General features: G+C 42.0%; 1 non-coding gene and 1 pseudogene across 1 annotated transcript; both read right to left on the bottom strand.

Annotated features, from left to right (window-relative positions):
* Positions 1-12,674: 12,674 nt before the first annotated feature.
* Positions 12,675-36,192, bottom strand: LOC141574202 (uncharacterized; annotated as a pseudogene).
* Positions 36,193-55,295: 19,103 nt separating this feature from the next.
* On the bottom strand, positions 55,296-55,402 carry LOC123614118 (U6 spliceosomal RNA). Its single transcript, XR_006721613.1, has one exon. It is a non-coding gene; the product is annotated as a U6 spliceosomal RNA (small nuclear RNA).
* Positions 55,403-72,089: the final 16,687 nt, after the last annotated feature.

Raw genomic sequence — 72,089 nt, forward strand, 5'->3', positions numbered from 1 at the left:
ATTTTCTACAATAAAAATTTAGGTTTTTGTCACTCAAGTTCTTTACATAAGTGAGTTAATGCATCAAACTTGCTAAAGTTGAACAGAGTGTGAGTAATACTAGAAGTAAGTGTGAGTAACAATACTAGTTTCCTACTCTGCTCAAAAGGTCTGGGAGAGTTAAGAGTTAAAAGGAAAAAAAAAAAAAAAGCCTACATAAGATTTTTCTTCCAAAAAAGGTACAAAGCATTTTAATCTAAGAACTTTGTGTACTATTATGCATACAGTTGTCTTTAAGTAAGGTTGGTATGCTACGTTTTAACTACATAAGGTTATGTTCATATAAACATTTACGCAGGCTTCTTAGAAATAAAGGAGAATTCTACCAAGGATTAAAAGTCAGTGCCATGATTTACAAACTATTTCAACGAAAAATTCTAAACTTTGAATTCTTTAAAGTTATTTTCCAATAGAGGAGGTCATTCCTTCAAGAGACAGAGTGGCATACTGTATCATCTTTTTTTTTCCTTCCCACACTGTATTATCTTTCTTTTCTACTTTACAATCTCAGGTGGGCCATCTCTGGGGACATTTTCAACTTTATAAAAAAGATACTTTAAGTGATCCTTTAAAAAAAAAACGCAGTCTATCTTTATGCACATAAAATGAGTTCAGTTACACACAGTCAGCTTGCACAAAACTTACTGCTATAAATCAACTACAAAAAATGAGCTACAATTATTACTTAATCCTAAAAGAAGGACTAAGAGACAAAATGAATGGGCAATCTTTTATGGATAAAATAAAATTGTGTTTTGCATCAGCCCTTTAGTTAAACCTTTTATTTATAAATCTAGCAAATTTCCCTGTGTAGGCTAAATTTCCTTAAGCTTTTCTGGACAAATTCCCTGCATTCAACAACACAGTTCCAATGTTTAGTCAGAAAAGAGGCTCTAGAAGCATTAAGATAATTACACAATTTCAACGCCTAAGTATATAGTTTTTAAAAATTAATAATACAGTGTACTTCCTTGCTTAGAAGGAAATTTAACTTACAAAGAATCTGACTTTCAAAATTCCTGAACCCCAAAGCCATGAAAAAGTAGCCTGTGAGCCAAGGAGCGTCACTAAATGTTTATCACAGGATAACATTTCTATAATATGAACGTTTCTGGCTACCGTGTAATTTCAAATTCATGCCCATTTTTACTCCACTGTGTTTTTTTTAGCATAAAACTAAAGCGTGTTGATTCTGGTACAAATCGTAAAAGAGACCATGAGGAATGTTCAAAGCAACCTCAACCGTGATGACTTCATGTTCAAAAGATTTTTCTCATGTTAATAACATTTAAATCTTTGCCTCTGTCTGACTCACACGCCTCAGACTGGAAGTTTAGCCAAATCAGCTCCTCCACCCAGGTGAGGGAAGAACTTCATTGTCCTCAGCACAAAGTGGACGGCACTGCCTTTCGACTAGACAGGCTACATTTGGGCACGGTTCCTGAGACACTGAAACAGGCAAGGAAGAAAAAAAATACTACTTCGCCCCAATTTCTCAGTAGGAATCTAGAGAAAATTCATGAAATCTGAGCAAGATCTTGAAGGTGTCTTTTTGATGAATAGGAAATTCAAAGTCCCCAGGCGTTCAGCTTCTGTGGGCATCAGTTTTCTTCCAAGCGTGTATGATCATGAAGGAGCTGTTAACATCTCCCTTGACAATGGTCTCTAACCAAATCAAGCGTTCATCACTGGGAGATTACGCTTTTACTCCATCCACCACAACCCAAAACAAGCAACCTCAGGACAAGGGTGGATGGAAATAGCCCCCAACCTGACAATTTACCACCTTGCCTGATTAAAAAATTCCGTCAAGACTCAGTGGGACAGACCAGGGTTGCACATGCACTCTGTCTTAAGGCTGTGCTGATTCAAGTCTTTCCCACCAAACTCCGGGCCCGGGTACCAGTCCCAGTTTCACCAGAGAAAGACAGGAAGTGGAGAAGTCCAGGCCGACCCTGAGCTCCCAAATAAATACAACTCATTTTAATAAGTCAAACTTGTTAACACATTATGGTGCATTCGAGGCAAAGAAGGGCAGAAGGCTGAAAACAATTTACTTATTAAGTTTTCAAGAATGAAAGTGGCTATATGGTTTTTACACCACAATCGCTTGGATAATTGCGATGAAAAACACATTCATGTCTTTTTGCTTTAAATGGTGTATCCTGTGTGCATCTGCTGGACGCTGGACTCCTTCTCCAGAGCCTTCTTAAACAGGGAAGCAGACGCTTCTGTTTACTCAGGTTTCCAGAACTATTTATTACTCCGCTACTGCGTGTTTTCCTTCCAGAGGAGTGTGATTGTTAATGTGTTATTGCGAGTTTCTTAAGGAGTCAAAACATCCAGAGAAAAGCATGAACTACACACGGCAATAAAAGCTAGAAAATGTCTCAACAACATGGAAATGACTCACAGCCTAAAGATACGGAGGCTTAAGAAACACTCTGCCCCTTGATTCACGGTAAATGTGTTCGGATGAAATAAAAAACAGCTCAGGCCAGTTTTCAAATCAGAAATCAAGTTCAGAAAAATACCCTGCCTGAAATATCCTGTGAAAAAGCGTTTGAAACTCTTTTCCCCTCCTTTCTCGAGTCAGTGAAGTCCATTATCACTTGCACTCAGAGTACATATCTGTCTAGTACCTGCTCCCACCTCTCTCCTCCAACAATATTTATGCCCAGATAAGGGAGGGAGTCATCTTCAAACACTCATCCCAGCATGTTTCTACACCATTTTTAAAAACAGAGGAAAAAGCATCAAAGTGAAGCCAAAGCATTTCTAAGAGGAAGGACTCCATAAATGCAGACCTTTTGGATCAATTCAGATCCAAGGACACAAGAAACAAGTGCACATGGGCAGGAATGACTGGTAAATATTTGCATTTCTCTACCCTGGTGACCCCGTGTTCTCTTAGGTTACCCTCCCCCCCCTCCAACACCTGCATTTTCCTTTTAGTTATAACATGGAAGCCTAGCACTGGATTCAGATGGAATACAAGGATAGAGCTTCTTACATTCAGTGAACTATAAAAAACTGGGCGGGAGGGTCCCAGTAATATTAAAAGAAACTTTAATATAAATCTCAGTGTCATGGCTAAGCTGAATCAGAAAACATCTAAGTTCACAGAACTCATCTTTAAGGATGATGCCAATTACCATTTTTAAATGGAAATTACTAAGGCCTCCTGAACACGATTATGTACGACACAGAATAATTTCTCAACAGGGTCCTATTCCAGGTGGATCTCCCAAGAGTTCAAGCCATAGGAAGCCTAATTAGATAGTCAACAGACTCCCTCCTTGATCTGAACTAGTATGACAAATAAGATTTCACAAGTTCTTTTTTCCAGAGAGTAATAAGTTTGAAAAAACAGTGGTTTACACCAAAAAGCCTCCTCAATGATGAAGTCATTTCTCTCGTGTACAAAGATGGCTACAGCCATAAATAACTGGCCAAATTCTATTCCAACTTTTTCTATCTCTTCCTTCCACTAGTAACTTAAAATCGGTAAGCTCAAAAATTTTTCGTCATAGTTTAAACTTTTCAAATCTTAGTAAAATCACAAAGTAAACAGATTCCTTAATATGATAAAGAAGCAATCAATTTTGGATCCAGATGAAGATATTAAGGAAGAGGAATAAAGGAAGTTCTTAAATAATTCCAATGTGAGCCTCGATGCTGAAAATTTCAGCCACCACACACATCAATTCTCCTAACATACCCAAAACAGTAATAAATGCTTAGCAAACTGGGTACAGATAAAACGTCTAATATAAATGAGAAAATAAGCCCAAATTATAAACTTTTTAAAAAAGGTATAGTTTCAAAGAGGCAGATGTGCAGAGAACAAACTAGTGGTTACCAGTGGGAGAGGGAAGGGGCAGGGATAGCATAGGGGTAGGGGATGAAGAGGTGCAAATTATTATGTACAAAATAAGCTACAAGGATATATTATGCAACATGGGGAACACAGCCAATATTTTATAACACCTATGAGTACAATCTTTAAAAATTGTGAAATCACTATACCTGTAACTTAAATAATACCTGTAACTTAAATAATACTGTGCATCAACTATACTTCAATAAAAAAGAGACACAGTCTTAAATCCCTTAAGTACTTACAGAAAAACTTCGAAATGAGCAATAAATTATTAAATGAATACACGATGAGAGCTTGTATATTGTTATTACACAAATATAATTATACATTATAATGTATAAAATAGAATGCATGCAAAGAGGGACTTCTAAATCTAAAGTGCTCTCTTATGTACTCTTTTCCTTTCTAATGTACCCTGAACACTCTGTCTGTGAAATACTTTGTATTACTTTTTAGCAGCAAAAATCTTTGTCATTGGCCAATTATTAATATAGACTCAGATGTGGACACAAATGCCGACCGTGAAAGGGTCAAAATTAACAACATTTCTGTCCAATGAAAGTGAAAAAATTAATCACACAGACCAGTTCCTCCGTTCACCCAGCAGAGACACTACTGGGTACAAAAATAACTCAAGCCACCCTGGGCACCTGGACACTGGACACTCGTGCACTCCTTCCACATCTATTTATTCCCACCTGTACTGCTCTGAAATTATGAAGCTGCAGGCGAAAATTCAGAGGTCACTTAGTCTAGACACTCATTTTGCCTGAGAGGCTCTGAGGATTCGAGAGATCAAATGCCCTGAGCACACTGAGTTTACGAGAGAGTGAGAGAGAGAGAGAGAGAGAGAAGCAGGGTCCTTTCCTCCCTGATCCTTGCTCTTCCTGCCTCACTACCCCGGACGCCGAGAGGCGGCGAGAGCCTCCAGTCACATGGAGGCTGACTGGGAAGCAAGACATCTAAGTTACAAAATGAAGCAATAACGACATGAGTCGTGCAGACAAGTACCCAGGAACTGAGGCAAGTGCGGAAGGAGGCCGGTTTGGGCTGAAACGGCTGGGGAAACCTTCCCATCCTGGAGAAAGGGAGGCTCATGCCAGACATTCACGACGGGGCAGAATGTGGCTGGGTGAAGGCAGAGTGGTGAGGGATGAATCTGAGCAAAACCTGGTGGTCAGAAATAAACAAGATACATACAGGCAAAGTCTGAGACCAAGGGGAGACAACAGATCATGTCCGCATACTCTGCCACCCTAGGGCTCACCAACCCCTCCTCCCAGATGCCTGGAACATTGCCCTAAATACTATACAAAGAAATTTGAAAATCCCAAAGGAGAACAATAACATGAAAAGAGTAAGTAAAGCATAAATGGCATTTACTAGGTGCCAAGCGCTCTTGTAGGTGTCTTACATACGCTGATTTATTTAATTCTCATGCTGATTATAATCCACACTTTTCAGATGAAGAAACTGAGGTGACTTGGCCAAGCTAGTAAATGGCAGGGCTGGTATTCAAAACACAGGAGCTATCAAAATTCTGGGATACACAACTCTAACTGAACATATGGCATAACTATTCAAGTTTAAACAGCAGACTCAGAATAGCCTGGCACCCCCTGTCCCCGACCCCCAGCCTTTCTTCCTGCCTGTCCTCCTTCTGATAATTCAGTCCTAATACTAAGGATTCTTAAGGCTGCCGTCACACCTCCAGGGTACTTCCAAAAGCCTAGGAGAGCTGATCCAAATGGTACCTCAGCGGTCCAAACACAGCGGACATGTGAGACAAGCCCTTCTACAGGGCGATGGCTGCCATCTGGCAACCTAGGATGGATTTTAAAAACAGCCTCCCTTGCTGTACAGAGTATCTGGTCACAGAGTTTGTTATCAGCAGAACCAGGATTAAAAATGGTGACCTCTGTCTTTTCTCTCTCTCACCCTTATTCTCCCAAGATGTGTATTTATATTTTTTGCACAGCAGCCAAAGGGAAAAAAAACATCACCAGGAGCCTTCCTGTGGGGCTCGCAGTAAAATGAGTAACAGCCGGACAGAGAGAGCAAAGAGAAAGTGAGTCATGGCTAGGGTGCGAAATCTACAGGCTTTTTCCCTGGCTTTCTTTGAAATGTTTTCTCTAACCTTGGAGCGGCTGGCTTATATTTTCATACCCCAGAACGCCACCTGAGACTCCAGAGTAAGGCTCTCAGTAACATCAAAAGCTCATAATCCTTCCTTCAAATTGTAGGCATCTCAATTTGTAGTACCTGTGTCCTTTTCACAACAGTGTAAGTGACATGAGACAGTAACTGCAAGGGCTTGAATAGGGCCATGTGGTTTAGCGCCGTTTTGCAATCTAGCTTTCTATGCCTCGTGGAGGTCTCGGATTTCCCGGGAGGCGGGGGGAGCATGTGCTATCAGCGATTAGTTTACTGAGATCCCACAGTGATGCACAGCTCTGGGTACCACTGCCTAAAAACCTCTCCTCTGATTATCAATCACAGTGGTTATATTTTATTTTCTCCTATGGATTCTGGTCCTCCAACTGACTCCTGACACACTAGGAAGGGGAAACAGGCCCGCTGAACATAAATCACATGAGTACTTAAGTGCTTTTTGTGCTTACTAGCGTTTCTGGCACATTAAATCTTGAGTACAATTCTTCCTTACTCCTCAAATGAATGAAAAACCATTGAGACCATCTCAAGGGTAGCAACGGACTAAAAAGAAATAAACTTTTTAAAATAAATAATCATGTGGAATTTCCTTTAAAAAACAAAATCAGGACCTACTGTACAGCACAGAGAACTATATTCAATTTCTTATAATAACATATAATGGAAAAGAATCTGAAAAGAGAATATATAGATATGTATGTATATGTATAACTGAATCACTTTGCTATACACTTGAAACTAACATTGTAAACCAACTACACTTGAATAAAAAATTAAAATTAAAAAATTAAATTAAATATTTTTACATATTAAATGAAATTTGTTACTGCTTGATTACCATTTAAATTATATTCTAAAGGAAAAAAACCCTTTATATAAGGTGGAACTTATAGAAAAAGATGTATGAACACAAAGCTTTCTAGAGTTGAAAGGTAAAACAATAAATATATATTTTTTAACTCCACAAAATATAGGAAGAGTATTAGAAGAAAACCCCCTACCTTTCTTAGGAGCCATGTGTACCAAGGCTTGTTAACAGTACCCTGCATCAGGCTTGCATTCAAGCCCACTGCTCTTTTCTAATAAAATTTTCCTCCAAGTTCTCCTTTTGTTGTGAGCTTCAGTTATTGCCTTCCCACTGGCTATCCACAACCACACGTATCTTTCAAAAGCTAATTGAAGCACAGAGAAGTTAAACGTGAGTTATTCAAGGTCAACTCTCAAGTCAGTGGAAAAGTCATAAATACAGCATCTCCACGCCAGCGTTCTGGGTGCTGGGACCACAGTGCACGGTGAAGTTTTGACTCTTGATTGTTGTTTGTGTATTTCAAAGCCGCTCGCGTTGACAAGATAGAAGGAAGAAGCTTTTAACAAATTTCATTAGCACTGCACAACTTCCCATTCTTGGACCTATCACACATGTCAGTTCATTTTTAATATATGCATTTAAAATCCCCTTTAAGCAGGGGGTGGGTATAGCTCAGCAGTAGAGCATGTGCTTAGCAAGCACAAGGTACTGGGGTTTGAATAATAAACAAATAAATAAGCTAATTACCTCCTCCTCCAAAAAAAAAAATAAATAAGCTAATTACCTCGCCCTCCAAAAAAATAAATAAATAAAAAGAAATAAAAATAAAAATAAAATAAAAATTAAAAAAAAACAAAAAAACGTTTAAGACACTGTAGAAGTGACTCCAATATATCTGAATGAGAGGGTTTAGCTTTTTAAAGTAGACCCTATTTTTTTTTCCTATCAGACACAGCTGAATCACAATGCATGGTGAGCAGTTAGTGCAAAAATAAATGCTCTGCATTTTGTGCAGCACCAAACCGCACTAGACCCCATCCTAAGACAAACCCCGTGTGCACAGTGCCTGGAAAGGCTGAAGAGGCGCCTCTGGGAGCGCCGGATGCATTCAGGAGGAAAAACATGGCTAGTACTGAGCTGCACGGAGAAATGAGGGCGCCAGAGCTGTCAGAAAAAACCTTCACGAGCATGGGCAGATTAAACAGATAACCAGAGGGATTTTTTTTTTCTTTCTGTTTTCTAAAAAGGGAGGTCACTCTTCTTGCTTTCAGGACCTTAAAAATTAAACCAGAGTAGCCCAGGGCTGGAAGGCTTTGAAGAGAGCCTTCACCATAATTCTGGGCCTAAAAACCAGGAGACAGATAAACTAAAAAAAAAAAAAAGTTTCTTCTGCATAGCACAGGGAACTATATTCAGTATCTTGTAATAACCTTTAATGAAAAGAATATGTAAACGAATATATGTATGCATATGCATGCCTGGGACTTTATGCTGTACACCAGAAACTGACACATTGTAACTGACTGTAGTTCAGTTAAGCAAAACAAAAGCAAAAACAGGAGAAACCAAATCCCAAGGAGTTGTTTTACTTTGCTTTCTGCTACCACACTCGAAGACTACTTGATCTAACAAACGGGCCTTTTTTTTTCCCTGCTATCTCTCTACCATGAAAAAGCTCATTTGCCATTTAATTTTTATCTAACCATGCTGGCTGGTTTTTTTTTCTCTTTCTTTCTTTTTTTTTTTTTTTTGTCTCTTTCTCCCATCTACCCCAACTCCACCTACACTGGCATTCTCTGTGGTCAAAGAACTTGTTTCAGTATTAGTGTTCAATATAACAAATGCCAAGTAAACACTCTACACATTTCCTGTGCTATTTAAAGCATCCTAAGCAATTATTTGCTCTAAAATATTAAACTGTAAATTTTCTTCACTGTGCCAATTCCTATAGGAATAGCTGTCACAGAACAGTACTTAGGATTCTCAAATGCAGCTTTTAAATCAGCTACACTCTTAAGCTACATTTGCCAAGATTTTTCTAGTTTCCATATTTTTACAGCATGTTTTTTGAGACAATGTACAAAGCTACAACCAAGTGTCACATGCAGCTCTTTTTTTCATATTCGGAGCTTATTAATAGGCATATTGGTATTTTTGAACAAAGATTTTTCCCCAAGCAAAAATGTAAGAGAGAGAAGAGGCAGACAGACAGACAGATACAGTCACACTTTAACCTCAATACTATACTGCTTTTTATTACAGGCCAAAATCATGACCTTTGAAAAATCACATTTGATAAAGCTCCCAATCATATAGTTGGTTCATAAAAGGGTCCCCTAACACTAGTGTTATAACGGGTGTGCACTATATCCAATATACAAACACATGCAATTCTAGAAAAATATTAATACCATACATATGTAAATGCGTATGTGCAAATGACTACATACAGACATACATATGCCTTTTTAAGCACTTTTATGCTGAGCTAGATGTGATTCTTTTTCAATCTTTCAAATTCATTACATGTTTTTGTAGTTACATGGGAGGAACTTAAAAGTAACCTGGCTCTAAGTGCTTCATGGCTAAGACCGTGTTAAACTGCCACCTTCTCCTTCAGAATTGTGCAATCCCTGGAAAAATTTTTATGCCACAGAGTACGACCTGCAAACCAAAACCAAAAGCCTGCTTTGCTTACATTTTTAAAAATTTATTAAAATGTATTTTCCAAATGATGAAAGAATTACATTATTCCCACCAGGCCAGAATCCATTTTGATTTTCACAGACTGCACCCAGGATTACTACTTGCTGAAAGACAGCATTAAGGCATTAAGGGACAACAAGGTTCTATTATCTTAACATGTTCCACTCAATGGCTTTGGATTGTGTTATGAAGTGCCCTCACACTGGTTACCAAAAATGTATTGCTATTTTAAGAGTCACACTATTAAGAAACCACATGTCTATAGAGCTGATATTTGTGACTTATAACCCGACAAACTTTTTAGAGAAGTGTCAGCACAGTCAAATTAAATCCCCGCCTCGGATGGACTGTCTGTTACAGTCTGTCCCCAGCACGCCTTGCTGGGGAGGAGCTGTGTCACTTAAGCACATGGAAAAAACTGTCCTCTCACCAAAAATTCCCAACACGAGTCATGGCACGGAGGCCTGGACATCACAGCAGAGACCACGCTCCCCGACCTTTTCACGCAGGTCTGACTCAGTTCCTCTTTGTGCTCCGCGAGGGTGAGAAAAAGGAGGAAGAAGAAAGAGGACAGAGCAGGGAAGAGAGACGAGAAAAAAGGAAGGAAAACAAAAGAATCATCTGGCTGGGATGCATTTTTCTGCACTTTGGTTAAACATATTTTAAAACATCATTTTTATTTAGTGGCTACTTCTGAGGTGGGAAGAAAGGTGATGTGATGGGGGAGGGCCCCATGTGGGAGGACATCAGACTTGTGGTAATAAGGAAATCCGGGTGGAGGATGACTTGAGTGCTCACTGAATCCCTATTCTTTGTGGTTTACCTGAGTTTTGTGATTATGCTTTTGTATATACTCAACATTTATGAAAACCACTTTGCTGGTCTCACGATGACATGGGTGGTAAGAAATTAAAGTACAATTAGTTAAGAGCACAGAGTCGAAAGTTAAAATGGTATGAGCTGAACCCGTCCTGCCACTTACTAGCTGTGTGACCTTGGGCAAGCTACTAACCTGGTTATCTTATCTGTAAAGTGGAGATAATAACTACCAACTAGGTTTACTGTGAGGATTAAGTGATCAGCACAGTGACTGATACATCCTAAATCTTCCATATGCCAGCTAGCCGTTACTATTATTAAAAGGATAGGTTCTTGGCACAATGACTTTTCTTGAGTGGGTACACTGTTTCTCGTGTTTTCCATCCTGAATCTGGTAAATAAATATTTGTCAACCAAGTAATTTACCGAATAAAGATATCAACAATCAAATACTGTTTTTTTAAGTGAAATTCTGTATGTTGTTGTCTAGAAGAAGCTTACATGAATGAAAGAAACAAATTTAACAGTCCCACAAGAAAAGTGTGATGTACCTGAGTATCTATCCAGGTAACCTTTCCGGGGAGTTTAATTAATAGTAGCAATGTTAGCTGTCTCGTATAAGAGAAGATCAATCCAGCATTAACTTTAAAATTAAAAGACATCTACCATTCACTTTTATGAGTACTCAGAGTGCACAAAACATGTTAAATCCTGCTAAGTGTCTTACACTGACAAAGAATAATAATTAACAAAATCCATGTAGATCATTTTAAAAGCTGTCCTCTCAAGTGATACTGAAAAGGAAATCAAAGATTAATTTGTCTAAAGCCACAGGCCACAATTTATTCAGCTTTATTGGTCCCCTCCGTGGCATGTGCCTTGCACATAGTAGGTTTACAAGAAATGAACAAAATTAAGTTGAATATCAAATGAGGAGGTTGGACAAAAAAGATGTATACGGTCCCTTAAATATCATAAATGACAAACTGCCCAAATGCTCAAACTATTAAATTTTGAGTTTCATGAATGACAAACTGCCTCAGTGAGCAAACTATTAAATTTAAAATTTCATAAATGACAAACTGCCTAAACGATCAAACTATCCCTGACTTTAGTTGATCTTCATAGCTAAATTCAAGAATTAGCTGCTACATTAATAATGAAGCTTATTGAAGAAATTCTCCCTTTTTTAACTTCAATTAATGTGAGCTTGGTCAATCCACAGTCTTGATTTCAGTATTTAATTATTCTGTCATCATAGTATTAAGAAGATGCCTAGGTTCTAAGTTTCTAGAAGCATAAAGAAACTGGTGACTCAGAAATATTTATGTTTTGAAGCCAAAGAAATAAAATTAAGACATTTCCTTTTTTTTCTTTTAATAATTCCTAACCTCCCTTTAGTGTATTTATTGAGCATTAGTTATTATTTAACACAATAGCTCTCCTGGGAGAAAGAAAACCAACCTAAAAATGAAGAGTGTTCCAGGCATAGAGAGTTACATTAGAAAAATACCAGAGGGAAATAATCTTTATTTTATATAGCAATTAGAACCTTACAAATAAAAAATACATTTTTTTTAAAGTTATAGCATAGGTTCAGAGCTGGCCAAAAGTGAACATATTTGATGAGTTACTGATTACTGGTGAGAACAAAGGGAAATCTGAGGTGAAGAATCAAATCTCTCTCAAAATCAGTCACTCGTATGTCTGTACCTCTGTCATAAAGTGTTTATGGGTTTGACTTATATTCCAAGCATAAAACTCCTTCCAGAGAGCAGAAACTCATAATCGCCCACATTCCACACTGAAATAGATCCATCAGCATCTCACCTACATAAGAACAGCTCCTAAAGTTATGAGCAAAGGTAATTTCTAGAGAATCAAAAAGACATAAAGATTTCCAAGTCAAAATGTAATGCTCTTTACTTTTCTGAGGCACATGCTAAGGGAAAACTTTCATTAAAGAGACAAGCAAGAACAAGACCATTCCCCCTTCACAGAAACCAGCAAACAAAGAATTTATGCGTAGAATACCTGGATTTGCTTTCCTGTTTCCTCACCAGTGACTTTTTATATATATGTGAAATTAGCTAACAGTCAATGAAACCTTCAGAGCACTGAATGACACACAGTCACACACACACACACTCTCAGACACAAAAGAGAGCAAGGCTGATGCTATTTCAATATCATGAAATATTTTCCTAACCGTGCACAGATGGAAGTACAGACTTTTCTGCCAACCGCCTGGTTCAGAAACTTTGCTCTATTTTTAATTATTTGGTTCAGAGGACCCGTTTGTGATTAACTTCTGTGTTGGATGGCAAAGCAAGAAAAGTTCCTGACCCACAGCAAAGAACACCGAGAGAAGCTTAATTATTTTTAAACAGCGAGTGTAATATTGTAAACCATGTGTAGGGACAACTAATTTGTCTAAGACCTGCTGATGGCTGCAGCAGTCTGAAGCTGTGGAGTGTATCAGTAAAACAGAAAAATCCAGGAGGTTTTAAGGAAGTGACACCAAAATGAAGTTCTTTTTTTTTTTTAATTGAGGTGTCACTGACATATAACATTACATTAGTTTCAGGTGTACAACATCATGGTTCAATATTTGTATACACTACGAAAGGATCACCACAATAAGTCTAGTTACCATCTCTAATGACGTTCTTAATGACAAAATAAATTACCGTCTTTGAGAAGTAACAATGGAGTAAGAAATGGAGGGGAAAGAATTAATAGTGTTGCAAGGACTAATCTTATTAGCACTAGAAGTTTCAGTTTTGACTGGGATCAGAGAATGGAATGCCAAAGCTTTAAGCACAGGAAATGGACTCAGATGCAAGGAGAAGTTGGTCAGGAAACTCAAACCATAGAATTCAGAATCACACACTAGAACTGCTGAGCAAGAGAAAGTCCCAGAAGAGAAAGAGAAAGAGAAGCAATGATCTAGGAGTAAGACAGCAAAGACAGTCAAGGTAAGAATGGAGCAGGGTGGATCTGTTTTCTGTTTTTAAGAGCTGTGTTATTTTTCAAAAGCTGTTTCAAATAGAAAAATAATAAACCCAAGTAGCAAATTTAGTATAAATACAGAAAGGAAATAAAACACAAGGCATCCAGTTAAGAACCTTGGAGGCAAAACAGGATTAAAACCTTCTTTGAAAGATCTTTTTTCCTGCAGAAGCTTTCTTTTGATCAATGCCCCTAAAATGTTAAGACATTCTGTATTTAGGTCTTTGATGTACCCGGAAAACCTCAGGATCTACTGACCCATAGGTCAGAGAGAGCCAAAATCTTTCAGGAGTATAATAGTTATTGCTAAAGATCACATTTGCAAATGAGTCCAGGATCAATGCCAGAATGATCTGGGAACTGAAAAAACAAAACAACAAGCACCTAATTTCTCCCTGCAAAGTGTAGAAATGGAGACTAAAGACAGAATGCCCTTTGCAGGGGGCTCTTAATTCTTAAGTTCAGCGTCTTAAACCACTAGCACGGGCTCCTAGCTTTTGGTCGGGCTGGTTGATGTGACAAGGCCCTTAGGACACATATAATAGAGTTGTGGGCAATTACAAAATTTCAATAATTGGAAGCAATCCAGGGAGCCACCATGTGGAGGAAAAAAAAAAAGGTTCCAGACAGTCCAAAATAAAGTTGACTTCTATGGTACATATTCACGGTCTTCATTCTCTACTATGCAAATCGGTGAAGTATATGCATGGATATGTGTGCTGGCGAGAGACTAGTATTTAAAAAAACAAAACAAAAAACCAGAATTTAAAAAAAAAGCACATCTACGGTTGAATTATTGATAGTTGCAAGTGGATTCCTAATACCAATGTAGTATTATTACCAGTGGCCACAGGCCATGGCTTAGAAATCGTTTTTATTTCATTTAGAAATGTTTCTTTTTGCTATAACAATAGCCACTGTGCTGGGATGGGATCTGACCTGTGTCTCTGTCCATAAAACAATCTCATAAAATATGTAAACATGAATTCAATTTTCTTTAAGTCAAGAAAAGCAAAAATATGGTTGTCGGAACAAGCACCGCTTTCTGTGGGGCAGTCTAGTTAAATGAAAGCTATTCAACTTGAATCAATTGCTGTATCCATTCTCCAATACACAGCAGATTTATATTTCAGAAGGTTTTTGACACAGAACAAAATGTTACTGAAATATCTCTTCCATTCCTTTTGTCCTACATAACATTCCAGGGGCTGAACTCCCAACGAGGGGCATATGTTTGTCAGTTTCTGTTTGCACTGGTTCTATTCTGGTTTGTCTTTGTTGCAAATTTCCCGTTTTGACCCTTTCCTGGCAAAACATTAATACAGACCTTGCAGTTGTGTTGCAACTTGTGATAAAAAAAAAAAAACTTACATTTTTATTCTGCACCATCTCTAAGCACCTATAACTTTTAAAAATAAGCCCTGCTCTTTACATCAATGGTAGAACTTTTAAAAATACATCTGCTTATGTAAACACTAGAAATCCAGGGAGAAAATGATTCCAATCCGGCAATCCACACATTCCTACACAAAACCAATCACTTGAGGATTTAAAAGCTAGATCTGTGGCGAGAGACAGGCTAGAACTAGCAGGAACAAGTCTGTGCAAGATGAATTTATCCTCCACTGCCTCTGCTCCAGGTCATCCCAGGACTACGCTCGTGGGCAAATGCCAACATGGAAAGAATAGGTTGGTGCCTGTTTCCTAGCATATCTGGGTGAAAACTCAAGAGCTGGAGAGGGAGTTGCTGCTCTGAAAGTGACAAACGGTGTGTGGCTACAAGCTGATCAGCAGAACTTTCAGCATGGTCCTGGCCACTGAATGACTAAGCCCGAGGCAGCTCAAACTCGGTTGGAAACGGATTTCAGACAATGGGGAGCTAAAGCACTGGATCTTGGGGCTGATGTCCAAGAGGTCTCTGAAGCTGGGTGTCATCCTTTAGGGTGGCCCAGAATAAAATGGTGACGCATTACGCCTCCGGGCGAGTTCATATATACTTTGAAGGGCACAGACACCAAGTCCCGTGGACTTCCAACGAAGATCGTGGGGCAAGAAGAGGTGTCCACCAGCACTCTGTGTGACCTGTTAGAGAGAAACATTCTTAGCTATTCCATCACCAAGCAAAACTCCCCCGCCAGGCTCTAGGGCCTTGACTCCTAGGAAAAAGCTGTCAAGAGATGGAGGGGAGGACGCCTGAAAGAGAGAGACGGCCATTGTCTCACTGGCAGATCACCAGTGAGGATTCCACATGTAAAGTCTAGCTTCTGTGTAAGTCTCAAAGTGAATCAGACTCCACTTTTTTCTGAAGCCAACAGCATGATCATCAGCCACCAAACTGACTTCTGCAAAGAAGGAAAAGGCTTCATAACACTTATTTTACACACGCTTCTGGCATCAAGAGATGGATGGTGATTTTCACTAAAAGATTAACAGCTAGATGTCATAGGACAGTAGCCACTCGCCATGGAAGTGGCTTAGTGTCCTGCACTGGGCACTGGTTCTCTCCAGATCAAGAGGCATAAATCTGACTCCCAGGTGGTCGCATGAGCTTCCTCTGCCCTCTTCTGTCTTCCGCAGAAAGACAGGAGGGACCTCCCAATATGGAAATGATCTGACTGTAACGCCTTCCCATCCACATAGGAAAGAGCTTCCCAGAGAAGATGGCATCAGATTTCAAGATTCCAGAGACAAGATCAATTCGATTTCCTGATGTTTTTGACCTCGCTGACATTAAAGGAAACACAGCTTGAGAAGCTCAACTTTGAGGTGCAGCGGCTGCAAAAGAAAAAAATATTCTCCACCTATCTATCATCAAGTTCAAGCTTAGGCACTACAAAAACACCTAAGGGGAAATTTACGATGAAATGGGTCAAGGGGTACCTGGGGACTGTGTACATTCAAAGGGCTGTACTGTGGCCTTTCTCCATCTTTCCAGCTCCACCTCAAAACTGCTCTCTGGAGCCACATCAATGAAGCAAAGTTCTGTCTTTTCAGTCTACAAATTCAGAGACACAACCACATGAGGCCTAGGGTATCCTGGCTCCACAAGATGATGGAGAAGCGTGTCGAAACTTCATGTAAGTAGGAAGGTTGCCGTGACAGCACCAGCCTCAGAACCTAGTAAATCAGTCAACCTCTCAGGTTTTGTTTCCTCCTCTAGAAAATGCAGAGGATCCTCTTGGCTTAAGGATTCATTATGATTTCCCAGGGCAACAGTTCATCCGAGGCACCCTGACTCCCGTGCTGTGCTATTATCAGCTGAGGCAGACCCACGACACACCAGCCACTGCACATGGTCTAGATGACTGTGGTTCTCAAGGCTGTATTTACTAAATCAGAGGCTCAGACTGCAAAATACCGCCAAGAGAAAAGGGTAGTTTTGACTAGCCCTACAAGAGAAACAGGAAAACATAGGACTTTCATCCCAGCGAAGTCTTTGAAGACCCTGCACATTTCAAATGGAAAAGTTTAAAAAAAAATTTTTTTTTTTTTTAAGGAAATTGTTTTCCGGAGACATCGAGGCAGCTCCAGAGGTGAACTGGAAATGGAGTCTTGAAAACGGAAAGAGTGGTCAAAACCAAATTTATCCAGAGTCCTTTCTGCCCTCACCTGGAATTTGCCAGAAGAGAGTAGGGTGGAAAGGGCTTTGGGGCAGCCCTGACGGGGACGCTGCTGTGGACAAAGGCCTCAGTTTCCAATGTCAGACCCTGTTCTCCAAACCTGTCAGAACCTCTATCAGAAGCACACAGCCCTCACACCGATGATCACAAATGGACACCCTCTCCTTGGAAAAGGTATCCTCACCGACCACCAACAGGGCAACTTCGAGATGAAGTCATCTGCAAGGGAGGGGAGGTGCCAACTCAGAGGGGCACAGATGCCCTGGTCTCCCCTCATCGCTCTCATTCTTTCTTCACCAGTGGGTTACACAGAGGAGGGGTTCAGGGCACCCCCGCCCATAGGGTATTTTACCTCAACTTGACCACTCTTGCTTAAGACTCCAGAACTACTCCCTTCCAGACAGAATGACCTCCTTGGGAAAACCATCCAGGAACTTCCACCTGAGCTGGAGGGCGGGGCCGCAGGAGCGCAGCACGGAGACTGATGGAGGCAGAGGTGTTGAGGAGGTGAATCTCAAATTCACTCTCTCATCCCACCTGACAGCAGCATTTCAAAGAAGCCTCTCACGGAATCAAAATCCAACAGGAGTTTTTTTCATTACAAAGACAGACAGTTTCGGATTCAAAACCAAAGCATTTTTTTCCCTGCACTGAATTTCAATAATAATAGTGTTTGGTGTGGTCCTAAGTGCAGTACTATAAAATTTAAATATCACCAAAGCCAGCATTCTATTCCGTAGAGCTTTTGTGCGGGAAAATTCATCACTGGGCCTTTCTTCCTCCTTTCTTTCTCCTGAGCACAGCCTTCTTACACACTGTTGTCACCTTTATCACCCATTGCTGGATGCCCAAAACTACTCAAACCAACAGATGCCACAGCTTTTCCCACCATGGTGGTCCACTAGGCCCCAGGCTGGCTCCAGACCACAATCCTGTAAGTCATGGTTTGTATGAATAGACGGAATCACATCCAACTTGTATCATAAAAAATCCACATTGTAAGGGAAATGCTTGTGTTTACTGCAGCCTACTGGATGCCAAATGCCAAGAATGGGGGGGGGGTCCCCACTCTCCCTGAGCAGGGAAAGGGGGACACAAAGTATTACAGAAGGAGAACAGCACATAACTGGTCCTAGGGCACCCCAAGGAAAGGACTCTGAGCTAAGATGCTAAGAATAGGGCAAAGTTAACTGGACAGATAGAGGCAGGTAGTTGGATGTCAAGGACAGGGAACAGCATGACTAAAAGCTGGAACATAAGAAAGAACAAGGAGGAAATGCTAAGTGACTGAAGTGAATAAGGGGCAAAAGATGAGTGACAGGGCCGGAGAGATAAGCAAGGCCTCCCAAACCTGCTGGGCCAGGTTAAGAAGTCTGGACTTCAGGAAAAATCAGGGAGCAGTGAAGGAAAACATAGATGCAAACATATGTCTAAGAGGAAGAGATGTTCACTTTGGCTTCAGAGAGGAACATGGGCTGGGCCAGAGCAAGAGCACATCTAGAAAGATCATTTAGGAGCTACAGGCCATCCCAAACCACCCCAGCCCAGCTGAGCCACTCACTCCAGTTCAGACCTTGAGATCATCAGACTCCCCCAAAGCTCCACACCCAGGACACTGCTCCCGCCCTCCTGCCCGAAGAGCTCTCCCCAGGGAAGAGCTACAACAGCCAGGGAAGCTGGGCAGCAGTGGGCCTTTCTAGCCCAACCTGCATGAAAATCAAACCCACAAAGCCCCCTGGACTGGATGAAGTGAGCGGAAGGCATGAAGAACCCAGCCCAGGACCCTGGGAGAAGGGCTGGACTTTTCCAGGCCTGAGACTCCTGACTGATCTCTCCAGGCCCACTCGAGGGAGGATGCCAGGCCTCCAGCATGGTTCCCAGAGCTGGGCTCCCTGAGCAAAACGGGGGTCAGTAACACAGGGCGGAGAACCCCAGAGGTGGGCGAAGGAGATGCAACACCTAGGAAACTGGCCCAGAGTGAATCAAGGTCAAGGAGTGAGCAGCAGGTGGGAAAGGAAGTAGAAAAAGTGGCCCCTGGCAATAGAAAAGCGCTAGGGTTTCAACAGGGAACGGATACCACGGCGGGGGGATGGGGGGGCGGGCAGGCCAGCAGGAGAATGAGCCCAGCCCAGCCCAGCCCAGCCGAGCCGCTGGCTGGCCTGGTGCAGACCCCGAGCTGCAGTGATCTCACTTCTTCCTTCCAGGTTGGCCCTGGATCCAATCACAGAAGAAAAGAGGGATCTCACACAAAAACTTGAACTTTTCATGCAACAAAAAGTCATAGAATCCAAATGAAAGCAAATCGGACTGGGGAAACAGCTGCAGCACATACAACCCGAGAAAGGATCACTACCTAGAACACACAGAGCTCACGGCCACAGACTGAAGAATGTCAAGACTCCCCATTTGCTGACTGTGTAAAGGAAAGTTAGTAAATAAACACATACGGAAATGTTCTATGTTGGAGAGAGATCAAAGGCATGCAAATTTTAAAACCAAGGAGTCTATTAAATTAGCCAAAACAGAGTGAGTCCCACAATTAATCCAGTTGAAGCAAGACACTGTCATAGATCAGTAACAATGTAAATGTTGTCTTTGAGAAAGCAGTTCAGAGCAAGGCCCTGCTGTCAGAGGAATGAGCCTTCTGATGTGACTGTATCTTAGGAAAATACTTCAGCGTACAAAGGTATTCACAGAGAAACAATGCAAATGTCCACAAATACTACAAAACTTAAATTAAGATAACACAACTTGGTGGAATATTATATAATCCTTGCAAATGATAACCGTACAGTCTAGGTTGCAAATGAGAATGTTTATACTAAATAGAAAAAGCACAAGTGAAAAAAGACACATAAAATTGTCAAGAACTAGGAGACGACACCTAACAGTGAATGTGATTTATGGACCAGGATGGTGGAATCAAAGGGAACTTTTGCTGTTATTGGTTTTCTCTCATTGTTGGCAAGTGTAGGCAACAGATGTAATATTTCTATCCAGCAGGCAGAAGCGAACACCCTCTTCTGTGCGGCAGATTGACCTCTCCAGGAGAACATCACACCCAGATCAGCAGAGACTGCCCAGGCCGTCCCACGTTTCAATTTGGGATTCAAACCTGCCCAGGAGGGGTTCTAAAGGGCTCCTCCTACCTTAAATACCCCCCAAAACTCAGCTCTTTCCTTTGCTCTTGTTTTTTTCCCACCCTTAAATCCTATACTTTCCCCTTTCTTTTTTGATTGTATATTGATATTCTACCACATGCAATATATAGTGACTGCTCATTTTGTGGGTTTTTTTTGGGGGGGGGTAATTAGGTTTATTTATTCATTTATTGGTTTAATGGAGGTACTGGGGATTGAACCCAGGATCTGGTACATGCTAAGCACACATTCTACCACTGAGCTATACTCTCCCCGTGAATGCTCATTTGATCCTTCCAACAGTCCTATGAGATAGATGTTGTCACCATCCCCATTTTACAGATGAGAAAACTGAGAACCACAGATTTAAATGTGGCCTAGGGCATACAACTCAGGAGCCAGAGCCAGAATTTAAATCCCAGTTTTCCTGTGTTCAAAGCCCTCACTTTAAACTCCCCTAACATGCTACCTCTTCCCATCCTCTTTGTCTATCAAACAACCAAAACAACAAAACAAAACACTCTTAGATGTCACCTCTTCCATTTGCACTAGCTGCTGAAAAGCACTATTCAATGAGTCATGAGACATCAGTATGAACTGCTTACAAATGAACCCGTAAGACAAGGTAATGCTACGCACACCACTTGGGAAAGTTGATGCAGAAAAAAACAAAAAAAGGAATTACCCCTCAAGACTCAAATCTGCACGTGCAGGTAAAACCAAATGGCATCCAAAGGACTGCTACTCGCAAATTAAAAGCAGAATGTGACCCTTGATACTACTGCAGAGAAGAACAGCTTCTGCACTGTCCTTGCAAAAAACTCAGTCCATAATTAGCAGAAAGATTCCTTCCAGTTACAACGCAGTCAGTCCAGAAATGGATGTTGTTTGGGGCATGGTAGCAAGAAAAGGAAGACGGAGCAGAGGAAGTAGTCAGGCGTGAAACCAATAGAGATGGGGTGATAAATGATTTTAGGCACCACAAATGACTTACTTTATAAATAATGACACAATAATAGCTAAAAATGTAAATTCTAATCAAATACAAAACTGAACTAAGTCAAACAACAGCATATGATGTTTGACAGAGCAAAGGTCCCAGGGGGGAGGGAGGGGGGGAGCCAAGAGGAAGAAATTACAATAAAATCTATTCGTGGAACTGTGCCGTGTAAGGGGCCCGAGTGATCATTTCTTTCACCCACCTTCTTTATTGTAAATGGGGAAACTGAGGCCCAGCAAGGTAGAGTGGGAGGCCCAGGTCCCCATGCAGCAGGGCTGTTAAAAGAAATTCGGTCTCTCAAGTATCAGAACAAAAGCTTTCCACCACCCACATTCCTGCTTCAGTGTCCCCAGAAAGCTACTCCATTCAACATCTTATTTTGAAAAACAAACCATTTAATGTTGTAGAAATATTAAATTTCTTTTTCATAATTTTCGAAGGCATAGAGGCACACTGAAGAAAAAAAAAAAAGCAGCCAGGTTTTGATTTTTTTTGGAAAATCGCACACTGCTCAGCGTTTAACCTCGTATTGAGTGAAATATTAACAGGCCATATAATGGTTTCAGTGTTCCTTCAGTAAAGCTAAACAGAATTCGAAAAACATATCCCCCAGGCCTACAGTGGAGTTTCTGAAGCACACATTAAACTCAACGCTCCGCTCAACAAGCCCATCGCTGTTAAGTAACTCATCAGAAAATAGGAGGGAATCACCAAAGGGGAATTGCCAAGCAATTAGTTCTCTGAAGCAGATGACATACAACTGTTGTAAGGGAGGAGCTTCCCGGTTAGTCATATGTCAGAGTCAGAGCCTCCTAATCTGTAAATAAAAATGCATCACATATGATTACAGCTGGGACGGAGGCTAGGGCTGCCAGGCTAGTGCAGGCGTAGTAAATCCCCAGTCCTCCTGCTCTGTGTCTATCAAGCAAGACTTGCTGCCGAAGATATTTTTTTTATAAAAACATCCTTCGTGATTTTAGCTTTTTTCTTTTAATTGAAGTATAATTGACTTACAAACACTCTGCTCAATCCACCTGTACATCAGAGTGATTCGATATTTCCAGACATTACAAAACCTAAGGTAATTTTCCTTCAACCTAAGAAAGACAGACTCTCAGTTTTCCCTAGGCAGGTGAAGGGAAAATGATCTTTCATCTCTATCCTTTTGACACGAGTCGGTTAAGATGCATCCACTGGTCCAGTGAAGGTGAGAGAATGAGACTGGGAGGGGCAGGGACGGGAGAGGAATACGTGCTCTGAGCCTCCAGATGGTCGCCCTGCCAGACGCGAGACCTCCTTCCAACGCACGTTTTGTCCTTAGAGTTGGATTCAGCGCCACCCCACCACCCAGCAAACTGCACAGATAAATAGTTCCTATCGGCCAAATCTTGAAAGCTGAGCGCTGACCCAGTGAAGCCCTTTGAAGAGTCAAAAGTTCATCACCTCGTTGGGACTCTTGATGCCAAACATTTGGAGCCCAACTTAAGCCAATCCCCTGAAACACAGATAAGCATATGCCCCTGTCATCATTTTCTTCAATTAATAATTATTGAGAGTGCATAGGAATCTCAGGGAGGTCTGAGGCAGAGTGAAAGGGAGAAAACTCTGCAAAGACAGCCAGAATCGGAAAGGCAGGCTCGTCGCCGGCGAACCTCCCCTGGTCCTGACCTCTGAGAAGTGCTGTAGCTCTGTGTGGGTCTTTTAAGGCTACTCCTGGGCACGCCTTGCCTTCTGGACCCTAAGCTTCTTAGAGGCAGGGATGAGGGCTTGAGAGACGGTGCGTGGCAGCTAAGAGCACAGGCTGGCGTTCCAACAGGATTCTACCACTTAACACCCTTGGGCAAGTTACTTACCTGCCCTGTGCCTCAGTTTCCTCATCTGTGAAATGGGGGTAATAGCAGTGCCCACACGCAAAGGACTACATTGAGGATTAACAGAGTTAATACACAGAAAGTGTGAACTGTGAATCAGCTCCTTATTTCCTTTAGGGCCAAGCTGGCCTAATGCTTCTCACACAGCAGATGTGCATTAAATGTCTGCAGGCAGTAGGACCTGCCCCCTGGAGTTGAGGGCAGGCAGTTTTCTCCATCCTCATCACGCCTGTCCTAACCTGCTTGTCTTTTCTGAAAGGTAGTGAGTCGCAGCCTCATTCTGGACCATTTAGGGAAATACAGACGGCCCATCAGAATAACTCAGGTTAAAAGGAAAAACAAACAAAAAAAAACCTTAAATAATCCTCAAATTTTCTCTAATTATATTAAGACAGACTCCCCAATAACATATAACCAAATAATTTCCAGCCTTCCCCTTCACTTTGAGCCATGTAGTCTTAGGATCTTTCTCTCCAGAGCCAAGGCTCACCAATTCTGTGTTTTCTATAAAGTATAAATAAGAAGCCAAACTGTCCAGAAAGCTGTAGCTGGTAGCTGGATACATATGTACACGTACATACACACACACACACACACACCCCCCACATATAAGAGTCTACAATAAAGTTATGAAACACACCCATATTAATGTGATTTATCAAAGCACAGTAAATGAATTGCCACAAATGAACAATTGCTTGAGAGTCAAGTAGGTGGCACAATGTGATTTACGTCTATCACAGGAGATGAATAAATCCACGGTGGAAAAGATCAAAGGCAATGCTGGAATTGTTGTTAATATGTACAGAGCTTCGCTGAAAATCTTCTTAATAAAATTGTTTAGAGGAAAATAGAGGGATCATTTGTTTAAATGAAAAGAGATACGGCATGCACTGAATTTCAAAAGCAGCATTCATTTTCATACGCATGCATTAGATTTAGCTAAAATTAGCTCAAGTTTCTATTTTTTTTAAGGTCTTGGAGAATAAAGGTTTCAACAAGATTTCATTGAGCTCAAGTTCAGCTCTGAGTTTCCAAGGTGCCTGAGCGTCTAGGAAGGACCCCCGCTTTCCCAACCCAATTATCTACTCATACATCATCCCAGGTCTTAAACAGGAAACACAAAAAGCCTGCGCCACAAAAATGTTCCACCTCTACTGCCTCCACTGCCTCTTACCTTCTCTCTACACGTTCCACCCCCGCCGTCATCGTGAAATATACTCATCCCCTCCTGCCTGTCAAACTTTCTGCCAGGCACAAGAACCCAAAGCCCAGTCTCCAAGATCAATTCTACGTCAACGGCTCCTCCGAATCTATCTCCAGACCGGACCTCTCAGCAATCTTACTCTCACACTCTCTACTGTCTGCCGAACTCCAGCAACTCAGACGTCCCCCAGAACCTGGGCTTCAACCAGAACGGCCTCATCAGTTACACAGTATGCACTTGCTCGTTATGTCCCAGCCACTGAAATGGGCATCCTCCCGGTCTAGGCATCCCTTCCCCCAGAAACACTAACCAGCCTTCAGAGTTCAACTCAAATGGCCCCTCCTCCTCAGTCCTCCCTCATCATCCTACTCAGCATCATTCTTCTGGATTCCTTCTGCGTTAGAACCTACCCCAGTAAGCACGACCCACCCCATTCTGCTTTGCATTAGTTACTTCAGAGCATTTCTTCTTCCCCCTACTTGACCACGAAGACTAGAACCTCCTTCTGGCAGCTCTTACTCCCTCTGTGTGGTAGTATAAGAAACACACAGCGAATAAATGAACGGATCGTTTCTTTATATAGATAGTGCCTGTGAACACAGTAGGTCGTAACTTGCTAGAGCTATACTGTGTTTATAAAATAACTAGAACCAGAAAGAACTGTAATCTAGGTTTTATTTTTTTAAAGAAACCTTAATGACTATAACAGAGTACAACATGAATGATACCGTTTCCCCGCCCATATTTAGCCATCAATCGTGAGGGCTGTAAAAAGGCCATTATTTATGCAAAATGTTTAGATAATGCTTATGAGCCTCCTATAAATGCAATCATAGAAAATGTCAGCTGCTTAAAACTCAGGGTGACTCTGTACTACTTTGTCAGTAATACAAGTATTCATAAGACATTTAGACTTGCTTAATACGCTATAAAACCTGGATCTCTTCTCAGTAAGCTACACATATTGAACAAGAGACAGGACTTTCTGCTGCCTGTGTTTTACACAATAAAATTCTTGAGATATTCCTGTCTTAACATACGACTCTCTTTAAACCCCGTAGGTTAAAGAAAAAATTGCGTGTGTACTAACCACATGTGCAATTAAACTACTTCTCCCAAAACTTAAATGTGACGATTCTCTGCCTAAAATGAGTAAGTACCCCTAAGAGAAGTTAGTAGTGAGACATTGCACCCCTTTTGATTGAGCTGACACTTGTAGACCTTAACAAGGCTTACCTCTGCTCATAGCTCTGGAGTTATTCTATTTCCTTTTAAAGAACACCTCCCTAACCCACGGCCCATAAAATGTAAGGTACCCAGTTCTATATTTCACAAGGATATAATGTGGGTGGCAACTTCCTCCCTCTGCCTCGCCGCCCCCCCCCAAAAAAAACTTGACTGACCACCCTTTCTGAGGCATAGTGTTTCAGTCATTCAGGGGTGTGTGTGTGTGTGTGTTTTTACTCAGAACACAAGTAACTTCATTTATGCTTGCAACTTGTCAGTTCATCCTACAACGATATTAAAACAACGTATATGCATCCTGTGTCGGTAAGAGAGGTAGAATAACACAAAATTCAGAAAAATAAATAAAAAGCTCATTGGCTCTGCAGAGCTGCAAATGTCTACAGTGTTGGTCCAAAGACCAAGGTACAGGGATATTTACTTATTCTTAGTCACATATGGTTAAGGAGCAACCAACACCAAACAAGAACATTACCATCACCCTGTTGAGATCGGTTACAAGATCACAGCAATAGCCTATGTTCATGGACCATAAACCATATACCAGGCGCTGTTATGCCCAGTGTACAAAATATTATGACATTCCATCCTCATAGCAGCTCTAGAGAAAGTTCTAATGTTATCTCCATCTTCATTTGAAGAAACTGAGGCAGAGACAGCTTACAGGACTGCCCAAGGTCACAGTGGCAGCTGCAGATTTTAAATCCAGATGGGCTGGTCCCGGAGAGCCACGCCCTTAACTTACATACCATGGAATTCAGGTGGAACTTAAAAACTGGATCTTAGGTGCAGAGAGGGGTCTCTTTATTTAAAGAAATCTCATGAATCAGTTTTAAAATTAACATTTTGATAAAACAAGTATTCACCTCTTAAAAATCAACTGAAAATCCAGATTTTTGTAGGTGAGATTAGGTGAAAGTAGACTATACATCTCATCAAGTACGGAAAGAGAAATGACTCAGGAAGAGCAACATGGAGACCACCGGATCCCGCCGTTTCCAAACCCGTGGAATACCAGTATGATTCCAAGAGAACAATAAGGTTCATTTTGATTCAGTACAACTAGGGTGGAGTCCCAGTTCTATTTTTTTTTTTTAACCTCTCCGGGTGATTCTGGTGCCCAGCCAGGCTTGAGAACCTCTGAACTAGTCTATTTCCACAGCCTGGAGCAGGACAACTCCCAAGGCAAATAGAAAGAGGGGATCTATTTCTCAATCTCCTTCAGTTGCGAATGAATACCAGTGTTCCCAAGCCTCGATTGCCCCAACTTCCAACTAACTTTCATTCCCTCCTGGTTCCATGTAGGCAGTATCCTCTTGCCTTCCCGTCAATAGAGAACCATGAGTCATCAACCCTGCATACACCCTGTGTCTGCATGACTCTCCGGGTCAGAAAAATTTACTGTACACGAAGAAATCAGGAAGTTGTAAAATCCAAACAGACACACAGAGAAATTCAAGATCCAACAAATGCTGGTTGCTACCGAACAAACAAGCCAGTGTCCCTTCACAAGGGTCACGCTACAACAATAACGTAAGAAGTGGAAAACGTGACTTAAGATAACCATTTGGCAGCAAAACGTTCTCTCTGGCTTAAAGTAAAGGTGACAAAACAATCAAGCTGGAGCCCAACATAATCAACCATCACGAAGTCAAACGGAGACTACTTCATAAACCAAATAAACCAAGAAGAGAGATACTTTAACCTGAGGTTTAAAAAAAAAAAAACTCTCTGGGCAATTTCTCAATTTCCCACACAATAGAGTTTGCAAAGACAGTTAAACAGTCTACAAAGTGCTGAAGTATGGCCAGTATAGGCGATTTCCCAGGTCAGACCCTATCCTCAGATGCAAACGAGAGAGCAGCGCAAAACTCTCACCTGATGTGCAACGCACTTCTCTGCAGCGGCCGCGGAGGAGGAGACTGCCGGCCAGAGATCACAGACCAGTCTGCAGCTTGAAGGGACCACCCTGCTGACGGGCTGCTCGAGCTTCCTGCAATGGTCCAGGGGGTGCAGGAGAGGAAATCCAAAATGAAAAACAGAACAAATGGCTTTTAAAAATCATGCCCCCCGAACACGTCCATGCACTGAAAGCTAAACTTTAAGAACGTCAAATCTTGCGTTCTGTTTTATGAGAATTGCACAGCGACCAGCCAGCTCAAAAGGCAGGTCTGGTTTTATTTCAACAGGGCTCGGAGGGAGGCCAGCCCACAAAGAGGTCATCCCTTCAATCAGATTAAGAGCTTGGTCTCCCCATTTGAGCTACTGTGGTTCTCTTCTCTAATCATGCTAACCAATCACCTTATAAACACATGCTGGACTATCAGGTGAAAATGGGCATGGATTGAACAGTAATTGAGCCAAAGTCTAATTTTCATGAGGCATATATTACTATCAACATGCAACCTGAGGCACGATCATGAAACAGAGCACAGTTATTAGCATACCAGTCTAATGGGATATTAAAAAGTGTTGAATACAGAAAAAAATTTTAAGTATGCATATACTCACTAGACTTTCCAGTAAACTTTAAATGGTTTAATTATTGAATGGAGGTCTACTTGATTTTCATCCTGCCACAAGCCCTTGCGTGTGGTTCAGTAAAAACTACCCACTGTATGATGAATGAGTGAAAGTGTGAATGGATGAATAAAAGAGAATGAATGAATCTTCCATATACCTTTCCATCAGGGACCTTGGTGCTTGTAGTAGTTTTTGTGAGGTAAAGACCTATGCATAGAAATGGAAGAAGTTGAGGACTTGATCTGCTAATGGAGTTTCCAGTCCTATCTAGTAAAATATTATTTTTAAATACTGGCAGTTCCCAACTGTCCACGTTAAATAGAATCAGTAGCACAGTGAGTATAAAATAATCCCCAAGCTAGTCATTGCTGGGCTGATTTTCAGTCTTTGATTACTGGAGCTGATCTGCATATTTGTTTAGGCTGGTTTTAAATTTAGTTTGGGTTTCCTAAGCCCACGCCAGGTAGCAGTAGGAAGGAGAAGGCCCAGGATTATACTGGGTGTCAGAAAGAAACTATTCTGGAGCTATGAATATGATCTCCAATGTGAATAATCTGTAAACAGGTAAGTGAGCCAATTATCCTTGGGTGCATGGCAACACATCTCAGTACTCAGGATTATTTTCATCCATACACACTATTTTTAAGAGCACAGCCCAGCTGGAAAGGAAAATAATTTCGCTTGCTTTCCAACACTTTTCAAAGTAATGAATAGTAGCCAAAGTATTCTTACTTCTAACCAATCCATTCACCAAGTATTTATTTAAGCATCAATTGCACGCTTGGGACTGATACGCAAAGGAAGATTTCCGGGACGGTATATACTGCTCTGGACATTTTCGTGTCTACAGAATCATACCGTACTTACTTTGAAACATGCTTTTTTCCCATTCAGCTTAGTGACCCTTTTCCTGCGTTAGTTAATATGCTTGTACTCTGCTATTTTAAAGGATATGGGTTACAGGAATCAACTAGTTTGTTTATCCAAGGGAAAAATTACAGATAAAGAAAGAAAGACATTTTCTAGACCTTAGCTTCCCCACATGTAATCTTTAAGGGCAGAGAAAGAAGGAAGCTGTTCTTGACTATCACGTCTTTGAAGTCCTTAGAAGACACGATCCCTCCACTAAGAAGCTTGTTGAGTTACAAATACAAATGGTGGCCAAGTTAAACAGAAGCTCATAAAATTCTATTTACTCTTACACAGTACTTGTTTTAAGGGGGGTCGGGAAGCTTGATTTTATCTAGTCCCATCTCAAATGAAGCCTCAAAATACTTGATCATCATTTTCAAACAAGGGGCAGGTACCGTGGATTTGCAGAGCGCTTGCTCCATGAGCTAACAGTTGAGAGAGTGCTGGCTTGTCTACTGACGTGGGCACACACAATCCTATTTACGTATCACCTGGCAGATAAGGTTTTATGGAGTCCAAATTACAGTCTCCTGCTATTCTGCTGGAGTGCAGAGAACAGTCAAACATGATGCAAATGCTGTAAAATATTAATTTACTCTCGCATCGGTATGCCTTAGTTATTTCAAAAGTATTTGTGTCCCTATGCCAGAGTAATGAAAAGAGTTAATGTAACTTGCTGTGTTCCATCAGAGGGAGGAGACACAAGAATAAAAGCGAGACGGAGTGGATTCCTTGCAAAAACATACAAGCAATATACAAGAAAATAGCCCATGGACTGTTTTATACGATATACTCTCGCTAAAAATGAAATACTTCATATTTAAAAAGCACTGCAGTGCAGCATAACACAATACTATTAATAGTGGACGGTTAGTAAGAATTCCACTATTGTGGCCTAAATAACACTGATGTGACAGGCAGTAAAAGGGAGATATTATGTAAATAATACAAATACAAGAGATAATATAAATATTTTAAGGAGAGTAGGCAAAGCTAAGGGTATGGAAAATCTGCCATACACAGCACCAGAAAAAGGTTTTCTTTGAATGTTAGAAACATCAATGTTTACAGGTTAGCAGCTATGACAATTAACACTAGAAACTTCTGTTAAATAACTCATTCAAAATGTGTCAGTTACAGAGCTCCTACAGAGGGGGAAGGAGAGTTCCTCTTAGCCTGAATCAAAATACCATAATCAGGGGAACCTCTGCCCCCTTAAGTCTCAAATTCTGATAACACTACAGTGAATTTTCTGAAAGGTAATTTTCATGTTTGGGATACAATTTTTGTTTACGTTACAGCCATTACCATCACATTTTCATTACTCCACAAATGGGATGCATTAAAAGTTATAAAAAAAAAAATCAATGAAACATTTCTGCTCACATCAGATATGTCAATGACAATATAATGCTTGTTGCTTTTTTGCCTTTAATAGTTCTAAACATGTTTGAGCACATTTGAGATGGTAATATATAGCACAAATATGTATCTAAAAACCAGCCTGAAAAGTTCAGATTTATAAGGATTATGAAATATATCACTACACTGACAAAGATAAAAAAATAAATTACGAAATAAGAAAAAGATTTCTAAAAACTTTCCACATATAAAGATTATTTAACTAAACCTTTTGTTTACTCCTGTAATTTTAAGCATTTATGTATTTTTAAAACCTTAATCCAATTACAACTTTCAGTCAACATTTTAAAATATTCTCTAAAATGAACACTAAGTATACTTATTATACCATCTCTTAAAAGAAATTTTGAATGAGTATTTTATTAAATGCAATTAAATGAAACTAAAATTTGAACGGCATAGTTGAGAACTACAAAATTCATTCTCCAAAAAAAGGCAGTCTTGTGTGTAATGCCCTAGAACATAAATTATTATCACTATTGGGATTTCTATGATTTATTATTTTCAATGCTTTTCACAAAATAAGGAGAGCCTGCTTCTGATAACCGCAGAAGTATAACCAGAACTCTGTTCTTTGAAGCAATTAAGCTGCACATATCAAAAAATATAAAAGCAATGGAAATCGAATCATCTATTTCCCCCATAAAAATAATATTCTGTCTTGCTGCACTATGTCATCTTATATATGAAAGTACTTAAGCTTTTCAGAGTCCAGACTGTGTGTTACTTGCAGACAACTGTAGTTTAAGGAATTAACATTCACTCCTACTTTTACTGAATTTCAGGCTTTTAGTAAAAACATGTTTATTGACTAACTTCTAATAGGAGACAAAATAAGCTGGTGTTACAATGCATTAGTCATCAAAACCTGTCGTTCATGGTCGGTGCAAACAGAAAATCCACTTGACATTTCCGAATGGAAAAAAAATCAAGGCACATTAAACAAAAGGAATGAGAATCCTTAAACTCTGTAATGACAACAAAACCAGGAGTCACAGTAACACGCTTATTAATATTTTAATGCTCTCTTAAGGCTGACCTCTCCGGGGACTCCCAGACAACTGAGTTAGGTATGTTGAAAAGTTAAGGCCAGCTACAGACATTTCACGTATAATCTGATGGCTAAAGAGTTGCTCGTGAATCTCTCTCCAAAAGTAAAAGACAATTCAGAGGCCCTGAAGCTGGTTATAACATTTCTGATAGAGTACCACCTCTAGTTTACCAAACCCTCTTAAAACGAAATCCAGAAGGGAAAGTACTGACTTTCACAGTTTCCAATCAAGTACATTTTTCATACTCACTTCAGCATGAATTTATTTGTACACTCAAAAATACACGTTCACGTCTGGCTGCAAGTAAAGTGAGTTTCAGTACGTTGTAAACTATAATCCAGGACCTCCAAGGTGTTGTATAAAACTTAAACTTCCGTGCTATATTTTATAGCCTTGCCTCCCCCATCTATTTACCTCCTAGAAATAACAGCTCATTTTAAACACAGCAATGCTTGATCTGAGCAGGCCACAATCAAGTTACCAACTGCATAAACTCACCAAACAGCAGAAAGTCATAAACCCCCTGTGAGGAGCGCTGAGTAGCTCTCTCAATCCTACCCCGGAGAAATAAAACAAGGATTTACCAATTTAGCTATGGGGCTGTAAAACTGTAAACCCACTGACAGCGTCACAACTACAGCAAGACATTATTAGTCTTAATTATTTTTTCTTTCAAATATCAGTTATTAAAATACTCCCCTTTATTTGGATTGCCTGACAACACAGAGCTGCAGCAACCAAAGCTACTCTTCTTAACTTTTTCTTTTCCCCACCAGTATTGTTTTTCTTTCTTTAGCAGGCTTAGGTGGCCTCCTAATGCAAAGAGCTGAATTCTCTAAATTATTAAATGCTCAGTAAATTATATGCCCAAATAGAACACAAGTTGTTTACTGTGCAAAAGCACCATACATTATCAGTCTACCAGCTATAGGCCTGTATCATTTCTTACCTGAGACAAAAACCTTTTAACTTACTACCACACAGGTAAGGATCATTGCCAAGAAATCCAAGTTAAAAATGAATACATTCAGAATGGCTGCCTGCTGTCAGTCACATTTTTTTGTTATTACGTTATGGCTGTAAAGTTTTCAAATGTGACTGCGAGGATATTCTTCCCAAATAAATGACTTCTGCTGAATAAGTCCTTCAGAAAACCAGTCTGGACTACTGGCAACTGGTTCTAAAGGATGAGTTCTTTCACACTTGCAAGGGTTAAGTGCCTGCAAGGTCAAAGACACCAGACAGACTGCAAAAGAAATGTTGCCTTAGTCAGCTCTGAAAGGCTTCTAACAAGTACCAAATACTTGTTGATCTGTTCACAATAAACACCAGCAGGATTGTCAGGCTCCTTTCACTGTCTGGGGAGACGCATTTACATACTGCACCCAGTAAGAACAGCTTGTTGGTCTCCTTTATGAAAAAGTTGAGTAGCTAGAAGCCTCCCGTCCAAAAAATGACAGAAAGAAGATGCAATGGAAATAGTAAAGCCTCTCATCTGGCTGGGGCAGCACAAATACTGTGCACTGAAACACTTGGGAGTAGTCCAGGCACAAGACAAACCCACCTGAATGGACGGAGGAACATTGTCTGTTGCCATGGCAGCCTGATCTAATTACATGAGTGATCAGGGCCTGAGTAAGTGCACGGAAAACCTACACCCGCTGACAGGTATCCACAAGATGAGAAAGGCAGGCAGGCCCAAGGTTCAGGGGAATCCTGCAACCTCTGCTTTATGTAGAAGGTGGCATTCGAGCCCATTTATCTGGGGAGCTGCTAAAATATTGACTGATGCAGGCACAGTTAGAGGGCAGTCAGAGGAGATTAAATGCCGGAGCATTAGCCGTTATGGTGCAATCCCTTTCCAGGAGTTCATGTGCAGAATTTTCTCATCCTTCTCTCTGGTAGTTTCCTCCGGCAAATGCTTCATTCCAAAAAAAAGATCAAGCATCAAACTACCTTCACCAACCAAATAAACCACACGGTGGGCTCAACACAGAGGCTTCTAGGAACTGCAAGGTTCTTCAGAAACCCAAACAGAAATGGCTTAACTAATAACACTGTCGAAAAAGTAACAAGCTATGCCTAAAAATAACCATCAAGTAACTACCCACTGCTGTGTGCGATATGTAACGATGATGTTTAAATATTAAGAACAGCCTGCATTATAAAACACAAATGTCACTGAGATGTGATTACCAGATTGCCAAAGGAGAACTTATTTGCATACACACATTCCCGTGCATGGACCACAGGATGTGCACGGAGTATGCCACTCTAAACCATTAGTTTTTATTCTGTGGGTGTATTAGGGTCTTCTAATTTTGCTAATTGTATCCTGTGGATCTCACAGGGAAGCTAAGAATCTCTTCGGGGACAGAACCAGTTTGGAGGAGTCCCTACTGCACAGCATACGGTAAACAAAATAAAAATAGCTTGCCGTTCTCGTTAGCCACATCTCGCATTATATAACCAGCTTCCGACTGGCTTTTTTTTTTTTTTTTTTTTTTTTTTGCCCTTACTACTCTTCAGCAATTTCCCAATCTTCCGAAGTATTTATATTACTCTCTTATCTGTAGGATTATATACTAAGAAAGAAAACAAAACAGAGCAGCCACGGGATTGAACCGAACCCCACAGTTCTTAGAAACTGATTTTTTTTTGTTTTGTTTTCTGGCAGCATCTCCAACACCACCCTACTTCCACCCCCCACCAAGGTTCTTGCTCAATCTCCCTAGAAAACCTGAATTGTTTCATCGCTTCCAGTCAGCCCGCTACGTGGTCGGAAATGAAATGAAAGCACCAGGCAAGGAGTTTAGGAAGGCGGCCTGAAGGCTGGGGGCCGAGGAGGGGTCGGGGTGCTGCAGAGTCAGCCAAGTGGCCACAGAGGGGGCACCCTCGCCACCGCGACGGCTCAGGCAGCCCCCTCCCCCCGCGCGCGCACAAACACACACACACTCACACACGCACGCACTCACTCACACTCACGCCGCGCTCCGCCACCGCCTCACCTCTCGCTCCGCCCGGCCGGCCCCCTTCCCTGCCCGCTGTGGGACCGGTCTGCGTGCAGCGCTGGAACCACGTAGGAGGCGGCAGCGGCCGCAGGAGTGGCGGAGTCTCCGGCCCGGCCCAGAGTGAACGAGCAGCGGGGCTCCAGGGGGCATCCCAGTCCCCGCAGCGCCTCCTCCGCTACCGCCTCCCCCTTCCCCTCCTCCTGGCTTCATTCACCCTCTGATCAGCCGCGCAGCCGTTCACTCCCGGCGCGGGCAGGGCAGCGCCTGCCGCGGCTCCTCGGCTCCAGCCCCGGGAACTGGCGGGGGCGCCGGCCCGGGCTGGGGCGCTCGCGGGCTCCCGGCTCCGGGCGGCGGCGGCTGCACATGATCAGGAAGCGGCCGTACCAACAGGGCGGCGGTGGTGACGGCGGCGGCCGCGGCGGCGGCAGCAGTTAGGGCCGCCACCGCCACTCCGGCCGCGCTCCTGGCCCCGCACGCCGGCTCCCCCCAGCGCCCACCCCTCGGCGCCCCCGACGCTCCCACCGCCTGACGCCTGGCCGCGCGCGCAAAGTCCCGGCCCGGGCGCCGGCGCAGATTCCTCCCGGTCCGCAGCCACTCGCCCATCCAGGCCGGCCTCCGCCAGGAGACCTGCGCCCCTGGGCTCCGAGACCCTGAGGACCCCCGCGGGGAAGCCCAGCCCTCCTCCAGATCCACTCGCTCTCGCCGCCCTCTTCTGGGAGAGGGGTTGGGAGGGGGTGACGAGAGGAGGGGGCAGCGAGACCCCCAGCCGCCGCCTCCCCCTACGCCACCTCGAGGGAGGAGGACACTCGCGGCCGGAGCGGGGCGCCGCCGCCGCTCTCCCCGCCTGCCCGCTCCCCCAGCCCGGGCGCGCCCCCTCGCCCGGCGGGCCCCCACCGGCCTCGGTAGCCCCCCTGCCGGTCGTCCCTGCGCCCAGAGCGGGGATGTCGGCCCTGGAGGCTGGAGCCGGAGACGGTTGTATGTACAGACACACACACACACACACACAAACACACACACACACACACACACACACACACACCACAACACGACGCGTCGATTTCCTTCGTTCCTCTTCCAGCTGTTTTCCGTGCAGCCGATTGGGGTTTGGGGTTTGTTTGCTGGTTGTTGCTTTTGCCTCTCTCGGGAGAGCGGGGGCGGGGGTAGGGGGGACCTTAATCTAAATCAGGGGAGAAGGGAGTGGGGGGAGGGGGGAGAGAAAGAATCAGAGGAGAAAAAAAATAGCCACTTACTGTAAAGTGTAAATGGATCTGGGGTTGCGTGGGGAAGGGGGGGCAGAGGGAGAGAAACTGTCTTGCGGCTGCTGTAGCTCTGGCTGCTGCTCCACAGGGCTTGTTTTGGATCCCCCTGCAGTGAAACAGGTCCTGTACGGCTCCGCCACTGTAGTAGAAATGATGTCTGCGGTATACTCTGCTCTCTCCTCCTCCTCCTCCTCCTCCCCCCACTCCCCTCCCTCCTCCCTCCGCCCGCCCTCCCTCGCGCTCTCTCGCGCTCGCTCGCTCGCTCCAGTATGTAAATGTGTAATAGAAGCCAAATATGGAGCAGTTGGCTGCCGCCGCCGCAGCTCAAGGATCCGACTTCGGGGGGGTGGGGGCGGGCACCCTCCGGCGGGCGGCGGGGCGAGCCGCTCCGAGCACCGCGAGCGCACGGCACGGCGGCCGGCCCGCGCCCTTAACCCTTCGGTGCGCGCTGCCCCGGCTCCACGGCCTCTGGGGAAGCGGGCGCGTTCTCCTCACACCCGCTCGGGATCCGGGGAGCGCGGGGCGTGAGGGGAGACCCAGGCCGGAGGGGACAGTTCTTCCAGGTTTGGGAAAGGGGCGGGGAGCTGAAACGATGAGGTAATTTTAGCGGTGACCGGTCGGTCCTCGCGCGCCTCCCCGGGTCCCTGCATCTAGTTGGAGGGGCATAGCGACAGCGGTTGCGACTCAGGCACCCTGGAGGGTCTCCGAGGGGTGTCGATCTGCAAGTCGGAGCCCACGAAATACCCCAAGGAAGAGAGGAGGTGGGCCAATTCTGATCCCGACGTGCCCTTCGTCCCGGGCGCGCCGAGAAGCGTCTAAGAGGGCTGACTCCGATCTTCACGCACGTTAACCCTCAAACCGGTTTAGCCTCGGCGTTCCGGAACCCAGACCACCAAGCCGCGAGAATTATCTTTGCGTGCAACTCAGGAAAGTTTTCAGGGTTCCCCCCGCCCCATCTGCACGTGCACCCTCACCTTTCCTGTCTGTGAAAGCTGGTTGACCTCCCTGGACTCCTTTCTCTTTCTGCAGGTCCGGAAATCTTGGGACCTGGGTGTGGAACTACCCAGCTCTAGCCTGGGTAGACGACCCGCGCTCTCCTCTCGCCACTAATTCGGGATCATTATTTTAATCGGAAATGAGGTAACCAGTGTAGGAGATAGAGAAAGCAAACCGAGCATCAAATGGCAGTTCTGGTGAATCCGCTCTGAAGAACTTACTCCGGACTCAATTTTTAAGTGCGGTTCTCCACGCCTCTCCACCCGGCCCCTCCGCAGGTACCACCGCCAGGCGTTAGCTGGAAGGGAAGGAATTTTGAATGGGTGGTACCTGGCCAACAGGTGTGGCACTTGGAGGAAGAGAAGGCACATCCATGCTAAAGGGAGCTCAGTGCGGCGTTCTCCGGGCAGCAGATCATTCTGGAAGACCGGTAGGTGTCGGGGCAGCATTTGACCTCTTTCAGGTGCTTAGAACCAAGTGTCTAGAAACATGATCCCTCCACATAAGTTTCTCTCTGGAAGCCTCTGCTATTGAATGTAAGCTGTATGTGAGAAACCTTTTGGCTTGAATTTACTTATGACCTAATGGTTAGTCACCAACTGAGGCAGAATACAGAATTACTAAGAGAAATGTGTCGGCTCTTTTAACAACTGTATCGTACAGCCAAGGTCCTGCAGAAATAAAAATAAGCATCCTATAACTAGGAAGGTGTAGAGCCCCGGAAATAACTTTTTCTCACATTTTGAAATACCATGCACATATACATTGCTATTTTTAAAGAACTACTACTACTGTTTACTCGTTTCTACAACTTTTTTTTTTTTTCATTTAAAAATCAATGATGGTTACGGTTTAAACCCCGGGTTGGTCTAAAGTGACATTGTTGGTCTCATTACAGCCTCTAGTGGACAGTTAAAATCAGTTTCCTGAAAAGGCTCTGCCTGGTTTTGTGTTCCTTGACAAGCATTATCAAGGTGAAGGTTAATATCTCAGAACATAGCCGGGTAATATCTCTTCCTCCAACTTGGCAGAGCCGGTTTCTGAAAGGAGCAGAAACTGTTGGCTCTGCACGGAGAAGACGTATGCTTTGTGAGGCAGGTATTATTATTACTGGCCTGTGAATAAACAGAGAACTTCTGCTCTTCATTTCAGTTTCAGACAGCTTTCATAAAAAAATAAATTCATCTAAAATATTTTTATAACAGAAAATATTGGTTGCCATGTTTTTGGCTTAACTTAGATGTTTTCGTTCCAACTCCTAATCTGCAGACTGTCCAACGCACCTCCACTCTATTTTTAGACATCTTACATTTAGAGAATTTCGGGTAAAAAAAAATTAAAAAGAGCTAATATTTTAATTATTACACTGACACAAGCAGTTAATTTATTTTAACAACCTTAGACAAATTAAAACACATAATTCAGATTAGAGTTAGTCAATTAATTTAAATGCTCCCTCAAGGAAACTAAATATGTTTATTACCCAAACAGTAAGAACAATTAATAAGAACTGCGTCATTTACTTACTTAGCCATTAAGATTAAAGCCATAAACTGCCATTAAAATCTGTAACTATTTCTTCCTGCAAGGTCCAACATAAACATCATACCCACGATACAGTTTTCATTACCTTTAGTACCAAAATGTTTTCTTTTCAGATGGCAAAATATTAAATGTACAATCACAAATAACTGGCGCTGATTCTGTAAAAAAACAATACTTTCTCATGCAAATAAAAACTCAATGAAAGAAGAACGGGGCTTTCAAGAAGCCAGTAAGCAAATCTGTAGTACGATAGTCCTGTTCATAAATCTGATACTATATTCGTACAAGTATAAATCAAACATTGAAATTAAAGGAAACTGAGAAATGAGGCCTATGGAACGTTCCTGCCAATCTACGTTCTGCATTGCTTAAACATCACAGAGAATCATTTTCATCTCTTGTGTCTATTTCACTGTTTTGGTAATATCTACTTTTGAAGGTTTAAAATGACCTATCAAATATCTTTTATGTCATATATTTACATATCACATCTTGCTTCTGAAAGCATAGTCTTCAGAGCGGCACCAGCAGCATCTGGAAGCTTTCTAGACATTCAGTGTGAGAGAGTTCCACCCCAGACCTATTGAATCAGAATGTGTCTTTTATCAGCCCCCCAGTGATTCCTGAGCGCATTGTCGTGTGAAGCACACTGTCTGTACTACAGGGCTCTGTCTAGATGAATTTGGCCACAGATGCAGAACTTAATTCTTCTATTTATTCTTTTTTAATTCCCTTCCCCTTTTTGCACTTTTTAATGAAAAATGACTACATTTTATGCTTTAGTCCAACAGTACGGCATTCCAGAAGGGCCCTGATTTATGCACAAATCTGCATCATCATTGCCAAGAGAACACTCGGTAAGGAATGTGCCAGGGTCTTGAACATGAAGGTTTTCTTCACGGCAGCAGAGGGAGCACAAGAGTGCTTAATAAAGCAAGCGTGTAGGCCCTCCACATCGGAAGGGATTTTTCGTTGCAGTAGATGTCTTCATTGGAAGTAGCCTCATATAGAGTACAAAAGAAAAACAGGCGAACACAGACAGCTTACCAGCTGGTAAAAACTAGATGATTGAACTGATTGGAAATGAAATAGACTATACATATTCTTAGTTAGCGAATCAGCTTGAATTCTTAAAAGAAAGTGGACCTAAGCAGCCACATTTGGAAAAAGATGCCCTCACTTTTCTCCAGTTCAAAATAAAGACAGCACAATGCAGAGTGAGGCAACCTCTAAGAGTCACCCCTGTTTCTCTAAAAACTTTGGGGTCAGTTAACCCAACACTACATCAGAGAAGTTTGTTTCATTTGGAGTCATGTATGTTGGTGAAAGGAGATGTATTTCTCACCAAGTTCACTTTCACAGGAATTTGGGGGGGTTTATCGTTCATGTTTGCAGTGGGGATGATTTAGGTTTCAATTATATCTATGTAACTTTTCATACAGCCCTTCCATATTGCATCTTCAAATGCTCCTGTGAGGTGGTTAAGACATGGCATTCAAGCTCAGCCTCAAAAAAGTTTTCAAACTGGCTCGTGCCTTCATAGCACTGGGTCACTCCGTTGTAACAGTAATCCATGAAGATGATCAGAAATGAGGGAAATCACAGAGGTTTAAGATTGGCAGCACGTTCTTTACTGTTGTAAAGGTTTTTCCAAATTATTAGTGAATATTTAATAAGTGAGTATTTAAATAAGAGACTGAGGAATAGAGATGGTCTTCATTCTCAAGCTACTTTTTAAATGTGTTTATCATTGTGCAGCTACAAAAACTAGGCCCTGGGAATATAAAAATGAGTAAGACAATTATGTTTACAAGGAATTCACAGCAAAACAAATCTTATCTTTTGAAAATTGTCCATTTTTCCCATGATGAAACTTAAAGATTCTTAGTTGATAGATTCAGCACCTCTCAGAATCATGGTACTAATCAGACTTCTAAATACGAGAATCAAATACTAGAATCACTGAGAATTTGGGAGGTGGGAGGATAATTGTATAACTCTTCAGCAAAATTTATTTACAAGCTAATATTAATATTTCAAATCTGTAAAACAAAATGTACAGATACAACATGTATTTTATCTAAATGCCTTCCCCAACCCCCAAAAAATCACAAGTAAATTTAAGTGGTAAACATTTATTTATATCTTCTTAAAAAATGGTTAAAAAGAATTTCTTCCTACACGAAAGAAAGATTTACCAAATTTTGACCTGGAGCCATTTGTTATGGCTTTGTAATAAATCCCCGAAAGTTCAATTTTTAATGGAAACACTGACAGACCTTTAACCACAGTATTATAAGAAGGGTGCTATTCCACACATGTCATTTAAAAATCTGAGCAAATCACAGTGTGCTTCCAAAAGCAATATACTTTCCTTAGATTACACTCCCAAATAGAGCTGGAGAAACCAGAAAAGTAAAACAAACTAAAAACAAAAGTGAAAACCAGTCACACAATGGACTCTGAGGTCAGCTGGCCACACCCAAACTGAAGTCACTGGGCTCTTTTCATGGCACAGAGACTCTTAAAAGACATGCCCTTGAATCATCTTTCTTGACCCTCCACCAAACTGTAGCAGCATAGGCTTCTGGGTAATGATAATGACATCACCAATAGTCAAGAATTAAATTCAGATCATTGTATTTAAACATCCGCCAACAGTTTATGACTTTACAGTACACACACTAGGCAATTTTAAATAGAATTCTGTCTACAATTAACAACAAACACAAGTGCTTTAGTAGAGGTCTGCACTGTCCAGTATGACTGTTAAGCTCTTGAGATGTGGTTTGTTTTTTTTGAGATGTGTTTTAAGTGTAAAATATACTTGGGATTTTAAAGAACATACACACACACATATATGTACACATATGCACATATCTATACATATATATCAGTAATTTTTATATTGATTAAATGTTGAAACTATTCTGCATATATTAGGTTAAATAAAATACATTGTTAAAATTAATATACCTGTTTCTTTGTACTTCTTAGTGTGGCTACTATAAAATTTAAAATGGCATGAGTCCATTATATTTCTAATGGACAGCCCTGGATAAGGGGGCCCAGGAGGGGCAGGAATTAGTTCTAAGAACCCACAGCTGGAGATCTTAGAATCCTGGCGGGGCTCTCTGCAGCAGTGTAGTAGATAATCAGTTACTTTTCTACCTTCCTGAAGTTTCCCCCTTGCAGTGTGTAACATGGACCTTATCCCTGGTCAAAATGATCCCTGAGAGTAACCTATTGGTAAAGGCATAATCTCACTAGTAGATCTGGTATGTGCCAGCAAAACAAAAATTTGTTGGGATTATCTGTTAGACTAAAAATCTGTTAGACTCAGTCTTTGAGTGGCTGGGGTTCCTCAGGTACTCTGCTACCCTGGGAGGCTGATGGAAGACTTACATTCTATTTTTAAAAGCACAAGCATTCTGGAATTATAGCTGGTTTTGTGGTTTATGGCTGAATGGTTGGGGGTGATACCTTTTAATGACATATGGCTTTGGGCATGGATAATGAAAAGTATACAATTGCTGCTTAACTAGAAAATAAATCAAGGCCACCAAAAGGAAACCTTTTTTAAAAAAAAAAACTTTCTAATATACTTAGTACAGTAGGACACGTCAAAAGGAAATGAGATGTTTTTAACCACTATTATATGGTTTATTTTGCAAGCAAAACCTAGATATATTTTCATCAATGTAACTATGACCAAGATTGAACGTAATGCAATGACGTATGAAATAACAGAATTTATTTATGGTCTTAATCATCTATAGAACATAGCTCTTCTTACATGAAAAGAAAATGAACATTTTAAGGCTTAGAATGAGTGAGTTGAACTTTGCCTGGTATTTGGCTGGGAGCATTTGGAAATCTATTAAAAGCATTTCATTAACAACTTGGCATTTTGTTTCCTCAAAAGAAACACATTTTCCAAATTAAAGTCAAAGCCACCATTGTGTACACTAAGATACTGGCGGACGTGGGGTTGTACTGGTTAAAGCTTAGGGTGCCTTCAAACTAAGATCAGGGGGCAATCACAGGCTAAAAAAAATAAACATCAAATTGTTACGGAAGGAAGAAGCGAAGTTCTTTGTTATTCTAACTTCACGACATTAAAATACATAGCTATAAGCTCTCTCAAGGGTTACTTTATTTTTCTTGAGTCAGTATCGGTTAGAAAAAGCTAATCTAAAAGAGGGTCAGATTTGAAGACAATTATTTTATGAGGAATTTACCAAGTTTACCCCAAAGGGAAAGAGTTAGAGAAAATGCATTGGAAAACTTTGCTTTTTGACATAAATAGCTAGAGGAAACTGTCCGTGTCAGGATTTCAGCGGGGGTTGTCAGACAGTTTGATGTTTAGAGAACCCCTGTCTGTCAGGTCTCTGCAAAGTTTAAGTGCTGGGAGACTTTGGGGAGCTCTCAAGACTGATGACTGAAGGTCCGGATTTGCTTTGTGCTGTGGCACAGACATGAAACGATAGCTCCTGCCACAGAGGCTTTCTGACAGAGCAGAATAATAGCACTCCGACCTAAACTGTAAATTACAAACAATCCCTTTTTAAGTACAAAATGAATGCACAGAATGGAAGACCCTGTCAGCTAGGATGCGAGTAAATCAAGTAGAAGAAGACAAATTGTTCACTCACACCACTACAGCCAGATTTTTATCCTGCTAACCGTCCTGTCATGGGAGAGCTTTTCCTCTTTGTCAGATCAAAAGAGAAATTAACACTCCATTGTAATTCTAATATACCAGGCATCAGATGCACCTCCTCTGAAAGCCAATCGAGCCAATCGAGTTACACAAGGTGAGGTGTCCTGAACCCTCCCCCTACCTCTGGTCTCAAAGTTGTAGCCGAAATACCAATAGTAAGAACATGTGACCCCCATCACTCCAGCGCCAGCTGCTTCTGCAGTCAATTTCATAATGACTTCGCTCCGCCTCTCTGCTCAGCACTTCCTTCCCCCTCGCTCTCCTCTCTCCCCCACCCCCAGCAATGAATCATCGTGCATTTAAAGAGACTTCGATGACCCAGTGTGAACTTTACTGGCATCCTGTACATTCTTATGCCAAAAATGGGGAGCTGCTCTGTGACAGAAACCTCACCAGATCCCGATGCAGATCTCAGCGGCAGCAAGCTTGGGTGCTTATCTGGGAAGATCAGTGAGGAATTAATTTTTCTAGATCCTGGTGGTGATTCAGAATTGCCTATCTCAGTTCACGATCAGGTTTTTAAGAACCCAGTTCAGCTCTCTGTGCAGAAAGGAATATATCAGAGAAAAAAATGTTGGCAGATCTCCTTATGCAATCAGGGCAGAGGAATTTATACCACATCAGCCTTTTGATTTCTCCAGATCTGGCTGAGGATGGGGGTTTCCATATTTGTGCTTTGGCAAATGTGTCCAAGAGTGAACTCCTCCGTATAGACGCTCCTCGTGTTCTTCCACCGTCCTGGGTGCTTGCTTGTGTACTTATTAAAACCAGAAACATTTTTGCCCCTTTCATTTGTTTAGTACTGTTTCTGAGTAATACAGATTAAGTAGACGGTCTGGGCCTTGCTTTTCGAGACTTTTCACCCTATTTAAGGTGGGAAGGGGCGGATCCCTGAAATAACAGGGCGCTTTCGCGGGTACTTTCTGTCTACACGGAAAGCTCTTTGCGTGGCGATTCAATCCTCCTCCTTGGAGATCAGCTCAAGCACCAACACTTCTGTGAAGTCTTTCCTGATTAGCACAAGAGTTTGTGGCTCTGCCCAATGTGTGAGTCAGAGAAATGCTATTTTCTTATTCTTTTTATTTATACAATATATTTTTTTAAACTCTGACAGAAAAAAAAAAAATACCAGGGCCGTAAGCACAGATGGAAAGAGTATTCTAAGGGAGAGCGTCTCTTATCTAATATTTCCTGTTACTCCCAAACCCGTTTGATCTCCACATACCATTTCCCATGTAACTGTTTTCCCTTTTTATTGCTGCATTTATGTAGCTCCCTGCACTGGTCAGTCCTCCATGTAAGTTCCTGTTACCCTCTGTTGTGGGTTGAATGGTTTTCCCCTGAAAGATACATTGAAGTCTTAATCCCCAGTAAAGTGAGTATGACTATTTGGAAATAGGGTCTTTGCAGATGTAATTAGTTAAGATGAGGCCTTACTGGATAAGGGTAGACCTTAAGTCCAATATGCCTGAGGTTCTCATAAGAGGAGACTCAGGAGACATGGGGAATGGGAAGAAGGCCATGTGAAGACAGAGGCAGAGATGGGAGTTATGCTGCCATAAGCCAAGGAAAGCCAAGAATGGTCAGAACCACCAGGAGCTAGAAGAGGCAAGGAAGAACCTAAATGGCCATCAACAAATAACTGGATAAAGAAGATGTGGTATACATATGCACCAGAATACTACTCAGCCATAATAAATAATAAAATAATGCCATTTGCAGCAACATGGATGGACCTAGAGATGATCATACCAAGTGAAGTAAGTCAGACAGGGGAAGACAAATATCATATGATATCATTTATATGTGGAATCTAAACAGTGATACAAATGAACCTGGTTACAAAACAGAAACAGACTAAATAGACTCACAGGCGTAGAAAACAAACTTACGGTTACCAAAGGGGAAAGGGGTGGGGGAGGGATATATTGGGAGTTTGGGATTAGCAGATACAAACTACTATACACAAAATAGGTAAACAACAAGGTCCTACTGTATAGCACAGGGAATTACATTCAATATCTTGTAATAACCTATGATGAAAAAGAATATATGTATATAGGTATAACTGACTCACTACGCTATACACCAGAAACTAACACAACATTGTAAATCAACTATACTTCGATAAAGAAAATAAATAAATAAAACAGAAAAGGCAAGGAAGGACTATTCCCTAGAGCCTCGTGGGGAGCAAGGCCCTGCTGGCACCTTCATTTTGGACTGCTAGCCTCCAGAACTGGGAGAGAATACATTTCCCTTGTTTTAAGCCACCCAGTTTGTGGTGCTTTGTTACAGCAGCCCAGGACACTCATACACCCTCTTTATGAGACCCCTGGTGACAGATCTGTCGCATTCTCCTTTCTTTCTATTTACACGTATGACCCTCTCTCTTTCCTCTGTATGTACACATAGGTAATCCTTTCTGGATGCATGTTCTTTTACTCATGACAATACCAATAAATAAAAGGTCCAATGGAATACAACAGTGGTTAAGATTGTTCTAGAACCACCTCCCCAATCTCGCAGAAACATCTGGCTTCTGGCCGGAAGCACAGAGGTTGCCTGAGGTCTCGGGGAGGGCCTGCGCTGGACCTCTGCTCAAAGGTCTTCCGGAGGCCTCTTCAGCTCCCTCTACTGGTGCCAGCATGCACCAGCAGCTCCCCTTTTCCAGAGTGGCATTTCAGGGTGTGGAGTGGGTGGAGGAAAAGACTACAAAACGAAATTCATTGTTTGGCACTGAGGAGGAAATATAACCAAAAAGCTGCTGCTTTTTTCTTAACTGTTCATCTGAGTATTATAAAAGTGCTTGTGATTCTGCACAGCAAAGGAAACCAGAAATAAAACAAGAAGAAAACCTACGGAATGGGAGAAAATTTTTGCAAGTGAAACCGACAAAGGCTTGATCTCCAGAATATATAAGCAGCTCATACGACTCAATAAGAAAAAAATAAACAACCCAATCCAAAAACGGGCAGAAGACCTAAACAAGCAATTCTCCAAGGAAGACATACAAATGATCAAAAAGCACATGAAAAAATGCTCCATATCACTAATTATCAGAGAAATGCAAATCAAAACTACAATGAGGTATCACCTCACACCAGTCAGAATGGCCGTCATTCAAAAATCCACAAATGACAAATGCTGGAGAGGCTGTGGAGAAAGGGGAACCCTCCTACACTGCTGGTGGGAATGCAGTTTGGTGCAGCCACTATGGAAAACAGTGTGGAGATTCCTCAAAAGACTAGGAATAGACTTACCATATGACCCAGGAATCCCACTCCTGGGCTTGTATCCAGAAGGAAATCTACTTCAGGATGACACCTGCACCCCAATGTTCATAGCAGCACTATTTACAATAGCCAAAACATGGAAACAGCCTAAATGTCCATCAACAGGTGACTGGATAAAGAAGAGGTGGTATATTTATACAATGGAATACTACTCAGCCATAAAAACCGACAACATAATGCCATTTGCAGCAACATGGATGCTCCTGGAGAATGTCATTCTAAGTGAAGTAAGCCAGAAAGAGAAAGAAAAATACCATATGAGATCGCTCATATGTGGAATCTAAAAAACAAAAACAAAAACAAACAAACAAAAACAAAGTGTAAATAAAGGACAGAAATAGACTCACAGACAGAGAATACAGACTTGTGGTTACCAGAGGGGTGGAGGGTGGGAAGGGATAGACTGGGATTTCAAAATTGTAGAATAGACTACACTGTATAGCACAGGGAAATATACACAAAATGTTATGATAACTCACAGAGAAAAAAATGTGACAATGAGTGTGTATATGTCCATGAATAACTGAAAAATTGTGCTGAACACTGGAATTTGACACAACATTGTAAAATGATTATAAATCAATAAAAAATGTTAAAAAAAAAAAAGTGCTTGTGAAAACCTCAGCCTTTGTGAGTCTCATCTTTCCAAGCACAACTGGGAAGCTCGTTTGGTTTGAGGTTTTCCCCAGGAGCTAGAAGGAGATCCCGAGGTACCTGTTCTCTCAGAGTCCCCATGAGATGTCTCATCCAGCTCTCGTTCACACGTCTCAGGAGATGGCGGCTCCATCCTTCGAAATGTTCCGGCCAAAAAGCACCTTGACTCCTCTTTTTCTTTCACACCGGCATCCCATCTGCCCCCCAAATTCAATTGGTTCTGCCTTCAAAATATATGCTGAATCTGACCATTGCTCACCTCTGGGGCTGCTCCCACTGGAGCTAAACCACCACTACCACCCACCATCCTTCGTCAGGATTATTGCAGTAACCCCTAAATCATCTCTCTGCTTCCAGTATTCAGCTCCCGCTCAGTAGAGCATCTGCATCAGGTGACACCCGCAACCCTGCTCAGAAGCATCTCTTGTCTCTGTCCCACTTGGAGGCAAAGTCAAAATCCTCCTGTGGCTTACAAGGCCCCACTCAATCAGGATGTGCTCCGCCTTTCAGATGCCATGTCCTGTCTCCCTCCTCCTCCTCACTCCCACGGCTCCAGCCTCCCTGTCCTCTTTGCTGTTCCTGAAACAAGCCAGGTGCTCCCTTGCCTCAGGGCCCTTCTACTTGCTGGTCCCTCTGTTTGGAATGCTTTCCCCTGAATATCCACATGGCTCACTCAGTCACCTTGTTTAGCCTTTTTTTCCTTAAAAAACAAAGCAGAAACAAAAAACAACAACAAAACAATCTCCCAGTGAAGCCTGCTGTGAGCAGCCTACTTAAAATTATATACCCTGACTTTCCTGATCCCCCAACCCTGCTCCATAAATGTATTACCTTAGAACATTCTGAGTCACTTCCTTTCTGTTTGTTTATCATCAGGAGAGCAGAGATTTTTCCTGTCTTATTCACTGATAAACCCCAAACACCCAGAACTGTCTTTGGCACATGATAGGCACCCACTAAGATTCATCAACCATTAAATGAATTAACAAATCAGTCATATTTTTCAGGACCTACTATGTGCAAAGCCTGAAGCCCCCCATACAACAGTTACCTCATAAGCTAATCCAAAATCAATGCATCTTTTCCACACTATGGTATATATTCTATTGACTTGATTTTTGACTTAGTTATACCTGGTATAACTAGTAAGGCTGAGTCAGAATGAGCTGGATTTTACATTCAGGCTCAGATTTGTGAAAAGCAAAAAAAAAAAAAAAAATCAAAACCACAATTGAAGAGCATGCACGAATCTGACAGCAAGTTTTGAGAAAAACAGAAAATGGCACAGCTATAACTTCCAGTAATCATAATTTTTTAAAGCTACCGTTGAGATTAAGCTCTTATGCTATGCCAGGCAACATGGCAAGAGTTTTGCAAATGTCATTTCATCTAATCCCCATGACAATCCTGGGAGATATCACCATGTTTCCCATTTCTTAGATGTTTAAACTGAGGCTCGGAATTTAAAGGACCTGCCTAAAGTCCAGGGTCATCCAGCACTGGTTTCAAGGTGAAATTATCCACCCACACAGCCTGAGAGTTTTTAACAAGTCATTACCTGAATGATACAGGCCAGTTGTAGTCATAACACTGCATTGTAATATTTTATTTTATTTTTATTTTAATGCTCCTCTCTACTTACTAGGTTTTTATTTTTGAATGAATAATACATATATCCCGGAAATTAAGCCTACTGATTCTTATTAAGAATTGAATATTCCTACATATACCAAACAGCTTCCAGTCAACCTAACTGGTTTCCCAACTAACAAAACTATACTCCAGCTTATGATTTTTATCCACATTGCTACATGGCTGGAAATGACTCTCACCTGAAGTCCACAGTCTCAGCCACATTCGGAGGACTGTTTCCTGTTAGAAATTTTGACTTGCATCTGGCACACCCCATCACAGTAAGGACTACGTAGCTTGTAAAGGGCCACAGTTCCCAAGCCTAATTGAAGGATTTCACTCCCTCTCAGTTGACCTGTATTTGACGTCCCTTGTTCCATCCTTGAGCTTCCCAGAAGCCACTGTGACCAGAACTCAGGCGTAGGATCTGAAAGTAACCTGGCCACCACAAAAGGTATAAAACACGACCACCTCGTCGCAGGCTCGCTCTACTTTATATGTAAGGGAAGCGATCCTAGAAGCTGAAATACTTCCAGAGTTCAACAACCTGGGAAATTTAAAGGAGGCTGGGGGCGGGGGAAGCCCTGCTTTCCAAAGATCTGAAGAGAGAACTCTGCTCTCTGAGGATGGGAGGAAGTAAGAAGACCTTATTCGTGGCTCCAGGAGAGGAAAAGAAAAGAGCCCGCAAGGAAACTACCAACAGATGGTAAATACATTTTTAATTCTTCTGTCATACTGTGTGGACTTGTGCACATTTGTCCTGCTGTGTTAGGCTCCCGAAATAGCGAGCCATAGAATTGCAGAACAGTTCGGCTGCAATCTGAGATTTAGGAAACCATGCTGGCTGACAAAACAGGAAGGGCTCCTAGTAGGATGGAGTGGATTTGCTCCCAGTTTGCAGCTCCTCGATGTGGCATCCGCCGTGGTTCTTAGTGCAGGAAAATTCTCTCACGTGTCACGTCTCATTGATGGTGCTCTAAAACATACTATTTCAAATCATCCACCGGGCTCTAGTTACAATTATTAAACGTTGACATGATCCATTAGATAATTCTCAAAGGTTTAAAGGTGTTGAAATGAAAAGAGTGCGATCCTTTTATTTGTGGATTCTCAGCCTTCCAGGGGGCATCACAAACATATATGGCAGCCTGGAGTTCTTTCTCATACCTCGCCTTTCTCACACTTTCCGTTTTGATATAATGTTCCCATAGAGCATCATGAGAATTCCAGTGCCAGAAGAAGGACCCAATGTGACCGTGGATTGCTCTAAAGGAACCTAAGGAGATAATCTTGCTAAAAGCATATTCAGCTCACTTGGCATCTGAGAAGTGACCTGAGCTGGGAACCAAGAAGTGAGTTAGGGTCCCAGTCCCAAACCTGTTTCTCAGAGCATTGGCAAGAAAGAAAACGTGTTGATGAGTCCAGGTGGATGTGGAATAACGCGGAGAGGAAGATCTATTACTTAATCTCGGTCTAGAAATATAACTTGCACAATTACGAGACCTGGAAGGATCCTTAGAGAATCTAGTTCAATTTTTTTTCATTTTATACACAGGGATCTCCGCCAAAGAGTTGCAGGAAATTGGCAGGTTTTATACAACTAGTTGGTGGCAAATTCAGTACTGGAACACAAGACGTCTATTTCTCAGCCCAGTGTTAGTTGTACTTCAACACCCACAGAAAGTGGACATCTCTGTGAAGAGCAAAACCTGATTCTAGAAGACCTCTCTCATAGGAATCTTCATTCTTGGGTTCTTATAAAGCATGACGATGGAATCTCAGACTGGTCTATGAATATTTGGGAAACTAAGAGATATTCTTCATAGCTAAGGTTTCAAGCTTAAATATATTTGTTAATTTTTGTTCTAAACCCCTGGGGATTGTGTCTAGATTATGTAGCTATCACACAATTTGGCACAGCTGGGATCCTCTTTTCGTGAAATAGCAGGGAAGGCTGGTACACAGGGATTAAACAGCATTGGCAAAAGAGAATGGGGAATCTTATACAGTAACTTCCCACCCTGAACCTTCCTGGTCTAAGAGTTTCTCCTAGCCTCGGTGGGTGGGTGGGAACAAGAAGGGATTTTTTATCTTCTTAGTAAAAGAAAGGATACAAAAACACTTAAGCACTGCTCGATTTGATGAAATCTTGATTTTGCTTAAAGCTTCTACAAGACTAGTCATATTCTGGTTCAAATGACTTATAACATCCATCGATAATTTCTCCAATGGGTACGTATGTTTACAAATAAAAACTATTCTCAGCTATTTAAGAAATGGTATTCTTCCCTATTTTTTAAAGAAAGTTAATCAGTAAGCTTCTCCGCAGCTACTTTAGCAATAAGGTCTCCTAAATTTTGCAATTCTATTCAGCATTTTGATTTGTTGGTTTTTGTTTGATTCCAGCAAGGTTTTATTCTATTTTTGTGGTGGCGAAATTTTTCCCTGTCATGTTTAAACATGGCATTCTTTGTTTTGAGAATGAATTTGACCATTTTGACTGCTCTTGCTAATTTTCCTGGTTACCTCCATTGTCTAGTTATGAATTTGTGGGTGGGGGAAGGTAGAGTTATCTTAAGTGAATTATTTTGAGGAGAGCCAGTAATGAAGGCACACTTTAGGTTATTTCATTCCTGTGATCCAAATTTGATTATCTAGCTAATATCACTAGGGACATTTGAAGCTTTAATAATTACATCTCAAGGCCTAAAGGAAAAAAAAAAGAAGAAAAATTATATTTTATACACATTCACACACAACCTTTCAGAAAGTTCTCATCTGAAAGCCTGTTTGGCTGCTTTAAAAAATATAGATTGATATCAAGATACTGCTTTAAGGGTTCAAGCTCAGTTGATACTTTGTTCTTAGAAGAAAACCCTAAAATCTGGATTTAAGCAACTGTTTTGTGTAGAAGGATTTAGCATTGCTTATCTGAAAGAGTAAAAAAAATATAAGCTATTGAGTTTACCTTTCCTTTTGGAGAATAGTTTTAGGATTTTTCTCCCCCCTGGAAAGTTTCGAGGCTACGATTCATGTTAAAAGTGCCCTGTTCCATTATGTACCAACACAGCTTTGAAGCTCTCTCTGCTTCTAGGTCAAGGGCTCTCCCTGTGGCCAGATGCCAGTTTTATCCTTGGACTCCCATGATCCTCAGAAATAAATCAACTTTCCAGTAAAATCCTATGACAGCTCTGTTTTACATAAAAGTGTGCAGCCTGGGGATGTAATACTGTTTTGCATTTCAGGTGGAGAAAAAGGGAAAGAAAACATCCATTATCACTGGGAGACGATTCCAGGTGGAGGCATTATTACAGAAATCAGAGGGCAGCTGGGGGACCATACTCTCTCTCCCTACAGCATCTCTAGCTCAAAAGCTTATTATTTGTGTGGAACCAAAATACAAACGCTGTAAAGTGTTCCAATCCACATGTGGCATTGGTCAATACAGTTCATGAGCTGAAAACGTATTGAGTAGGTCAGCTCTCTTAGGTCAATATTTCTTCCTTGTGGGAAGAAAAGAAAAGAAAAAAATGAACGAATTACTACTCCACATAACAATGGATGAATCTCACAATGTTGGAAAATAAAAGAGGCTACACAGAAAATAACGTATCCTGTATTCCATTTGTATAAATTTCAAAACCATGTAAGACTAGTCTGTTGTGTTAGAACTATATACATAGTTTACCTTTGAAGAGGAGAGAAAAGATTGTGCTGGAAGGGGGCATGAAGATGGCTTCCAGGTCACGAGAAAATTCTATTTCTTGACCTGGGTGGTGGGTATGGTGTGGGTTCACTTTGTAATAATCCATTAAGCTATACACCGGTGTGTGTTTTTTTCTGTAAGAACGATTTACTTCAATTTAAAAGTTTAAAAATTTTAGGAAATATTAGAAAAAACATTTTGCCTAATTAACTTGATCACTAAGCTAAAGGAAAAACTAGACAGAACTTCAGTGCAGGGTAATGGGAACTCTTCTGCACTGCTACAGAGAACAGCAATTGCTACGGCTGTGCTTGGTTCACTCTTTGGCATTATCTATTAAAGATTTGCATATCTGGTGACCCAGATTTCCACAATAAAGATATGTGCAGGTAAGCACCGAAAGAAAACAACTCTATCCATCATAGCCTCAAGCGGAAAACCAGCCAAACTGTCCATCAGCAGTAGAGTAGATAAATAAAGTGTGCTTTATCCAATCTTGGAATACCATACAGCATCGAAAATGAATGAATCACAGTACCCTCAGCATGGATGAAATTGAGAAACCTAATATGAAAAGATAGAAGCCAGAAACAAAAAATCGTATGTTCCCATTTTCTTAAAGTTCAAAAAATAGGAAAAGATAAGTATGTGTAAGTATCAATATATAATTAGGTGGTAAAACTAAAGAAAAGAAAAAAAAGGTTATCATAAAAGCAAGGGCAGTGGGGAGAGGGTGGGTGGGTGGGTTATGAGTGGGAAGGGATGGATGGAGGCTTTCTGGACCATATTCTGTTTCTTGATTTGAGTAGTGGCTATGCGGTGCTCACTTAATAAAAATGTATTAAATTATACTTTTATATATCATGCACCTTCCCTGATGTATGTTATATTTCACAATAAAAAGGGTATAAAAAATCACATGAAACCCAATTACTCAGAGATAGTTATCAATTTAACACCTTGATGTATATATTGTCAGACCTCCTTTCATGCAATATATATATTTCATCCACATTGCTTTATAGTCTTTAATTTTTTTCTTTAATAATATGATCTCCCAGGAGAATTCCTCTTCAGGTTTTTTTTTTTTCAATTTCCATTTAATTTTAACCAAGAGTAAATATCATACAAGCTTTATGTCCCTCTGAAAGCCTAAAGCCATGGTGTGGCTTTCGGGAAATTAGGTTGCTTTAGCCTAAGCTACAGTGATTCATAAACCAATCTGCAGGATTTTGCTATAGCTCATGGGAGACTTTTCCTTCTCTGTTAATAATGCTGCTGCTTCAGGAGAGAAAAGCCCCTTTCCACCCCTTCAGAGTGCTATCTTCAAAAGGAAAAGGTCAGGAAAAGTGAGGGGAAAGGCCAGTAGGAGAGTGGTCAGGAGGCTTTGGGGAGGAGGGGGTCATCCTAAAATGTATTACAATATGCGTCTTGCTGAGCCTACGCTGAGCCTGGTCTGGGCAACTTTATGAAGTACTGAAATCAATCAAAAAATGATCTGGGTGCTTTTTTAAAAACCCCAAAGTAGTCCCATTGGTATTCTTGCCCCTGGGGCAGTGCAAGCTTTCTGCCCTCTTGTCTGCAACCTGCAGCAGCCCCCTCTCCCTGTCTGCAAGCATCCTCCACTCTTCTCCTCCACCCTTTACATCATCTGAACATTTCATCATCTTCGTCATTACATGGTTGAAGAACTTTTCTGTGACCATCCAAGCTTGGGGGGTGACCCGCTCTGTGGCACCCTGGACTTACCACATCACAGCAGTAGTCACTTTTTTTTTGCATTTAAAAAAATTTTTTTTAATTTTTAGGGGGGTAAATAGGTTTATATTTTTATTTTTTTAACGGAGGTACTGGAAATTGAACCCAGGACTTTGTGCATGCTAAGCATGCACCTTACCACTGAGCTATATACCCTCCCCCTCATCACTTTATTTCAAAGTTGCCTATATTCCTGTCTACAAGTACACTCCTAATCCATGAGCTTCATGCATGCAAGGGCAGTGTCTCCAGGCCCATTGTAACTCCAGGCCCTCGTGCATACTGGTGCTCAAGAAATACAGTCATTGAATGAATGAAAAACAGTTGTGAAATGAGACGGGCTGTGGGGAGAAGAGGTGAGATTTAAACTATATTTTCCCAACTCCCTTAACCACTGAATACAAATGGCCTCAAAGAGTCCAGCCAAACCAACACGGGGTAGTGCAAAATTCGAAAATCTACAACTGCTCAATTTCAAATACTTAACTAGTAATAACAGTTTGCATTTGTATCATGTTTGGTATTTTGTTAAGTGTTTTTGCATATTATCTTGTACAATTCCAGCAACAAGTCCTCCGAGGTAAAGCTATTAGTTTTATATGGGAAGCTATTAATTTTACCATTTCATATATTGGAAAAGGATATGTAGAATGTCTGGGAGAGTTTCAGTAACTAGCTCTACATTATATGATTATTTTTTAGTTTGAGCCAGGAACTAGTGGCCCCTTAGTGCTAGAAGCAGAAACAAATTTAACGTGTACCATTTACAGATATATTTGCCGGGGGAGGGTAGCGACATCAAATAAATATGTGATACCATTCTGATTTTTTATCTTTTAGAAGATTTTTTCCCCCAAAGCATTTATTTTTTTAGCCTTATTTTTCATGACAAAACTAGTATATATTTGGAGTATAAAAAGAAACTCAAAATCACTTACGATCACATTACATAGAGTATCTATTGTTATGCCATTTTAATAACTCTGACTATATATTAAGCCTGGAGCTTTTCTAGAGTGAGAACCCTCCTCCCACACTCTACTCTTTCTTTCTCCCACAACCTCTACATTATCTTCAAAGTTTTCTTAGCTATTCTTGGCCATTTGCTCTTTTATTTGAATTTTAGAATCAGGTTTTACTAGAACTCTGTTGAGATTTTTATTGGATTTGCATTCTTTTTATAGATTAATTTCAGTAGAATTAAAACTTTTGCTATATTGGTTCCTCTCTACCCTAAACACAGTATATTTCTCCATTAATCTACGTCTATTTTAATGTCTTTTTAAAAATATGAAATGTTTCAGAAATTTGCATGTCATTTTTGCACAGGGGCCACGATCATCTTCTCTGTACTGTTCCAACCTTAGAATATGTGCTGCCGAAGCCAGCACTCAGAAGATATATCTTAACTGTTGGGTTATATCAGGAGGGAAAGGTAAGAGGTCACATGTTCATTAGGCTCTTCATGAGACAGTAACTGACAAAGAGATTAAGCTAGACTAATTGTATTCATCACACCTAAAATTGTATCCATCACACCTAAAATTGTATCCATCACACCTAAAAGGGTTTAGTTGTGTGCTAACAATGGGGAAACTGTTTCTAGCTTTTGCTATCTTGCCCCTTCTAGCATCTAAACAAAGGCTCTTTTTCTGTTGGTCTTGACAGAGAAATGCAGCAGGTAAAAGGGGTTGGGAAGTTGGGAAAGAGAAAAAGGGAAAAGAAGATGGTCAGACATGACTAGGAGGAGGGACAGCTGATTGGGCAGGTGAATTGGGGGGAGAGCAGTGGCGGCGGGGGGGCGGGAAGGAATGACAGCAAGTGTGGATTTTCTGAGTTTTACTATTCTAGATAACCGGCAGCATCAATCACTTGGGATCTTGTTAGAAATTCAGATTGGCCCCAACTCAGATTTACCCAATCAGAATCTTTATTTTAACAAGATCCCCAGGTAATTCTTTTGCACATTAAAGTTCCAGAAGCTCTTAGTTGCCCCCAACCAGTCTGAGCCAGTCCTGATCAGTGTCATCAGCTTTAGACCTATTAATAGACAAAACTGGTTTGGTTGCCTAGAGACCTGGAAATCTGGTTCTTCGTGTAGACACTGAGTTTCAGAGTTCTCTTACCACTTTGGCCAAAGCCTTGCGACTCCCTTTGGCCTCAGTTTCTCTGTTAAGCATGTCAGTTCTCTGCAGGGGTTGGCTCCTAGCCCTGGATCCCAGATTCCTTGGCTTTGGTCCTCAGTTCTGCCAAATTCTTGCTCTGCCCCTTCCTCTGGGAAGCAAGATGTGATTTCCTACGCCCTTCTCAGCTACCGCCTGGGGGACCTGCAGTGACTGGACCGATCACCTGGAACTGTGCCTGATTCTGAGTATTGTCACCTGGACTTCTTCCAGCACTGTGTTCTGCTGGCAGAAAGGACACACTCATATATCCAAATAGCCTGGCCCAGTCCGAGCTTGTCACGCCCTCTGACCACTGCACACTGGTCTGCCTCGCTGCCTCCTGGGGTGGGCCAGCTTCTGAAGACAGGCTCTGTTCCCTCTGTCCCGCTGGATCTTGGCTTCTTCTTCCTTCCCGTGGCCTGTGCTGATGTGGTCCCAGCCTCCCTTGCACACAAATCTCCTATGAAAGAGAAGGAGGCCAGCAGAGACAACGGGAAGCAGGCCACAGTCCCGTCTCTAACATCGGTGACTCTGGGACCTCATGGCCCTGCTTCTGTGTAGACCTTGGGATTCCAAACACTTTTACCCTTTAGGTAAAAGATACCCTGCGAGCCCTAGAAGACGACTGAGTACAAACAAGCTCAGGTTTTTGCATAATGTGTATTTTTTAGTCCTTTTTCCAAGGTGGAGAAAAATCTTCTTTGTGGCCTGACTTATTTTATAAAAACAGACCAATCCCTAGAGACGCTCAATCATTTCTCTGGTTACTATACAACCACGTCACTTCGACTGATGGCAGTATACCTCCTGCCATGCTCAATTCATGGTGGAACACTATACAAAGGGTGTCAGACCTGCTGCTGTGTTTTAAACCAGCACAAAATGACATCAAGTTCAAAGCAATCAGGTTGGCCGTCAGTTATAGAGGCCAATTTTTAGATCAGCACGACTCTCCATTAATTAGTAAAACAGAGCGCTGACTGTATCTTTAAGGCGGTTGCATCATTTCTATTCCTAAGAACTGTTCTTTGGTGACTTCTTCTAAAAAGAAGATGAAAAAGAAGAAAGAAAACAAAAAGAAAGTGTGGCAGCACCCACAGTCTCGAAGTAATGGTGTGGGTGTTGTTTGCATTATTTACATCCATAACACTTTCACAAGAATCCACATGTCTTACAAAAGAATGTACAAATTGCAGGAAAGAAGCGGTAACGCAGTAAGACACAAAGAAAACAATTATCCAGAGGAAGATTTAAGTTTGGCATAAATCGTTGGCGCCGAAAGAATGGAAAAGTATGCACAGACTCCATCTGCATCTACAGAGGCAGGCATGTGGCGGCATCTGCCCGGTCAGAAGAGAAACTCCACGCAGAACGGCAGTGAAAGTCATCGTCAGAAACGCCTCGGCTCATCTTGAATAAGGAATACATGCTATTTGATGAAGTCACTCCAAGTTTCTAAAGTGGCATGGCAGTCTCATTACATGAGCAGAGATGGATAAATCTGTGACTTTCCGAAAGGCACTCTGGGCCGAGCAAAAGCAAAGGTCCTAGGAAGAAGCTACTTAAGACTAGGATGAGTAAATGGATAGGAAATAGAACGTAAGTACGAACGATTCATCGCACCTTTCTGACGGTCCAGATTTTCTCAGGATAGACTTCGTTGATAAATCATGACGAAACTGCATTTGCTGTTGGTGGAAAGAACCCAGTTTTGATGGACGTCACGCCAGTTCTCCTTCAGTCGTTTTCAGCGTTATGCCTGCTGTTATGCATGATTTTGAACAAGGTTCCAACCAACCCTTCAAACTTACAGGAAAAGGGAAACCTGGTACGGAGGTGGGGGAGGAGGGGTGGGGAGTGGGGGAAGACGACCCTCAGGAAAAATTTCTTAAAATGTTGCAGAGGCTTAAAAATTGGTAAGTATGCAGAACGACACGTCAGACGGGTGCTATTATAACTTTAGTGTGTGTGGTGACAGTCAAAGCACTCAAAATGACAATGCCATTTGTCTTCTTTGTATTGCTTTTGTTTTCACAAGTCACATGGCAAAATCAACAAATACTACATCATCCCTCTGAGGATTCAGCTGTGGAAAAAGCATCCACTAGCTCATCTCTAGGGTAGCTATTATTAGCTTGCTTTGATTCTCTCATACGCCACGTACCCGTGCTCATTAAGCTGTTTGCTTGCTTCCTTTGTCATATTCCTCTATGAATCTGACTACTGCCATGCAGTGTACTCCGGTGAAACCCAGAGGTACCCGTTTCCATAGGCCTTTTCCAAAATGGATGTAATCCCTCTAGTTTTAAAAACGTTATCTGGAGGAAAAACAAAATGCAACGTCATACGTGCGCTGGTATTGAACCTTTCTAGAGGAAACATTACAGTACCTGCACTGGACTGCAGTGTCACTTCTGCTCTCCCCGACTAAACCCCTGGTCACTCAGAACCTGTGAACATGACCTTACTTGGAAACAGGGTCTTTGCGGATGTAATCAGGTTAAGAAGTCATACTGGATTAGACTGGGCCCTAAATCCGGTGACGGGTGCCCTTATAAGAAGGTCCTGCAGAGACACAGACGTCCAGGAAGATCGTCATGTGAAGACAGAGGCAGAAGTTGGAGTGATGTAGCTACAAGCCAAAGACCGCCAGTAACCATCAGAAGGGGCCTTAGAGCAGATACTGTCCGAGAGTCTTTGGGGGTATGTGGCTCTCCTGACACTCTGATGTCAGACTTCTAGCCTCCAGGACGGTGAGATATGTGAGATATACATTTCTGTTGTTGAAACTACCCGGTTTGTGGCATTTTGTTGTGGCTGCCCTAGGAGACGAATGTAATAGCCAAACTCCAGATTATGAAATTAAGCACTTTAAATACCCAAAGACTTGACATTAGCTTTCCCTTTGATGATGAAGTTAGGGGAGGAAAAGGCTACTTGTCAGGGTGACGTGGTAAGTACAGACCAAAGATGGGATTAGAAGTTGGTCACTCTAGCATCACAAGGCATAGGGAACTAGGAGAGAACGGACGTTTCACTGAAAGCACTCAGGTGTTGATACCACAACAGCAAGTGAGGCATCAGACTTCCACTTTGCAAAACTTGCAACGCAGCTGGTCAAATTCTGATGACAACCCCTTTTCAACCCCTCGCACAAATAAAAAGTACATTAAAAATGAGAACTAGAGATTCGAGGTGAGGGTGGTTTTGTACCAAGTAGTCCGTGTGCCTGGTGTTTCCCCCAGCTTTCTAGATCTTTGGGGGCAAAGACAATGCGAGTGGTTCCCTTGGATCCGATGTGGGCTACCCCCAGGAGAAAGCAAGTATGGGGGTATCTTGTGTCCTTTCCAAGAGGGTCATCTGGATGGGTAGCCAGATGAATAAAAAAGCTGGAGTTGGTACTCAGCTTCTCGGGGTCCCTGGGAAGAGCACGTGCTCAGCCATAGGAAGATGTGCCCCTCCGTCTGCAGGGAAATGCAGGTGAGAGAAGCCCCGGCCTGGAGCATCTCCAAAAACCTCATACAACGCCAGCAAGGGAGGCAACTGTGACTCCCTGTCAAGGTCACAGAACTCAGATACTAGACCTTCACAAGACTAGCAGACAAGTAAGCACTTTCCGGCTGCCCTCTCCTTGTCTTCCTCCCAGGATTCCAAACTGGGGCAAGTGTGAAATCACCTTTAGAAAGCTGCAAGGGGCAGGGATGCGGAAAGGGACGTGAACACAGGTTGCTCTTCTAACTCAGCGTTTTGTAGGAGGCCGAGCTGGGGGCCAGAGATACCAACGTTTTTACTGTGACATGAACCCAGACACAGTCATGACTGACCAAAGGATATATTACCTGGAAGTGACTAGAAGAATAAAAATTCACTCTATATTTCACCCAAGAAGGGAGAAAGTGCTAACTCTGTGGAATAAATTTGAAGTGTTGTTTTATGATTGATTACATCCTATGAGTCATGCTTGTTCAGTGTAACAGTTACATAACAGCTTCTAAATGCAATTGAACAGAGCAGTTTTCAGTGCTTTCTATAGAGATTTCCCCTGTGAAGTCACTGCATTTCTGTCTGAACTTTGGAAAATTATATGTCAAATTGCCCTCACAGAGAATTTCATCCTTTTTACTTACTGTTTATCAGCACTTATGAAATGTCTAAACTGAAAAGCATTATATGCTTGGTACACATTAAGTGCTCAATAATTGTTGAATTAATAAAGAAATGGATGGGCAGTAAAGAGAAATCCTGATTGCCTGGATTCTTTATAAACCCAGGCTATCCCCCAGTTCTTTTCTGGTAGAGTAAGAAATATCCCAAGCTGGTGATTTCTGAGCAATTCCAGCCAAATATTTATGGCCTCCTTACATGAAATTATAAAACTTTAGCATTAGAAGGAATCTTAAGAGGCGACTGAGTCCAACCCCTTCATTTTACAGATGAAGGGCTAAAGACATGAAATAATTTGATGAAGGTCACCTTTTCCCAGAGTGTCAGCACTAGACCTGGAAACTCTGACCACTGACTCATTGCTAGTGACATTCTTTGCTTTCTAGGCTTCTTGCTAGCTTCGCTTTGTTGGAATGATGGCTTATGTGCTCTTTGTTACTTTTTTCACCAATGAAAAACAGAAGTGGTACCAAATTGCCTTCACCTAAGAAGCAAACATGAAACATCTACCTGTGTTCAGCACTGCACTTGGAAGCCAGTGAGGAGTCAGGGCTAGCTACTGCTCTCAGGGAGCATGTAGCCAAGTCGGGGAGACAGACAAGTGAAAAAAAACAACTATAACACAGTGGGCAAATGCTCTATAGTGAACTCTATAGGAAAAGCACAGCCTAAGGGTCATAAAAGGCTTGTTAGAGGAGGTGACGTGATGACATGAAATGACGACACCAGTAGACTGCGATACGTTATGTATATACACCATAATACCTGAGAATGAGGAAGGCTTAAAAAGCAGGGTATGTTTAGCACACTCTAAGTACTGTACCATGGAGCTATCACGGGTGGAGGTATCAGTGATTACAGGGGGTGGGAGGAGAGATGGGTCAGAGACAGAAGCAGGAACCCAAACATGGAGAGATTTCCATGCAATGTTAAAGTGTGTCGACTCCACAGAAAGTCTACTAGAAACGACTGAAGTATTTTTTTGTAAGGGAGTTATGAGATCTGCCTCAGATACATCAGTCTAGCTACAATATGGGAAGTAGCTTTGAGTGGGAGAATGCAGGCAAAGAGGCCAGCAGGGGAACTACTGAAATAATCCAGGTAGGAAAGAAATGGCAGGAGAGATGGAAAAGGCAAAAGAATTTCAGAAAAAAATGCTGTGGACTGAGTTGCGTGCCCCTCTGCCCCTAAGGCCCAATGTGATGGGGTCTGGAGATGGGGACTTTGGGAGATAATTAGGTTTAGATGAGGTCATGAGGGTGGGCCCCCCCACGATGGCATTAGTGCCCTTATAAAAGAGACACCAGAAGGCTTGCATTCTCTCTCCATCATGTAAGGACAAATTAAGAAGGCAGTCCTCTACAAGCCTGGAAGAAAGTCCTCACCAGAAACTGACCATGCTGACACCTTGATTTTAGCCTTGTGGCCTTCAGAACTGTGAGAAAATAAATTTCTGTTGTTAAGCCACCCAGTCTGTGGTGCTTTATCATGGCAGCTTGAGCTGAGTAATGCACAATGGAAGTGGACTGAAGGATGGAGGGATATATCAGATGTGGGGCATAAGGAGAGTGAGGAGCCAAGGGTTGGATGAGTGTCCAGGCTTGGTGTGAACAGAAGGAAGAGAAGAGGATCTAAAAAAAGTTATCTACCCAGAACACTATATTCAGGGGAAGCATCCAGGGGAAGCATGAAGGTGAAATCAAGATACTCTCAGATGAAGGAGAACTAAGAGAATTTGTCACCAGCAGACCAATCTTAAAGAACGAGTAAAGGAAGTTCTCTAAACATCAGGGAGAAAGAAAGGGCCAGTGAGCAAAAATATGGATAAACATAGTAGATTTTCCATCTCCTCTTGAGCTTTCTGAATTATGCTTCATTGGAGAAGCAAAAATTATACCAATGTCTGGTTCTAAATATGTGTAGAGGAAATAAGAAAATTAGATGTCATCAAAATTGAAAAATTTTGCTCTGTGAAAGACCCTGTTAGGAGGATACAAAGACATGACTCTGAGTAAATATTTGCAAACCAGATATCTATCAGAGGATATACAAAGAATAGACAAAGAACTTGGAAAAACCAGCAGTTAAAATACCAATTAGAAAATGGGCAAAAGGCATGAAGAGACATTTCACCAAAGAGGACATACAGGTGGCAAATAAGCATATGAAAATATGTTCAACATCATTAGCCGTTAGGAGGATGCAAATTAAAAACATGAGATATTACTGTGCACCTATCGGAATGACTAAAATAAAAAACAGTGACCACTACCAAGTGCCGGTGAAGATGTAGAGAAACTGGATCACTCCTACATTTGGTAACCCCGAACCGCACAGCCTCTCTGGAAAACAGTTTGTAGTTGCTTTAAAAAATAAATGTGCAAATACCACATGAGCCAGATGTTGGCCTCTGGAGTGTTCACCCCAGAGAAAGGAAGACTTATGTTCACACCAAAACCTGTCCATAAATGTTTGTAATAATTTTATGTGCAATAGCCAAAAACTGGAAACACCTTGAAAGTCCTTTGAATGAGTGAATGTTAAACAAACCACAGTACATCCAAAGGATGGAATACTATTCGGCGACAATAAGAACAAACTATTGATGTGAGCCACGACCTGGATGAGTGTCCTGAGAGTTACGCTGAGTCAAAAGAGCCAATTCCAAAAGGTTGTGCCCTGAGAGATGCCATTTGTATAACAGAATTAAAATAACAAAAATTATAGGAATGGAGAACTGGCTAGTGGTTGCTAGGGTCAAGGAGGGGATGGAGGTAGGAGAGAGGCTGATGTGGCTATAAAGGCCGACATGAGAGACCCTTGTGGTGGCAGGAATACTCTGTACCTTGATGGAAGCAATGCTAATATCCTGGTTGGAACAGGGTGCTCCTGTTTTGCAAGATGTTGCTATAGGAGTGAACTGGGTAAAGAGTACGTGGGGCCTCTGGATTATTTCTTATGACTGCATGTGAATCTACGGTTCTCTCAAAATAAAAATAATTGTAAAAGCTCGGCACTGGGTAGGTCACTCCAGTGGATCATGTCTTTGTCTATGGCAGGACTCGGGGTGAAGCCAGAACTGCCTGGGCTTCTCTCCTCCCCGCCTTCCCTCTGCCACCACCCCCTCCCAGCTGTCACTGTTACCCAGTCTGTGTGGGGCACTGGGCCCAAGGCTGGAGTTCTCTTCCAGACCTGCAGTAACCTTGACACTCTGCTCCTGGGAAACAGTGCCTGGTCCCAAAATCCTTTGTATTCACTAGATTATCTAAATCTCTCAAAGGCCTCAAGGGCCGAGGTTTGAGACAAAGAGGCCATGATTGCTGAAGATTTCTACCAAGGGTCACATGCTCTTGGGGGTAGGTGCCAGCACCTCAGAAAGCCAGACTGAACTAGCTGCATCTTTGTGGTCCCCAGTATGTGGAGCAGCCCAGTTTTACCATGTGCCTGAAGGGGTCGAGCAACAGTCCAAAGGACCCCCCCTCTTCTGCCAGGAGACCCTGATATGCATTTCCTAAGATTGACTGTTACCTTGTAGAGTCTAGTCAGCCCTGATCCGGAGATGAAATTTGAATTGACACTGTTTAAACTTTAAGGCAACAAAACTGGAAGAGACTGAAATACTGTTATTTGAAAAGTCTAGATTGTTCTATTGTCTGGTGTGGTGTCTCGGTGGCTTATGAGGTCACTTCCAAGGTAATAAAAAAAAAAATCCTTTTACTATGAACATCTAGTGAGGAGGGAGTCCCTTTGCCCGCAGACTTCATTCCTAATCACACCTGCTACAATAAATGCCTTGTTTTCCAGTCTTCTGCCTTCATCCGGAAGTCCTCTCCATCAGCGGAAAAAGCCCTAGGTGGGCAGAGCCCTCCACCACGAAGTCCATGTGCTTGAGCACGGCTGAGCCTCAGGTTTCTCATTCGTAAAACAAGAGACAGGTGTTTGGAGAAGCTCTAAGAATTCTTCTAGGTCTTCTAATCCATGACCCTACGAAAATATTCTTATCATCCAGCACTGCCTTGCAAAACGGTCATCGTCACGTGTTAAAAATAAAGTGATATCAGCCTGAACTTATCTTTGTGGGGGCAAAATGTTCTTTAAGAAAATAAGACATCGATGAGTCATTGGTTGGGAAGAGTTGGCACCAGTGCCCAGTATAGAGGAAGAGTGCAGGCTACAATATAGGAGGAAATTCTGCGTTTAAGAAAATGAATGCAATTTGGACCTGGAGGCGGGGCATAGTCCCCCCAACCCCGGTTCCCCAAAGACAGGCAGCAAACAGGAAAATGAACGAACAAGGAGGGGCTCCCAAAAGATTTTTAAAACCAGGGATGCCTAATGTTCAGTTTTAAGATGTGTACATTACTGGGCTGCAACCCATCTCTCCAACACCTTCAGGAACAACTGCATCTCAGAAAGGCTTTGTGTTAGTGAGTTTTAGTGGAAATCAAGAAAAGACGTGGGGTTTCAGTGGAGGGAATGAACAAATGGTAAACCATGAGTGGAGCAGACAATGGGCACACGGTGGGGAGGCCCTGGATTTTCCAGACGGCCTGGAAGCACCCGGCTTACATACCCTGTTCCCCCTTTACCATCTTCCCTAAGAAAGCTCTGCTGAGCCTTTTCAAATGGTGACCCACCCACTTCTCCAGGTTTTTGTTTTACCAACTTTGGTAAGGCACTTACCCTACTCTGCCCCGATTTATAGTTATTTGTATATCTGCCCTGCGTAGTCTGCGAGGTTGCACACTCTTTAGGGATTCTGTCCTCAGAGTGCCAAACACAGTTAGTATGCAGTAGTGATTTACTGAATGGAATTTGCTTCTTAGTCTTCCTCCTCTGTTCTTCGTGGAGCTTTTAGTGGGTGTGAGTCACACTGTTCAGACACAGCAAATAATAATAATAATGACATTGAATGTGAACATAAAAGGTATTCCTTATTTCTTAAAAAACATTTCTGGAGTGCTTGCAAGGAGGAAAGCATATATATATGATTGAGGGGCTGGGGACACGAGCCCTAAGTATTGAACTGCATTTTCAATCGACAAAGATCCACATGGAATATACATTCACCCATCCTACCCCATAAAACCATACAGATGTTTCAGAGAAAACTGCCGGAACAGACTTTAACCACATGACTTCTATTATTTGGTAATAAAAGGCTTAAAACACAATGCGAGCTTTTTTTAGATGCTAAGTTCTATGTGAGTAGTGCGTTGTTGATTTCATCTGGATGCAGGGAGCCAGAAGAATTCAGCACAGAATCGAAAGAAATAAATTCCTTTCCTGCAGCTCTGATACCTGGTGACCAGGCTTTCGCTTATTTTTCACTCTCTCCTAGATGAAATGAACATCCTTCCCAGAAGGATGCAGTTTAGACATTTGCAACCCATAGACCCGTTCTCCCCACTGATAGTCACGGAACTAGAGAGAATTCCTTGCTAAACTAGAGCTCTGTGGCCAGCAAACATGAAGTCCCTACGAAGTATGAATTGATATTTGTACCCCAATACCTGCTTCTCTTTGTGAATGAATCCTCACACCATTGTGTGTTTCCTATTTCTATGCATTGGGTATAGATTCGTACCTGCCCTTATGCATATTCCTGGGAGCTAGATATCAAGAGATATTGATCTTGTGCACCCCCAAGGAAAATTTGACAACACTGACATTGTCTTCTTACTAATGAGCTTCCTTATATAGAAGATGATAAAGCAAAATCCAATCATAGTCGTTTCCCCAAACACGCTTCCGGTCTGTTCGCCTATTTCTTTGAAGGGTTTCACCAAATTTGCACCCCAGATAGTAAGTTAGAATCAGTTTCTTCCTAATCATGGTATTTCATCTGAATTGAAGCCTTCCCCTGGAGCTCATGTGATGTTCCCTCCCAAGTCCTGCTCTTGTGCAATCATTATCTTTAGTGACAAATTTTTTCTTTCATAACCCTTACAGTATTTCCTTTTACTACACTTAATTCAATGTGGTTCTTTAAGTAGGTGATGTGTAGGATCGAGAGGAGGGGTAGTGCTACTGAGCAGGCCAGACCCCAGAAGGGACTGAATCAGGTCATTTGCAAACCTCCAGCCCCACCATCTTTCCTCAAAATTTTGCAAAACTTCAGGACAGAAGGAAAACAGAAGCTAAGGAATATTCAGCAGTAGGTGGGTAGTCCCCACATCAGGCACATAGGATGGGTACCCAGCATGAGGTGCTCAAGCATCCCATGGCTTGTCCTGGGGTCCAACCCTTCACCCCTTCTTTACCCTTCTTCTCTTCCTCTTTGTATTCGTTATTCCTGTAGCTCCTCTAGTGAAAGCTAAAATAGCTGTTCTAAATAGAAACATTTACAAAACTTCACAGGGGAAAGGAGGAGGAAGATGTGGCATTACAGTGAACCACCTTCTCTTTTTGTTTACTTCTGCAAATTCCTTCAGGGCTGCCAGACTCTTTGGAGGGACACATCACACAACACCACGTGCACCCAGGTGCTTAATACGTTAATGAATATTAGTTAACGGTGAGAGATAATACTAGAAAGCCTGCAACATTTTATTCGGACTGTAAAATTAAAACAGAAGTCACTTAAAATTCTTTTGGGAAAAAAGTGAACATATTTACTCCACCTCATTAGCCTTCTCCATCCCACCTGGTTAAGCTGCCTACAGAGCCCTATGTCCATCATTATGACTGCTCTCCACATTAGGATACAGACAGACACATGGCCTCCTAACTCTGTCTTCTATTGCAGATTCTTTTCTTTCTCGGCATTTGGCTCCAGAATCCAAAAGGCTATTCTCAGCCCAGGATTTGATCCCACCCCCTCAACCTGTTGTCCCACCTCGAGTCTGGGTCTTTTTTGCCCAGTGGCCATGAAGTCTTGGCCTCAACAACCTTCATTCAGTTTTTAAAATTAAAACCCACTGCAGGGTGAGGCTTGTGTGACTGAGCCTGCTGGTATAAAACTGTCAGCTCCACTGGAGCTTCGATTCCTACATCCGTTAGAGAGAAGGCCCCAAAGAGTTAGACTGAAGTAAGAGATGATGGTTTGTCAGAAATGAGGTAAAGATCTGGACTGTCCTGGGTCATGAGCACAGCCAGCAACTGTTGTGTGTCAAACTCATATTCTAATTCTATCACTTTCCCCCTTTTTCCTCTCATTTCCTGCATGCAATTTATCCACTGAACAGTGGGAGAAGGGCAGGACCAACAATACAGAGTCTATACTGCATGGAAGAGATCCTGTACATTCAGGATAGGTCAAAAATTTGCTCATCTTTCCCTATTTCAAAACCCTTATGGTGTATTTTTGCCAACATTTACCAAAGTGCTACCAACTGTGAATTTATGTAAAGGATCATGCATGCATTTTGATCATTCCATATTTAACATTTTACTAGGTCTTTATTTCAGGAAAATCTTTCTAGTCCTCCACTGATTATATTCCAAAAACCAAAGTCTGAAAAAGACTGGAATGTTGGGGTGAAACTGAAGGTGGTGGATTTCACAGGAGTCCTTGGCAGTTGAGAGGATTTCAGGGTAGAAAAGCATGGAAAGAAAATATCTTTACAGCTTAAAAAAGATTCAGATAAACAAGGAGAGAAGCACTCTAAGCAGGAGGTCAGAACTGTTATAGGCATATAATTTTAAATGATGTTTTCAGATAAATACTGAATATTCCATTTAGGTTCAAATATAAGACTTAAAGTAAAATTTCTCTCTTCCTTTATATTTGATAACAGCCCAAGCTGATTCAACAGAGAGAAATCATCATGCTGTAAGTAACCTGAGAGAGAAATTGATAACCCAGTTCCCATTCTCTTCATATGTGTATAAACAAATATTTCATCTTAAGAAGAGTCTTATCAGATGGTAAACATTTGGAATTTACTTATTCTGAATTTAGGGCAGCTGCTTTGGAAAATTAAAAAAAAAAAAACTCATTTTTAAGCTGAGTTACAAGTGCAGATAATTTCCCTAGATTCAAAGCTGGCCTCCTTTTTTTTAAGCAGGCAGTTCTGAAGGTAGAGAAAAAAGAGATTATCTAGAGTCATCCTTTAAAGTGGCCGAGTCATGTAGTCCTCAACATTCCTGTCCCCTTTCCTCTAGTTCCTCTCTTACCCACGCCCCAGAGACTTCATGTTGGTTTTAAAAGTCAGATACTCAGAGAAAAATGAACCTGGGTGGAAGGGAAGCTTAGCCAACGCTCCACGTGGGGGCCAGGGTGCAGGCCTCAGGAGGTCCCTGATCTGTGATTCAGCCCTGAGTTCTCGTGCTCCCCCCCGGCTTTGCCCTGTAAAGAGCAGTGCCGGGCTGAACCTCGAGTTCCTGTTTATTACAACTTCAGCTGTTTGCAGCAGGGCGACAGGCAGAGTCCTGCTCTGATTGGCTGCCTTTCTCTGATGTAACAGCCGGCCCAGCCAATCAACAGCTGGCACTCTGAAAGCAGAAAGATGAATTGTAACAGCCAAGGCCCTGGGAATAAAAGGGGGGGGGGGAGCAACCTCCCCCCCGCCCCAAACAAAATCATACACCCGGCTTCTGGAGGGGCCCCAGAGAGAGAGCTTGCTCTTTTCTGCCGGAAGCTCTCCAGGCAGGCCTGTTTGCACCCCCAACTCCTTGGCGCTCGGCCGAGTTCACACCATTTTCAAAGTAGGTCATTCCCAGTAATCCCAGCAGAGGAGGGATACGCTGTCAGTCACAGTCCACAGAGCCTGCGTGAAGGCCCAGGCCTTGCAGCGCGGGGCTGGAACAGAATGCCGGGCTGCCCTGCGGGAGGCAGCTACGGCCAGGTGCCCACTCGCTCTCCAGACCCGCTTGCTTTTAAGCAAATCCGCTTTCTTGGCCGTTTACAATTGGTCAGGGACTAACCATTCTGGACAAGCCTCCAGCCGGACTTAAATGTTAACCTGAATGAAAATTCACTCTAAGGAGGATGATGTCATCTTGATTCAGTTCTTTGTTCTTCGTGCTCAGAAAATTCATTGTTATTTATGAGGCCAGTGAGTTATTTCTAAGCCGGCTTGCTGGTACCCCCGAGGAGAATGCAAGGAAAGACAGATAGATGCATGCAACATTTTCCTAAATAACGGAGTCAGGAATATGCAGATAAAACAAATGCATTTCTCATTAAGAACATAAACCTCATACATGTTCTTAAACACATAGAATTCATACTTTATTACACACACACACACACACACACTGATAAAAAGGTGAACTCCACTTTCTTGATCAATGACATGCATAGACACATGTCAATGTTTAAAAGATAAATGTCATCTTTAAACATGAGCTACCTTTAGGTATAATTTCAAAGTTACCTTAGCTGTGCAGTTTCTTCAGCCTGCAGTGTCCTCCTTCTCCTCCTCTGCTAGCAAAACCTACTCACCATCAAGCCCCCTCTTAAATTCTTCCTCTTTAGGAAACCTCTGGCTCCTGATTCTCAGTGATTATTTCTCTCCATTCAGAAACCCTGCAGCAATAAAAGTGGCTGATAGCACACACCTAGGAATAGCTTAGGTACGATGTGGCTGCTCTTTAATTGTTTATTACACCATAACTCCTGGAAAGCCGGGGCCAGTGTCTTATATTTCAATTGTACATCACACGTACTTAGCACATATATTACTTTTAGGACAACGGGAGAAATGAAAGGGAGGAGGAAAAAAGAAAACTCACATTTATTGGATGCCTAGTAGGTCCCAGCCACTGTACCAAGATTTCTATCGGTTTGTTTTTCCATTTAAAACTCTTAACAGCCCTAGAGTGGAAGATTTGCTTTTCATCATTTTTAAGATAAGGAAGCAGAGGCTTAGAACAGTTACATAACTTACTTACCCCAGATCAAACAGCCAGTAAGCAGAGGAACCAAGATTCAAACACGGCTATCAGACTCTCTGCCCTTTCTACTAACTCCCTGATTCTCAATCTTGGTTGATCAGCTTTTAAAACTTTCAGATGCCTAGGCCCCACCCCTGAAGATTTTGACTCAGATTTCTAAATCCAGGAGAGCAGGGAGTGTTTTATTTCCTTAAATGCAATGTTGCCAGCCAGGCCTGGCATATAGTAGTGACCAGCAATTTTTTTGTTAAATGAGTAAGTGAACTCAGTCCATTCAGAGCCACGGTTCTTGGGCCTGGCTATATATTAGAATCGCCTGGAGAGCTGATTAGGCAATCTCTCTCTCTAGGTCCTGCCCCTAGAGATTCTGATGCAGTTGGTCTGGGGTGGGGCTGCCTGGCTGGCATCCTAGTTTTCAAAAACTCCCCAGGCGAATTCACATGTGCAGCCCAGGCTGAGAACCATTGGTCCAAAGCGAGGACATGGTATCTGCAGATTTTGAAAAGCTCTACAGGTAATTCTGATCGGAAGCCAGGGCTGAGAACTGCCACCTACACATCGTGCTGCGTCTCCCTGGGTTTTATAAATGGGAAAGCTTTACTTTCTAAAAATAATTCTGTCAACAAGTATGGGCGTGCTTACCCATGCACAGCAGTGTACCCATTTGGGGTACATTCTAGAAGAAACAATGGGGCTGGCTGTCACCTGATTTCTAATCTGTAACCGGCTCAGTGCTAACTTGTTCTTTGATTGCTTATCTGTCATGGACTGGTTGGAGAATGATTTATGAAACTGACAGATCAGGAGACCTGTTTTGCAGCCAGGAGAGAGAGAATGAGTATCTTGTCTACTGAGCTCAGGGATCGCTTTTAACCTTCATAAGCTTCAATAATCAATTTGTGTGATGTTTGTGCACTGAGGAGCATATTTTCACTTAGAAATATATGGAGGGGGAGAGTGGAGAAGAAAAAATATTAAAATGTACAGCTCTGCAAGTTGAGAGATGAGCAAGAGGAGGGGAGAAAAAGACCATGCCTGCATGGAGACCCCAGATACGTTCAGTAACGTCTCTAATGATCTGGAAATCCAGGAAAATTAAGTGCCATGAGTTTATACGTTGTTAGCTTTAAACATTTCTTAAAGTGCATTATCTAGAATGTATCAGAAGAAAACAATTCAATACTGGGGAGAGATCTTATTACTTGGTGTAGTAAGCCCAGCAAAACCTGATGCGGTAAACATTTCTGTAAAAGTCGGATTGCCATTATATATTATTATGAACACATAAACAACAGCCACTGTGATGAATCAAGGACTGGGAACATTTTAAAGAGCAAATCATTTTACAGTTGAGGAAAGCCACTTTTTATACATGTCAGGGAATTTGTATGCAATTAATAGTAGGTGACATTATTAAGCACTTAACTCTGTGCCTGGCAATCTCTGACATACATCTCATGGATTCCCACTTAGTCTTCACAACAAAGAGATGAAACAAGTGCTATTATAATCCCCTTTTACAGATAAGAAAACTGAGGCACAGAGGAGGTAAGTAACTTACCCAAGGACCCACAGCTCGTAAGTAATAATTAAACTGGAACTCAAATTCAGGCAGTCTGATTTCATAGCGGATGGTTTTAACCAGTAATACATGAGAAATAACATTTTCCTTATGCTGATTTTATGTTCTTTTAAGCAATTGCATCTTTTTCATTTTATGTGACCCTGGCATATGGTAATCAGAGAAAACAGATTTCTGGAAGGAAAGCAACCGTTGCTTCATCCCCAGTTTAATTGCACACCCCCTCCATTAGTTTCCACTACCTAAACACAATTTCTAAAACACCTTTCTTCCAGAACTGAAATGCAGTTCAACAAATAGGGTAAGCACCGACTATGTGTAAGGTTA

This window comes from Camelus bactrianus, chromosome 20 (genome assembly GCF_048773025.1).
Source record: "Camelus bactrianus isolate YW-2024 breed Bactrian camel chromosome 20, ASM4877302v1, whole genome shotgun sequence".
Classification (NCBI taxonomy): Eukaryota; Metazoa; Chordata; class Mammalia; order Artiodactyla; family Camelidae; genus Camelus; species Camelus bactrianus.